Source organism: Balaenoptera musculus, chromosome 4 (assembly GCF_009873245.2).
Source record: "Balaenoptera musculus isolate JJ_BM4_2016_0621 chromosome 4, mBalMus1.pri.v3, whole genome shotgun sequence".
NCBI lineage: Eukaryota > Metazoa > Chordata > Mammalia > Artiodactyla > Balaenopteridae > Balaenoptera > Balaenoptera musculus.
This window is the reverse complement of record NC_045788.1, coordinates 104,300,737-104,361,684: the sequence shown is the minus strand read 5'-3', so window position 1 is coordinate 104,361,684 and position 60,948 is coordinate 104,300,737. Positions and strand designations below refer to the sequence as shown.

Here is a 60,948-nt window from a genome sequence, read left to right as displayed (position 1 = left end):
TTCCAGCATAAAGAACAGTGTCTGGCAAGTCATGCTCAGTAAACACATTTTTAAAAAATGAACGAATGAAAAAGTTGGGCATGTGTTCTTCCATTTGGTTCCACACCAGTATTGTGAGCACTTATCTCTTTATTTGCAACACTCCCAAAAGCTCCTTGAAGGAGGGTCTGTGTCATTTCTCAGAATCTTCAATATCTAGCATAGTAGGCACTCAATGACAAATGAAGTATTGGTATCTGATGAGTAAATGGTACCCCCAATAACATCCACTGGCAAATCAGTTTAACCATGGTTTGAATGCCTTATTTTAAAGGCTGTATTTACAGTTCATTTTGACTGATATTTAGCTGTGATATTTTTTTTTAAAAGTTAAATCTGCTCACCTGTATCTGCAGGTGTGTACATTTCAGCTACTAACTGGCAATAATGTAATTAAATGTTAACAAATCTAAAATATGGCTAAATCAATGGAAGGAGACAGAAGCCAGGGACAATGCGTTGAAGTCTGAAGTTTCCCTCTCGTGAATGTTGACACCAACAGTGATAACAATAGCTAATATATACTGGGCTCTTTCTAGGCGCCAGGCACAGTTCTTCACCCCCCTCCCTGCGCTTCAACAACCCTATGAGGTAGGTATCTCTACTAGATCCGTTTCGAGACAGAAAACTGGAAGACCAAAGAGCTTGCTCTCGGTCACAGTTAGTAAATGACGGATAAAACCCTGGGAATCTGGCTTTCAAAGACCCCAACCTTAAACTATTCGCGATACTGCCTCGCCTAAAGCCAAGCCGGCGAGGATAAGAAGGGAAGCAACAGCGGACCGCAGCTTATTGGGGAGTTTAAGTCAGCTGCAAGGCGGGCAGGCGTGGCACAGGATAAGTGATTTTTTCCCCTTAACTTTTCCAAGTATAATGTTAAACAAAACCAAATTGTTTTAGCACAGAACTACGTAATTTAAGAATATCAAACTACAGGTGCTCCCAACGCAGAAGTGGCCGCAGAGAACTTTCGAGCGCTCCCGGGGTCCCGGCCCAAAGGCGGGGAGGGGGCGCCTCCATTGGCCGGCCTCGCGGCATCACAGGAGCTTGTCATGCGCTGGGGCCGCCGCCGGCTTTCCACGCACCTGCCCTGCGCAGCCCTCCCAGGCGTTCTTTTGGAGGAGGGACTGCTGAGGAGTTTAGGTTTCGTTTTCCCTTATGGAAGGTCGATGTTCCCGGTGTAAATACGGAGTTGCCCTAAAGTGAGATCCGTGGGACTCCACTCAGTCCCCGAGAGCCCGGAACCACCGGTCGGAGCACCGCGTTCCCTTAGTGCCCTCATTAACGATCACTTCCGCCCACGGCTCTGGAATACCCGAGGCCCTTTGGCTGCGAACAAGGGGAAGGGCATTTCCGGTACCTGTTGCCACGGCGCCGGTCCAGTGGGCCTAAGGGGGCGAAGTCATTGGCGTCCTCTCCCCCCCTCTCCGGGGGTAGAGATGTCGGGGCTCAGCTACCCAGAGATGGAGGGCTGTCGTAACCTGCTCGGTCTATTGGACAACGACGAGATCATGGCCCTATGCGACACCATCACCAACCGCCTGGTGCAGCCTGAGGACCGCCAAGGTAAAGGTAGACCCTTCCCCCCAAGGGCGGCCGTCCCTCCCCAGGCCTCACCCGGCCCCCAGCTGGCGGGAGCGTGTGAGTGGAGGCCGTGGTAGGCCTCCTTCCCAGCCCGTCCGGGATTGCGCTTGTGCGGAACCCTCGGGAATCTCGGCCCCTATAGCTGCTCTGTTGCTTCAGATGCACGCTGAAAATGGCGCTGCTTCCAGGTTTTATCCTTTATACGTTGTGGGCAAACGCTGCTTGTTTCGAAGATGCAGAGTACGTGAATAGTGATTTTGTTTGTTTGTTTTTTGAAGATTTCCGGGGAGTCAGGGTGTTTTCCATTTTCAGTTTCGATCAGCTGAGGCGTGTCAGCCGCTGCTCATTTTCTTCAAGCTTAGGGGAGGATATCATAAACACTTTTTATCAGTCTGCTGCGTAAAACAACTACTGTGATAAAAGAGCTGATAGGATGAATCCATGTCTCTTTTTGGATCCAAAGTTTTTCAGAGATGATTCTGTGTACTAGGACTACATTACTTTCAGAGCCAAATAAACATTTCGGTAGAGTAGATTTCATGGATTATAAATATTCAGTCTGGTTGCAATGTAATGAGGAGCTTAAGCATTTATGATTTTGTATATTACCTGGCTAGTTTTAGTTTAAATTTGCTGAATTTTAGTTTAAAATGAGAAAATGTCCGCCTCCTGTATTAGCATATGACTTAAGTATCTACAAAAGAGTCTGCCTTTTAAAACTTTCTCTGCTTTTAACATTTCCGCCATTTAAGGTCATTCATTTGAAAGTGAACCAAGAACACTAAATGAATAAATTTCTAAGAATTTAGACTGAAAATAATTTTAGACTTAATGTAGTTCTTTGGCATTTATATATTTTACATGCTAATCGCCTTCTAACAGTCTTGGTGAATGTGAATTTAAAATTGTAATAGATAAAATTGCTGAATTTAATTGATGGTGGATCCAAAAGCAAACAAGAAACGAAACTACCCAGTACAAAAATGTTAAATGATTTGAAGTCATTTCTCAGAGAGGAAAAAATAATAAGCATATTGAAAGATACTCAACATCTTTAGAAAGCAATGAAATGAAAACCAAAACTACATGGTGTCTTTCATATGTACCAAGTTGGCAAAAACTAAATGTAAAAACTTCAAGTGTTGTTGATCTTGTGAAGTATGTCGTTGATAACTACTGAAGGAGTGTAAATTAGAACTAGTACTTTGGAAAACAAGTTCTATATTATCTCCTAAAATGGAAGGTTACTTACCTGAGCTTCTCAAACTTGAGTGTGCCTATGTGTCCCTCAGTGATCTTGTTAAAATGCAGATTCTGATTCAGTGGTTTTGGAGTGGGCCCAGAAATTCCACATTTCTAACAAGCTCCAGGTGATGCTCATGCTGCTTGCCCCTCTGGGCTGGGAGACAAGTGTGGAAGTGTCCAAAGTAATAGTATTTGTAATTGGATACACATAATAAAAGTCTATAAACAAAAGGATAGATACCTTGTGGTATAGTCTATAATTACCTATGGTACAGCTCTGAAAATGAATTAACTACAGCTGTGTCTGTCCACATAGATTAATCTCAGAAACATTAAAAGTTAATTATAGAAGACTATATATATTGATGGATTAGATTTATAGAACATTCAAAGAAATACCCAACTATATTTTGTAGGGATACATAGTTATGCTGTACAACTCTAAAGAAAATCGAGGGAATTCTCCGGTGGTCCAGTGGTTAGGACTCTGAGCTTCCACTGCTGGGGGGCCCTGGTTCGATCCCTGGTCAGGGAACTAAGATCCCGCAAGCCCCGCAGAGTGGCCAAACAAAAAAGAAAAAGAAAAAGAAAAAAAGAAAAAAGAAAAGAAAATCGAGGGAATGATAAAATTTTGGAGAGTAGCTACATGTGAGGTGAGCGAGGAGAGAGAGGGAATAGCATCAAGTAGGGAGAGGTAAAATGAGGGCCTCAAAGATACCAGTAATTCCTGTGTCTTAAGCTGTGTCGTGTGTATGTAGGAGTTCATTTTATTACCATTCTGTATACCTCACATATGTAAAAATCATCTTTAGTCTGTTGTTTAATAGAAGTTCTTTAAAATTAAAAGTCTTCGTTCTGCCATTTCTTAGAAGTATGATTGTTGATACCTCATGTATCCCTGACTTTCGTTATCTGTAGAGTGAGGAGATTGAAAAGTATTGTAATTTTACCTATATTTTAGGGATTGTAAATGAATTTAGTTCCATTGACCTTATTAAAATTTTTTCTTCTCTTATTCAAATTTTTTCTGAAAATACAACCATTCTTTAAAAGAAAATGCTTAAATTCACAATCTCGTATGAGAAGTGAAAGGAAGGAGGAATTTTAGGTGGGGAAATTTATAGTTTAAAGAAATTTTTTTAAAATCCAAAACCTGACAACCCACTTCCTGGTTTTTAGAAATGATAACCATCTTATACAAAAGCAATAATGCCATGACAAGAGTTTATAAATATTATTTGATAGAGTTTCTGCTGACCCTGGACAAATTTACAAGTGACTCATGATTTTCTATTAATCTTCATAATTTTCTTTTAGATGCTATTCGTGCAATATTAGTGTACAGTCAAAGTGTAGAAGAACTTCTGAGGCGGAAAAAAGTCCACCGAGAAATCATATTTAAGTACTTGGCAACACAGGGGGTTATTATACCTCCAGCTACTGAAAAACACAGTCTTATTCAGCATGCAAAGGATTACTGGAAAAAGCAGTCACAACTGAAATTGAAGGAAACGCCAGAGCCAGTTAAGACAGAGAACATTAGACTCTTTGAACAGGTAAAACAGACCTTATAGTCATATCCTGAACTGTAGTTCTGTGTAAAAATCTTTAGATAATCCTAGATCTGGAATGATGTGGTTAATGTTCTTTTTTTTTTATAATTTTAGCTTTACTTTCTATCTTTTGCATCCTAAAGAAAGAGCAGTAAAGCACCTGAGACAAAGTATTTTTGATATTTAGTAATGTATACGTAATATTCTATTGATTTGTGAGAAAAAATGTTTTGTATCCCTTTATCAAATGGGGACTATTGATTTTTAAAAAGAATGGATAGACTACAGGATCAATTTAATTTTAATTTAGCCTCTGGTTCTCCAATTTCTTTTTTCCACTTTAGAAGAATGCTGTTGTAAGCCCTTTCTCATTTTGAAGACTTGCTTTGGTATTAAATTGCAAAAATTTCATGAAAGAAACTTAAATTTTTTTATTTGTTAGCTAGAAAAAAATCCTGTTTTAGTAATTTCCTCCAGCTGACATTGGCTGTTCGTATTTCTTTTTATCTCCACTGTACATTTTAAATATTGTGTGAATATTTAAATATCGATTGAACCTTTAGGTAACTTGCAGTTTTTGAACTACATACCCACATTGAATTAATGGTATTTTACAGTGAGAGAGGTTTGCCTTCACATTAGGAAAGGAACTTCTAAGCCTTCCTTAATGTACTGAAAAGAATGTTGACTTTAAAATCATATAGATGTGACTTCATATTAGGGTCTGCTGTATACTAGCTGTAAATGAGCAAGTAAGGACCTTTGTGAGCCTTGTTTATAAAACGGGCATAATGATAATATCTGTGTCATAAAGCTTGTGGAGAAAGAAGGAAATAGCACTTAAGTGCCAAGCACAGTGCCCAGTACATTCAGTAATAGCACGTGCCCAGTAAATACAAGATCTTTCACCATCTAGATGAGGTACTATGCTCTGGAATACACTGTTGAATAAAATCTAGCCTATCAGGTGTATTTTTGCAATATTCATTTTGGAAAGAAATAGTATAAAATAATCCCAATCATAGAAAATAAGCTATTTCAATCATATTAGAAGTGTCTGTTTAAAGACGTGTTTATTATAAACTTTGCTGCATATAAAATATACCACAGTGAAGTGTATTCATTTAAAGCATACAGTTTGAAAGTTTTGACAAATAACACACCTGTGAAATCACTGCCACAGTCAAGAGAAAATGCTTATGTAAATCCTTATTACTGGCTCTTAATTCATGCTGATATTTTAAGAGACTTTGAACCTTAATTTCTTAGAGGAATTTTCAGAAGTTTAAGCTGAGAAATTCTAAAATGACCTCCCCTTTTTGAGAAATAATTTACTGTGCAAGATCGGTTCAGTGAGTTCACAGGTAGTTCATTTCCTTTCTGCTATAATTAGTACCTTAAAAGTTAGCTATGAAACAGGCAAGATAGAAAATAGATACAAGAATTAACGTTGGTTTTATTAATCAACAGGAGAAAGAAGATAAAAAAGCTGAAAAGGTTGATTTTCGTCGATTAGGTGAAGAATTCTGTCACTGGTTCTTTGAACTTCTTAATTCTCAGAATCCTCTTCTGGGACCACCTCAAGATGAATGGGGGCCACAGCACTTCTGGCATGATGTCAAGCTTAGGTTTTATTACAACACAACTGAACAAAATGTGATAGACTACCATGGAGCAGAAATTGTGAGCCTTCGTCTGCTGTCACTAGTGAAAGAAGAATATCTTTTTCTCAGTCCCAACCTAGATTCCCATGGACTGAAATGTGCTTCTTCTCCCCATGGTCTAGTTATGGTTGGAGTTGCTGGGACTGTCCACCGAGGGAACACTTGTTTGGGCATTTTTGAACAAATTTTTGGACTCATCCGCTGCCCTTTTGTGGAGAATACTTGGAAAATCAAACTTATCAACCTGAGAATTATTGGAGAGAGTTCCCTTGCTCCTGGAACATTAATGAAACCAGCTATTACATTTGAACCAAGTGATCTAGAAGCCTTTTATAATGTAAACACTTTGTGTGGTCCAGTGAAGGATGACTCAATGTAAGGCAGGCATTGGATAGTGAGACTGGAGACCAAACTTTATCTAGTGGAAATGAGGCACTTTGAACAAAAGAGAACTAATTTTACCTAACCCTTGAAGCATTGAGTACTATATTGTCAGTCTGAAAAATGTTCTATACAGAAATTCTTCCAAATACTACATCAGTAATGTCTAAGTGATTTCAGATTCAGGGATTGACGTATTTTAGTTGAAATGTCTTTCTTGACTACAGGCTAACATATTATGTGAACACTTGCCTCTTTCTACTTGAGTTGCAGCAAATGTTCTGAAGGCTTCATGCAATTCATCAAATAAATCCCACTTTAGATGTTGTAACTAACTGTGTGCCTTAGAAACCAGTTAATATTTTCATTTTACTTGGTGGATATTCTGCTAATATCTGTACTTGTCATGGGGGAAAAAATTAATAGTGTTCAAGGCTTCCCCTTTTAATTTTCTCATTTACTTTTGTCTGAATCTGGGTAATTTTACAAATGCATCTCATGACAGTATTGCTTAAAAAATACAAATTTTAGAGATGTTTACTATAAACTCAGTAAATGAGTAAGCTCACTTTCTAAAATGAGTAAACTCTCATTTTAGAAAACTTGAATGACATTCTTATACAAAAAGTCCAGTAATTTAGCTGGTGGAAAAAAATTTAATTTGCCTTTTAAAATATTTGAGGAACATTTTTCAGAGTTATCTGCTGTTGTCCAAGCTAAGTATCTTAAAATCTGCAACACTTTCTGAACAATTTTGGGCAATGATAAGTGCTGTTCTCAAAAACAGACTTTTTTCTTTATCTAAAGTTTCAGCTAACAGTTTTATAGAGCATTTATTGTAATAGCATATAAAGGAAACATACTATTGAAATTTTTTTAAAAGGTTTGCCCAGTTCCTAATTTAAATGAGTTACTCTGTTTTCTCTTGAATGATTGTAGAAGAGGTGACAAAAAAAAAAATTAATACATATATTGAGATATACTCCCACATCATGAATTAAAATTATTAGGATTTTTTTAACCTCTTAATTTGTTTTACTAGATTTGAGTTACAAGGTTAAGTTGCCAGATTACACAGTTGGTTTCAAGTTTAAATTCCTCATCACCCAGCAGCTACTTGCTGAATCTGAATTTAATTAGTAATTTTAATTTACAAAAATGCCATTTGGAAAAAATTCAACTGGGAAATGTGATGAGGTATTGTTCATATTAATTTTTTTAACTTTAACTCTGCTCATGATCATCTAGGGTAACTGATAAAATTTTGGAAGCAGGAGGAAAAAATTGATCTTTTTTTTTTAGTCCTATGCCTCTTACGTTACGAGGAGTACAAATTGATGTGTCCTAAAATAAGAACTTAATAAAGGAGGGAAATCCCTTTTTCTGCTGTAAGAATAGTTTTTTGTTTAGATTTAAACCCGTTATCTTTTTCTTTAAGTTTGAAGTATCATTATAACATGTAATCGATAAATATCCAAAGTAAAGGATAAAATTTGAAATTATTCCCATCTGTTTTCTTTGTGCTATTGATGTCAAGTACTGCAGAAATAATACCAAAGATGCTCAGGACGGGCAGAAATTACCTGTAGATATGTTCAGTATTGAATTTTTGAATGTGTAATGCTCAAGGAAGGCTGTAATCTGCATGTTCTTTTAATCACCCTTAAAAATGTGAAATCTTTCCAATAGACCAAATGAGAATTACAGCTATATTTTATTCCCTTTGAATCCCCACAGCTGGGCACACAGTAGGACCTAATGTCTAAGTGAATGGGTGAATGAATGAGCAAAAGAAGCTTATATACTTTATAAAAGACTTTTTTGCATGTAGATTTTGCCTTTGGTTCTAGTCATTAGTGGTGGTTTTGGGGTTATATCATGTTTGACTTTAATACGTGAATACACAAACTTTTAGACCCCAAACTAAGATTTAGGATAAAATTTTAACTTTCCATTAAAATTTACTGACTTCCAAAAGCCCAAGGTCAGAGTAGGATATACTGGAGGGCCCTAAGATACCTAGAAACCATTATAAGGGAAGTGTATATACTTGCTGTTCAGAGAAAGAAGACCTAGTAGAACTGAAATTTGCTCATGAAGCTTAAAGCTTGGTCAGGCCTTTGAGAAGGTCCAAAAGCACAGTGCAGATTGAACGCTACTTTTACTACCACTCACTACTCTGTTTATGTTAGGGAATAGTAGACACTACAGCTTTGTCTCTTACTTCATTATACTCAGCTGGTATTTATGAAGTTTGTGGAGTCAAGTAGTAAAGAATACAACTAACTCCACACATAATTCATAGTAATTGGGTGGTCAAACCAGGGGACACCCGGTCTTTATTTACTGGAGGCTGATTTGCTATAGCTAACAGTATACATCAATATCCTTTTTTGTTAAAAACTTAATAGTTGTATTGGGATGTTTTACTAATATCCAGAATACTGAGAAACGTATTTCATGTGTCTTACTAAAATACCAAATAATAGAAAAAAAGCCATATCTAATTTATTAAATCAACTTGAAAATGGCAAACACAGGAAAACATTCTTGGGTTTTCAGAAAGGCAACATTTTTATGCTAAAGGAAGGCTAGTTACCTAGTCCCAGTAAGAAATTGTAATAGCACCCCAGAAAAGGATTTAAAGAATAATGGTGTAACTAAATGAGATAATCAGAAACACTGTGTTATAACAAAATGGCTCTTGTGGCTTAAAAGTTCATAAAAATGAGTGAACCATACCTTGATGTTTTTCTCAGCATCTATTTTCACAAATTTAGATGCCCTTTTCACTGTTTTTTTGGGTTGCAGGGGATGGTCATTGACCTTTTGAAAAAGAGAGCCATATTCTTTCTAGAAAAAATATGTTTGCATATAGTATTACAATTTTTGCATATTTCATTGAGTTCTTGGACTTTCCTGAAGCACATCTGTGAGTCCTAACAGGGATCCTTATGCTCCATATTCAAATCCTGCCGTAATAATTTTATTTCCCCCAGACTACTTACTCTACTGTATTAAAAATTAAAATTATTTTTAGAAACTTTTGTGCCCTTGCCAGAGTCCTTAAGCTAGAGGACTGAATCTTACTAATGAAAGAATAATCTCTAGAAAGTCTGTCAGTTTACAATAGTTGTTTGTATCTTGTTTTTCAATAGATGTTAGATATTAAGGCAAAACCTACTGCAGTACTGTCAAGTGAAACATTAATGCAGAATTTATTTTATTTGGACAAGACAAGTTCAATGAACATGCTTTGGAGAAAGTCATAAAAATGTGAAAAAAATATTATGTTCTCATGATCTTTACAAAATTTATCCTAAGGAGATGTTTATTTGGTAATGATTGCGTATTGCTAATTCTAATGAAAGATTTTAAAAATACGAACATTTCTTCTGAAGGGTCTATATTTGTGATCAGCTCCCTCCCCCTCTCCTCCCCAACCCTATTTATAACCTTTGTATATAGCCAGTTTGAAGGTACACAGCCCAGCTGTAATGCTGGGAAACAAGACTTACGGACCTGGGTTCTCTTCAAGTTTATATGCATATATTTATTGAGCATCTACAATCTGTAAGTCACTGAATCAAGCGTAAGATAAAATAATACATCAATAAGTTGATTTACCTCAACTTCTCATGTTGAATTCAAATCTCAGTCTCTGGGTTTAGATGTCTTAAAGTGAGAACTACATTAGGCCCTTTGCTAGAGTTGGAAGGAAAATAATTTCAGAACTGTGTCAGAGTGCACTAAATCCTTTCAGCTTTACTTTTTCTAGTTTGAACCTTTCCTGTAGTCTTTCAGTAAAGTGTTAATATTAAAATTGAGTATGATGTTTACTGTGAGTTATAATGTACTCCAAAATATTAAACCAGAAACTCCAGAGTTACTTCTGTTAGTCATGTAATGTTAATAGAATCACTGGCCTTAATCTTATTTACCTTTTCAGTGAGTCATTTAGTGAGGGTTCTTTGGTTAGCAGTTTTCACCTTCAGTTTTTAGGCACCCTAAATCTCAAGTATGAAATTAGTTATATTTCAATTAATGGATTGAAGGATTGAAGGAATCTCCTGCTGTCCACTGCCAACTGTGTTACTTGTCTGCTGTGATGTTTTCTGAACAAAAAATCAGTAACTACTTAGGAAAGCCTTTTTGCTTGAAGCATTTAGTTTCATAAACTTGCATTAGTCTTTTCTGTCTCTGATCTTTTACTATACTAATTGTGCTCAAGTTGTTACGTGTAAGGTACTTTTGCCTCCCTAAGTACTTCCTAGAACTTGTGATTCCTACTTATTTCTCAGTCTTTTCCCCACTGGGCTTTGCACAGGATAAATAATTCCTACATTTGGGGTGCTTATTATATGGCAGTTACTTTTTTGTGCATGTTTCCTGTATTAATTCATTTAATCCTGTGGACAGCTGTCAGTCTTTAACAGGGTTGAAGTAACTTCCTGAGCTTTCATAGCTGATGGTAGAGCCTAGATTTAAACCCAGGTTTTAGAGCCTGAGAGCCAAGTGGTAACTAACTACTACACATACTGCCTCTCATCTCCAGTAAGTTTTTTTTGTTTTTTTCGCTGCGCTGTGAGGCATGCGGGATTTTCTTTCCCGACCAGGGCTTGAACCCGAGCCCCCTGCGGTGGAAGCTAGGAGTCTTAACCACTGGACCGCCAGGGCAGTCCCTACAGTAGGTTTTTGATGAATCCTTTTTGACTTATTGTCATTTGCTGGCACTTATTTCCAAAGCAAAGATGCCTTTGAGTTGTTTATCTGGATTAGGTAGGAGTGTTAACGCATACTGCATCCTTTTGTAATTATACCTCTTAAGTTGATTGTTTAGTGATATAAAACCACTTGGAGGAAAGATAATGTTCATGTATGACAGTATTACTTATGAAAAAGAATAAACTGGGTAATTGGGAAATCAAAAAAAGTATGTAACAATTTATATCAAATTTCTTAAACTCACTGTATTACCACAATCTCTGGTTCTCTTTCCTTCCTCTTTGACACCCTTGTGCTTTCGGCCTCAGAAATAGTCTTTGTTTCACACGTTCAGTTTCTTGCCACATCTGGATGTAGCATATCTGCAGTATTTTCTATTTCAGCTGCTGTAATTAGACCCTCTTTACCTAAACCTTGACTTATATAATAATTTATTTCTTTGCTTTAATATTTCTTGCATATTTGTGACATTAAACTTCCTTAAAGTACTACAGCTTTCATCATATCTTCCATGCTCAGAAATTTCATTGGTGTTACATTACCTCCAAAATAAAGTCCGGATTTCGTAATCTGCTTTTTATCACTATTTAGCTTTGATTCCATTCATTTTCACACATTGTTTGATCCAGCCAACATCTATTGCTAGTCTTTGTATTTATCTTGTGCTTACTTAGCCCTTTGCTTTTACTGGCAAGTATCCAAAGTTGTAGAATTTAATTTTTTTGTTGTTGCAGACAGTCTAAAATATTGTAGAAAGAAAAGGACCCTGATAGAAATGGAGTTTAAAAACTAAAAATTTCTCAAGAAGTCAAGCGTTTTATCTCTTTAGGAGTTTTGTGTACATTGTCTAGATTAATCTTTCCCCAGGTTTTGCATGGCTGCTTCATTTTCATCTTTGAGGATTTGGCTTAAATGTTTTCTCCTAAGTGGACTCTCTTGTTAATATTTATCAGAGCACCTCGTTTCAGTTTTAGCACTTTAGTTATTATTGCTAATTTATGAATTTCCCCTACTAAGATTTTAAGCTGAGAGCAGGGACTGGTTTACTTTTCATTGTACTTCCACTGCTTTGCACAGAGACAAGGTATTCAATAATGTTTATTAAAGATATAAGTAAGGGAACAAATGCTAGTTTTTATTCAGAGCCTTATATATTTCTAGTCCTCTGCCTATCTGCTAAAGACAATACCTAGCATATATATTAGGTACTCAGTAAATACTTGTTCAATGAATAAAGCCAAAGTTATTTTTGTGAATAATGACATATGAACTCAAATCAACAATACTCTTTGGTAGATAGTATTATTAAAGTCTTATGCTTTTGTAAAAGATGAAGAAACTGAAGCCCAAAAAGTCAAGTAATGTGCTGAAGTTAACGTAGTTTTGTTGTAGAGATTTTTTGCCTCTGGCTTTTTTTTTTTTGGTTTGTTTTATTTTCTTTTTAAACTACAAAGCCTATTTTTTTCTCGCACTTTATTTCCAGTCTGACTTTTGCTACTCCCTTATTTTGAAAGAATTTAAACTCGATTCCTCATTTCTTCACATGTAAAAATGAACCAGTTAGATGATTTCTAAGGTCTGGAACAATTTTGTTACAGGTTACACGATTTTGTGATTGTATGCCTTCTCAGCAACTTAAGAATATTACTTTTAAGTGAATTTGTAGTTCATTATTAAGGAAATTCTTTTATTATTTTGCTTCCTCATAAATCATGCTCATTGAAAAAACAAAGAATGAAAAATGTGTTTTTCAAACATTTTTAAGGATATGTGTATAATGTGTTTCTATTTACAGAGGAAATAAAAGAAAAAAATTACAGATCATATCTAGAATAGAAAAGGGAAAAGTATGAAGCCTTTAAAATACCATCCTACTTTCTAATCACTAGAAATGCTTAAGTTGTTTGAAAAATTGGTGTTCTGTACAACTTTTTTGCTTTGTTGCATATGGTTAAAATATATGTCCATGTTTTAGTCAAGAAGAGTGTAAAGTGGTTGACAGAAGGCCAAATTATAGACTGCCAGCAATCCCTAGTAAAAATAAAGATGTTAATAAAATAATCAAATATAGATGACTCCAAGAGATTGAGTAGTAGGAGTTGGCAAATATTTAAGAGTGACATTGGAGACAAGTGGCAGATTTGGGGTAGGATTTTTCTGTAGGAAGCATGGCCCTGGATGGATACTGCTCTTAAGGTCACTGAAAGTTATTCTAGGAAGTGTAATGGAAAAACATTTGTTGAGCAGATAGGAGGTTTTGCTGTACTGACTGCATTGATTAGAGAAGTACAGCTTTATGATAAAATGAGTTTAGAGTGCAGAAACTAGATAACGAAAATTGTAGCATGTCAGGTCCTTTAATGCTGGAACTAGTAATAGAACAATCAAAATCATTGAACAATAGACTCCTAGAAATTAAGAGAAATGTAGAATAAGCCATTATTTTAATTCTAAGAGCAACCTTATACTAGAGCAAGAGTTTTAGACTGAGGAAACAAGTTGATTTTAAATAGCATATCAGTGTTTTCTCTTAAATGTTCTTTGAATTTGGTAAACATTTATTGAGCACTTACTATGTACCAGGTATTTTAACAGAAGACAGTCGGTACATAAAGTAGCTTATTGTTTCTTCTAGTTTATGTTTTTCTCACTTTAACTTGTATAAAGTAATTTTACTATTTAATAAAGAATTTATTTTATTAGAAAGTGCTTCTCTGTGATCTCTCATTGATGCACTCTTACTACTTTAACTATTGTCATCTTTTGGTGCTTAATCTAAATTGTAGGTAAAATCCTAACCTTCAGATCAGAGCAATGCTGCTAAAAGAATGGAGACCCTAGTAAACAGTTTCACAGTTCAGAAGGAAAAAAAATGCAGTGAAACATTTTTTTTCACATGTATTTTGTAATTTTTTTGCACGTAATTCACATATTTTGCAAATTTTAAATGTAAGATGATTTTCATAAAAATCTCATTTTTTTAAATGGTGTTCTGTTCTTAATGTACATTCATTAGGTACATATGTATACAACAAGGACTGTGTTGGTCAGTTTAGCCAACATGAAGTCAACAAGGTGTTCATCTTCACTAATGTACTTTCTTATTAATTTTCATGTTTATTAAACTTGCATTTTACAATTGATACTCCTTTATTCCCAATTCACAAAAACGACTTACTGAAAAATGATGAAATAGTACAAATACCACCATTCATAAAAATTCCATAATGTAAATAGTAGAAAGAACTTCAGTGTGAATGCAGAGTTAAAATCTGTATATTCTGTGCAGGCGATTCTGTGAGTGTGATGTCTTCAAAACATCAACTGAACCATATAAGGAAGGACAATGATAAACATCCGAAATTTTTTTTGGACAGCAATCCATTTACCACTGGTCAATAGCACACAGCCTATCAAATATTTGTGGTCAATAGCACACAGCCTATCAAACATTTGCATGTCGCCAAAGTTTTCACATCCTTTTTAAAGCACACTGATTTCTCTCGTAAATGAATTTAGTTAGGTAATTTTATATTTTCTGGATAATTATAAAATAATACATCTCAGTTTAAAATTTGTTATGCAAGATGGAGAAGAGTCCAAAATTATCGAGGCATCATCCTGAGTTGCATTCCTTAAAGCCAAGTGTAAGATACTGTTGCCAGTTTCTGTCCCAGGCACCTGGCTCACAGGGCTCACTCAGCACCTGGAGGTGTGAAGCCACCTCACTTTAATAACTGGAGCCCCTGCCTTAGAAGGGTCTCCCATCTTAGCTCAATCACTTGGACAGTAAGGCACATTTTAGCATCTCTTGATGATTATGTCCATCTGTCCTTTGTTTCCTGCCATCAGATGTAATCCTCAGAAATAACATAGATTTTTATATATATAATAATAATAACACTAGCCTCTAACAACCATGAAGCAATCCATTACATGTGGGTCTGAACTTGTAGACTCAGTTCAAATATCAAATCTATAACAGAAGGTAATAATAATAAAGATAAAAAACTTGTTGAGAGGTTATAAAAAAGTCTCACCATTAATAACAAACATTATCAGAGAACAAAAAAGCTACTGGAAAAATTCTATCAGAAAATTTCATAATTCAGTGACATGGAAGAGTAATTCTTTTCATATGTGTTCTAGGGGATGTTTTATTTTGCAGACAGAACCACTGATGTGCAGTGTCTGGGTCATTATTTGGTGTATGTTTTACATATATTAAGGGAGAAGTCCTTGACAACTTGTCCTATTCATCCCTGAAAACTCGTGAATATAGAAAACAAGATTACACTGGAAAATAAATTTTGGTGAAGACTAGAAAGGATGTATCATGATCTTTAATGATAGAACACCAGCTATTTGGATAGCAATGAAGGTGGTGGTTAGGTAAATGGAAGTGTTATGCAAAACAGCCAAACTACTCATCCCCTTCTTAAAAGAACAGTTAATTATCAACAGTAAACTGTCAGATGTTGATCCAGTGCTGAAGGGGAAAGAAAATACCAAATTTTATCTCTTAAGTCTACACCACTTACTTTTATAACACTGCATGAAAAACTGGGCAGGAGGTTAAACAAAACTTTTTCCTCGATACTGCCTTTTTAGAGGAAAGGTGTTCACATGAGGTTTGAGATAAGAATAGAGAAGAAAAGTATTTCTTTGAGACACTGTTTATGTCAGTAAAGGGCTTTTCATTGATTTTAGGTGCCTTGCTCATGTGGCATATCAACCAGTCGACCTACTGTCTTGAAGAGACATCCCTCAGGTCCATAATGTGAATTGTAATGGCAAAGAGATCAGATTATTTTAAGATTACACAACTCTTGTGCAAATGGCTTAGTTGTACAGAGCTTTATCCCCACCTAACCCCCATCTCATTTTCTTGGCTTAATGTAGAAATATAGTATATTAGAGTACTTCTTTAAAACCACATACTGCAATATAACATGAAAGAATTCTTTCCTGAGCTGAATGCAAAAGACAGATTGGGAACCCATTTAACATCATCTGCAGGTAGATTTTTCTTTTGGTGATTCAAGGTAAGAAGATTATTGTGAGAGAAAGTATATGACTAAAAAATAATTTTGTATGTGGATCATAAAAACAAGAGGTTTTGTGCATCACACGCCTGTTCTTAGAATACCACAGCAGTGACAAGCTTCCTCTTTCATATGAACATGGTAATATAGAACAGAATTGTGGGAAAAGATAAGATTGCTTATATATCATTCTTTTTTTTTTTTTTAAATTTTTCTGGCTGCACCATGCAGCATGTGGGATCTTAGTTCCCTGACCAGGGGTCGAACCCGCGCCCCTTGCATTGGAAGTGCAGAGTCTTAACCACTGGACTGCCAGGGAAGTCCCTTATACATCATTCTTAACAGAGGTTCAACTATTTGGACACTAAAAGCTTATACTGACCTGACTTTATATACTTTAAAAACAAAACAAAACAAAACAGTAATCACATTTTCTCACCAACAATTTAACTGAAATCATTACCTGCATTTTTTTTTTTTTTAACAATGATTCAATGCTCTTATTTTCTGTCCTTTCATAACCGCCACATTCTGACAATTTGTCAGAGATCATTTCACTATCTCCTTTTACTTTCTACCCAAATAAGGCTACTTTGAAATATCTTCAGTACTGGAGTGAAAAAACTTTAAAAAGAACCTATTTTCGGGGATCAGATCAAGATGGCGGAGTAGGAGAATGTGCAGCTTACATTCCCCAACAAACAGATCAAAAATACATCCACATGCAGAACAATTCTCATGGAAAACTAACTGGAAACTGGCAGAACTCCTATACAACCGAAGCTGTAAGAAAGATCTCCACATACTGGGTAGGATGGAAAAGAGGCATAGGGTTGGGACCTCTGCCCCTGAAAGGAATCTGAAAGGAAGAAAAGGTCTTCATGGGCGGACCCTCACCCTGTGGAGCAAACAGGTTGAGCCACAGACTGGGCATCCCAGTCGTGGGGTTCTACACAAAGGAAACAATCGCCCTTGGCTGCTGGGACAACCACTGGGACAGATAGAAAGGCTGGAGAACTCTAGACTCCACTCGTGAAAAGTGTGCAGGTGCTGGCTGTGAAATAAAATTCATATTTTATGGCAAGACAAGAAGAATTTAAACGTAAAAATTTTTCTCTGCCCTTTGGCATCCTCCCTCCCCTCCTACTGTGCATTGTGTATCCGCATTATGCATCAACCAAACCTCCCCCATCGGCAGAAATACCTGCTCGACCACAAAGAGCAACATTCTCCTAGCGTCAACAAGACAACAGTCCTTCTTTATCTCATGAGGGGCCACATGGCACTTAGATCTGGATTGTGTAAACTGTCAATAATCCATCATTTAACGTACGGCCCTCTGTCTCAAACTTTGCCTTGACTGTATGTTATATAACTGTGTCTTGACTTCTAACAGGCAGACAGTTCTCAGAGCTTTCTGAGATGCTCTTCCTGGGTTATAATCCTCAAATTTGGCTCAAATAAAAATTTTCATTTCTTTCTTGTATTGACTGATTAATTTTTTGTTGACATATGCTTGGTGCAGCCTGCAGGATATCAGAAACACCCACCAGAGGGTACCTGTAGTCTACCCGGAACCGGTGCTCAGTACCAGCATGGGCCCATTGTGCCCCACCGGCTTCTCGGTACTCCTCAGTTGTTCCAGTGAGTTCTCCTCAAATATTTGGATCTCATTGTTTGGGTGATGATCCCCAAATTTTTATTTGGGCTCGTTTTCACTTAAGACAAGTGAAATTATTTAAGTTATTCAGCTCTGAAGAATACAGGGACGTTTTGGCCCTTCTGGCCACGGGCATCCTCAGGAGACTGAGGACGTAGCAAAGTGTCTGAGGATCAATCCTCCTGATGTGGCGCGGTCCTATAGCGGAACCCCACGGCAACCATTAAGTAAATACTGCTCATCAGGGAGGTACAACAGAGACTGATAACCTAGCGCTCTGAGCAGCCATGACGGTTTTAGGCTGTCATAGGGAGAAATCGAGCCATGTAAAAGAAATCAAATTGACCCAGATGTAACTCCCTGGGGAGCTAGATTCAGAAGCATCACACGTGCAATCCATCACACTGTCCTCAGAAAGTTGTTCAGATCATATCTCATATCTGAATTAGACTATGAAATTAATACTGGGAAATTGTGCCTCAAAGGCCAAACAGCTCCCATGCAACAGTCACCTATGGGAATATAGGCTGGGTTTCTGTATGTTTGCAAGTACTTAATTGGAAACTAAAGGAAATTGGGCCCCGAAATGGCCAAGTTGGGGTTCTTTTGACACTCCAAAAAGTTTTTGAGAGTTCAGTTAAAACCAGCAGTTTTCTGGATCTGTGCCTGTAGGGTCTACTGGAGACAACAGTGGTAAGTCTTTCTTTTTTCTAAAATTAGATTAGCAGGGAAAAATATTTGTATGGCTAGCTCCATGGATCCTTTGAATTGGTGCAACATCTAAATTGTTAAAATTTTAGAGAGCTCTTGAAACTGAGCAGGACCCTGTGGAGCCCTCCCACGTACAAATCCTTTCCATGTCCCCTGTTTCTTGTTTGTAGGAAATAGGCTTCACTCAGCCTCACTGACTTTCCCTGAGTTCCAAAGAACAGATTCAATAAGTTGCTTATCAGGGAAGGGAGGGAATGCAGAAACAAAGGAAGAACCGTCAAGAAACAATAGTGCAGCGATAAAGCAGCATTCCGGTTCCTCCTCAAGAGATATACATAACAATATCTTTGAGCTCTTCTGCAGGAACTAAGGCTCCCACCCAGATTGAGGATGGTAACTTCAAGCTGAGTACAGGATTCCTGGAACACCACCCTGTTATCCCATCACCAACCAATCAGAAGAAAGTATGCACAGAGGGGAAGATAACTGAAGATTCTGACTCCTTCCCCAAATGATTAACTTCCCTTTCTCCCTTTAAAAACTTTCATGGTCAAGCCTAATCTTTAGAGTTTGTTTTTGGACATGGGTTTGCCTTCTCCCCAGGTTGCTGGCTCCTGAATAAAACAACCTTTCCTTTCCAACCAACACTTATCTCTGGAGTACGGACTTTTGAGTGGTGAGCAGCCCAACCTGAGTTCAATAACACTCTCATCTTAAACTATGGTACCTATCCTAACTGGTATGTGAAAGCCCCCAAAGGCTTCAAAATTCCAAATAGCCTCATTGAAAGATTTGTTGTAGAAGTCTATAATGAACGATTAATGATATAAAAGGTACTTAAAACTTTAACTGCTGCTCCCCTCTATCCTTCTTTATTTGAGTACTCATTCTAGTAATATTCTGTCCAATTGCCTTTCCACTCTGAAGACATTATTAAATGGTTACCTTTAGAAATGGGACCACATGAGGCTGTAAGGGAAGCCCCTTCAGATCAAAGGCTGATCTGAGGGCCACAGTTAAAGAATGTCTTAAACCCAGGGAGAATCTTCAAAAGTGTTTGAAAATGAATTACCAAAATGGGTGGCCACAGATCTGGCTAAACTGACCATAGCTGATATTCAGAGCCTGATAAGAATTTTTTTTCTTTTGTGGTGGTGGTGGGGGTGGGGGGCTCTCCCCTAAGCTAAATGAGGAAAAATAAAACATTCCAACACAGGTGAATGGATATGTCAGTCCTTTCATATCATTTAAATGGCCACCTGATTCTTCAAGGAAAAAAACAACTCTTCTTGTTTTATAAATCAATCAATGTGATACACCACATCAACAAAAGAAAAAAACCACATGATTATCTCAATCAGATGCAGGAAAAGCATTCGATAAAATTCAACATCCAGGGACTTCCCTGGTGGCACAGTGGATAAGACTCCAAGCTCCCAATGCAGGAGGCCTGGGTTCGATCCCTGGTCAGGGAACTAGATTCCACATGCATGCCACAACTAAGAGTTCATATGCCACAACTAAGGAGTCCATGTGCCACAACTAAGGAGCCCGTCTGCCACAACTAAGACCCAGTGTGACCAAATAAATATTCAAACATGCCTTAAAAAAAAATTCAACATCCAATCATGATAAAAACTCTTACTAAAGTGGGTATAGAGGGAACATATGTCAACATAGTAAAAACTATTTATGACAAACCCACAGCCAGTATAATACTCAATGGTGAAAAACTGAAAGCCTTCCCACTAAAATCTGGAACAAGACAAGGATGTCCACTCTCACCATTTCTCTTCAACAGAGTATTGGAAGTCCCACCCACAGCAATCAGACAAGAAAAAGAAATAAAAGGTGTTCAAATTGGTAAGGGAAGAGGTAAAACTGTCATTATATGCAGATGACATGATACTATATAGAGAAAACCCTCAAGATTTCACACAAAAACTACTAAAACTGATAAACGAATTCAGCAAGGTATCAGGCTACAAGATTAACATATAGAAATTGGTTGCATTTCTTTACACTAACAATGAAATGCCAGGGAATGTAAACAAACAATCCCTTTTAAAATCACAGCAAAAAAAAAAAAAAAAAAAAAATTTAAATACTTAGAAAAAAACCTCACCAAGAAGGTGAAAGACTTATATGCTGAGATTAATAAAGGAAGCTGAAGATGATTCTAAGAAATGGAAAGATATCCCATACTCTTGGATTGGAAGAATTAATATTGTTAAAATGGCCATACTACTCAAAGCAATCTGCAGATTTTATGTAATCCCTATCAAATTACCCATGACATTTTCCACAGAACTAGAACAAATAATCCTAAAATTTATATGAACTATAAAAGACCCAGAACTGCCAAAGCAATCCTGAGGAAAAAGAACAAAACAGGAGGCATAACCCTCCCAGACTTCAGACAATACTACAAAGCTACAGTAATCAAAACAACATGGTATTGCACAAAAACAGACAAATGGATCAATGGAACAGAATAGAGAGCCCAAAAATAAGCCCACACACTTATGGACAATTAATCTTCAATGAAGGAGGCAAGAATATACAATGCAGAAAAGACAGTCTCTTCAGCAAGTGGTATTGGAAAAGTTGGACAGCCACATGTAAGTCAATGAAATTAGAACACATACTCACACCACACACAGAAATAAACTCAGAATGGCTCAATGACTTAAATATAAGACATGACACCATAAAACTCCTAGAAGAGAACATAGGCAAATATTCTCTGATATAAATAGTACCAATGTTTTTTAGGTCAGTCTCCCAAAGCAATAGAAATAAAAGCAAAAATAAACAAATGGCACCTAATCAAACTTACAAGCTTCTGTACAGCAAAGGAAACCTTAAACAAAATGAGAAGACAACCTATGGACTGGGAGAAGATATTTGCAAATGATGTGACTGACAAGGGCTTAATTTCCAAAATATACAAACAGCTCATACAACTCAATAACTAAAAAGCAAAAAACCCACTTGAAAAATGGGCAGAAGACCTAAATAGACATTTCTACAATGAGGTACCACCTCACACCACTCAGATGGCCATCATCAAAAACTCTACAAACAATAAATGCTGGAGAAGGTGTGGAGAAAAGGGAACCCTTCTACACTGTTGGTGGGAATGTAAATTGGGGCAGCCACTGTGGAAAACAGTATGGAGATTCCTTAAAAAACTAAAAATAGAGTTGCCATATGATCCAGCAATCCAACTCCTGGGCATATACCCAGACAAAACTATAATTCAAAAAGATACATTCACCCTTATGTTCATAGCAGCACTATTTACAATAGCCAAGACATGGAAACAACCTAAATGTCCATCAACAGATGAATGGATAAACAAGATGTGGTATATATATATATATATATATATATATATATATATATATATACACAATAGAATATTACTGACCCATAAAAAAGAATGAAATAATGCCATTTGCAGTAACATGGATGGACCTAGAGGTTACAGTAAGCGAAGTAAGTCATAAATAGAAATACAAATACCATATGATAGCACTAATATGTGGAATCTAAAATATGACACAAATGAACATATCTATGAAACAGAAACAAACTCACAGACATATAGAACAGACTTGTGGTTTCCAAGGGGGAGGGGAGTGGGGGAGGGAAGGACTGGAAGCTTGGGATTAGCAGAGGCAAACTAGTATTTTTAGGATGGGTAAAAACAAGGTCTGACTGTATAGCACAGGGAACTATATTCAATATCCTGTGGTAAACCATAATGGAAAAGAATATGAAAAAGAATACATATATATATACATATACATACATACATATATGTACATGTATGTATAACTGAGTCACTTTGCTGTAACAGCAGAAATTAACACAACATTGTAAATCAATTATACTTCAATAAAATTAAAACAAACAAACAGAAAACAAATCTAGTCTTTACAGGACCGGAGGTGTAACTCCAGGAATAATCCTAAAGCTCACCAATCCTTTTACCACTCCCCAAAACTCCCCTATCTATCTTAAGAGGCTTGTAAGTATTGAGAAAAAAAAATTTTTTTTCTGACCTTAAGGGAACAAAGTCTTCCTAGAAGGAACTTGCCTTTCTCTTCCTATGCCTTTCAGATGCAAAATTTCTACCTGGTCTTCAACAGGAACCCTTATCTCGACCATCTTTTTAAAATGCAAATTTTGGGAAAGGGTGTAGGTAATTTGGATCTTGACTGGTCAAGAACAAATAGAAATCTTAAGTGTCTTTTCCATAAATACTAGTTTAAAAGGGTTTAGCCATCTAGACAGGTGACGTTGATTTGTTTCATCTGCCAGAAACACAATTTGAATCCAATCTCTTTTATAACTGATGGGTTTTACATTGTACCTGATTCATGGCTGAATTTTTGGAATGTGAACTATGAGGTCCTTGTGTCTGTTTGTATGTGTTTATATATGTGTGTTGTAGATGCATGGTACTGCCAAAATTAATTTGTAAAAGAGCCGTATTTAATTGGCTTAAAGGGAAATAAGGGCTCAAATACTCAGAAATATAAAAGAAACTGGCCAGAATGAATTTCAGGTTCACATAATCTGAAAAATATTCAGTACTGAATTAATGTCTGGTATTAATGGTAGCTTAAGCTTGTTGATTTAATTAATACAGACGTCTTTAGAGTTATCAACATTAAGTATAATGCTTTTATTGTATCTAGGTTTACTAGAAATCAAATATTCTTGTTACAAAATATGTCAGCAAAATTTGTCAAGAAAAATAATAATATGATGAAACTTTTAAGTAAATAAAATATAGGTAAATGAGATAAGGGCTTTTAAGTAAACTCTTTAGGAATAATTGTGTTTTGTGAATATCTGCTTTAAGGACAGTATCTCCAGATTTTGGTAAGTTGAAACTAAGTTAAATTATGAGAATTCATTCACTATCTGGGTCATTTCAACTTGGATAAAATACTGGAACATTAATTGCTGGGCAGGTCTAAGTTTACCTACTTTTATCTTCTTATGAGAAATTAAAGATGTTTGAGTATACTACATACATGTCTTGTACCACATTGAGGAAAGAAATTCTGTGAGAAGATGTACGTTTCTAGAGGTTATAAAATACATTCACATAAGTGTCAATCAGGAATTGCTGGTGTGACAAACAGTTTATAATTACTTGCTTTTTGGTTTTCACGAGAGATTAAGGTTTTAAGGTTAAGAATTTTCCTTATGGGAAACATTTCAGTATGCAAGGAAAGTGGGATGTGTGTTTTCAGCAAAGAAGGTATGAGGAATGGAAATGCATTTTGTTAAAGGAAAGAAAGGTGGTTTTGGTTCTCTCTCTGTTAAGAGAACAAAGTTTTCTTGGAATTCTTCTTTTGTGTGAGATTGTGTGAGGTTCTTTGCCTTTAAGTGATTGGTATCTGCCGCTGAAGTCTTTGTCACTTTGGTTAAATGAATGGGTATTGTTTCACAGTGACCTATGATTCTATTTAACAAAGAGATTTAAAACTTTTTGATATTTTTGACAGACTTCCCAAAGATTAAATTCTAAATGAAGTTTGTCTGACCCATGGCTAATTTTGAAGTTTTCCAAAGGGTCCCTGGAACACCTCAAAATATTTGTTTTCTTGCCATCTAAGACAGAGGAATATTAAACTAATTACACTTATTTGGTATGTTAAATTACATGGGAAGCATTGTCAAATAACCGGTGATGAAACTTCTTAGGTTGTATTGTATGGGTAAACATTATTATTAATATAGATATTCTTGAAATTACATGGAACTCCTAAAATTCTGATATGTCCTGGTAAATGATATCAGTCATAATTTTAATAATTATCTTAAAAATTGTTTCATGTCACAGCAGTAACCAAGTTTCTTTGTCAATTGCATTGTAATCAGATCTTTAATCTTGTATTTTAAAGTCTTTTGTCATTCACAGACAGTTATTATTCTACTCCAAAACTTTTGCAAAATGCTTCATCTTCAAGACGATTCATAGAAAAGAATTTTTGAAAAGTACAGATTTCTGATAACTTTCATATTATACTAGTGAACTGGGTAAGAAATTAAAGAACTCTAGTGGAAAACCTGATGGCTTCATAAAACTGTTAACAGAAGATTAAGATTAACGGTTATTTACATAAGACTGAGCAAACTTATGAGTATGGTTATAATTTTTGGTTTTTGTCTGAAATATTACTGGTTTTGAATCTGTATTTTCTAGATATAAGAAAACCTTTAAATTACACCTCTGTAAGTAGAAATGAAACATTTATCTTTTCTCTCTACCTGATCTCTCCAGAATTTGTAAACTTTAGGTTCCCAGCAGCTTTCTCAGGTATATAAAGAAGGCCACCTCCTAACTCGTGCAGGAATCTCAAGATATTTTGGGGACCTCGAGAGGAAAAGAATTTGTCCAAATCTATCACCCAAACCTATAGGATATCACAGGCAGAATCCTTGACACAGTTTTGCATGGCTTTCTTGGCCTTGAGGGGTTTTAAAAAGTTCAGTCTGAGATTCTTTATGAAAAGTTCCAACACAGCTAATTTAAAAGAGTCTATGTGGTCAATTAATGATATTTGGTAGTATGAGGGTAATTTTAGAGATAAAAAGATTATGTTTCAGTGACAATTAAATTCTAATTTTCTTAATTGAGGTCTGTATTTACTAGTTAACACTCACTTCCCAGATAGCGACTTGTAAAATTCAGTTATTAAAAGGACACTCTAATAAGTTTCCAAAATTTATCACAGTAATCTAATTTTGGATGAAGATCAGATGTGCTATTACCTGCAACAAGGAGATTATGCATATCAGAAAAGACGTCATATAAAGGACTCTTTACAGCCATGTCAGAAGGGACCATATCAGGCCTCTCCTGAATGAACTGCAATTCCTGTTTCTGACTTCAGCTAAGAACAGCAGTACCCAACCAGGACAAGAAGACAACAACATCTGAAGTAGACAGCTGACCCAAGATGCTGAAGCAGGCCTGTATACTGATTTCTTTGACAACTGCTCACACTTTTGCTTGTGAATCAAATGTATTTCTTTGGCTCAGTCATACGCAAGTTTTAAAAATTAATCCAATTGTTGGGTTTGTGGCCAATTACCAACATCCAGTACTCCCTGGTTGCTTTGGTGGAGTTCTCCTTTCCAAAACTCTAATTGGATGGTCCTTGAAAATTTTATTTTAAAAGAAAGAAACTCTAGCATTGTGCAAGCTAATGTTACCACCAATATCACTAAGTGAGACCCTCTTACCAAGCCAATTAATGAATGATGCCTGTTCTGAGTCTGGCCATAAATACTCCTTTTCATTACATGTTGAATATGGGGTAGCTCCTAATAAAATTCCCAATGGATTTATGGGACAAGTTTGTAACCTTGGTTCTCTCCAGGTTGGTTAGGAAGCTACATAGTTAGTTTCCGTTGGGCTCACAGTTATCTGTGAGCAGCCTTGGAAAGAGCCCCCGTCAATCTGTAATGTCAATCTGTAATTGAGCACTCTGGTTTCTATCAGTTTTCCAATGGTATGACCCTCTGGCCACGATATTTGTTAATTCATCTTATGACAAAAGAAGTGTCAAATTTCTGCTCCGAGCAACCCTCTTCCCAGATAGGGGAAATACTAGGAAAATGGTTTGGTTCAGGAGGATTATGGCTTCAATCTTTGCTAATGATATAGTTGCTCCTACTACCAATTTAAATTACAGTTTGTGGAACTTATAAAGTGATAATTTCTTCCCTTTCACACTGTGTGTCTCTATTCGTACTAAGATAATGATGTCTAAACAACTTGAAACTAGATCATATCTATAGTTCTCTATAAAATAATGGACATATACAATGCACATACAAGGGAAACTGGCTTAAGTCTTATTGGACAACCTAGAGTTGCATGTCAGTCCTTGCTCAACATTCTGCTAGTATAACTCCCCCAAAAGGAGAGAACTGGGCTATTAGGACCAGCATGGAGGGACATGATGGACCCCACCCTGACACTGAGGGACCAGACATTTGATCACCTGCTGCTTTCTATAGAACAATGAATGATCAAAAGGGGAAAATTGTGAAATAAAATTCATATTTTGTGGCAAGACAAGAAAAGTTTAAACAAATTTTTTTCTCTGCCCTTTAGCCTCCTCTCTCTCCTTACTGTGCACTCTGTATCTGCATTATATATTGACGAAACCTCCTGCATTGGCAGACTGAAAGTAAGGGGATAGAAAAAGATATTTCATGCAAATTGAAATGACAAAAAATCAGGGGTAGCAATACTCATATCAGGCAAAATAGACCTTAAAACAAAGGCCATAAAGAACAACAAAGAAGGGCATTATATAATGATAAAGAGATCAATACAAGAAGAAGATATTACACTCATTACCATATATGCATCCAATACAGGTGCACCTAAATATAAATAGCAAATATAAACAGACATAAAGGGAGAAACAGACAATAACACAGTAATAAAAGGAGACTTCAACACCCCCACTTGTATCTATGGATAGACCATCCGGTCAGAAAATCATTAAGGCAACAGAGGTTCTAAATGACACAGTAGACCAGTTATACTTAATTGATATCCACAGGACACTACATCCAAAAGAAGCATAATACACATTCTTTTCAAGAGTACATGAAAAGTTCTCCAGGATAGAACACATACTAGTGCACAAAACAAGCCTCAACACACTTAAGAGGAGAGAAATAATCTCAAGAATCTTTTCTGACCATGAGCATATGAAACTAGAAATCAACTACAGAAAGAAAAATGGGAAAAGAACAAACATGTGGATACTAAGCAACATGACTAATGGGTCAATAATGAAATCAAAGAAGAAATCAGAAAATACCTTGAGACAAATGAAAATGAAAAAATAACCTTACAAAATGTATGGGTTGCAGCAAAAGCAGTTCTAAGAGGTAAGTTCATAGTGATACAGGCCGCCCTCAAGAAACAAGTAAAACCTTAAATAAGCAACCTAAACTACCGCCTAAAAAATTTTGAAAAAGAACAAATGGAGCACAAAGTCAGCAGAAGGAAGGAAAGAATAAAGATCAGAGAGAAAATAAATAAAACAGATCAAAAAAAACAATAGAAAGATCAATGAAACCAAGAGCTGTTTTTTTTTTTTTGAAAAGATAAAATTGACAAAATTTTAACTGTGCTCACTAGAAGAAAAGAGAAAACCCAAATAAACAAAATAGGAAATAAAAGAGGAGAAATAACAACCAATATCACAGAGGTACAAAAAAATCATAAGAGAATACTATGAACAGTTATATGCCAACAAAATGGACAACCTATAGGAAGTGGACAAGTTTCTAGAAAAATACAGCCTGCCAAGACTGAGTCAAGAAAAAACAGATAATTTGAACAGACAGATCACTAGACGTGAAGTGGAATCTGTAATAAAAATATTCCCTCCAAACAAACGTCCAAGACCAGGTGGCTTCACTAGGGAATTCTACCAAACATACAAGAAGAACTTACACCTATCCTGCTCAGAATATTCCAAATAATTGAAGAGGAGGGAACACTCCCAAATTTGTTCTATGAGGCCACCATTACTCTGATACCAAAACCAAACACTACAAAAAAAGAAAATTACAGGCCAAATTCTTTGATGAATGTAGATGCAAAAATCCTCAACAAAATATTAGCAAACTGAATCCAACAATACATAAAAAATATCATACACCATGATCAAGTTGGATTCATTCCAGTATCATAAGGATGGTTTAACATACACAAATCAATCAACATGAAACACCACATAAACAAAAGGAAAGATAAAAAACACATGATCTCAGTAAGATGCAGAAAAAGCATCTGACAAAATTCAACATCCATTCCTGATAAAAACTCTTACCCAAGTGGATATAGAGGGAATATATCTCAACATAGTAAAAGCCATTTATGACAAACCCACAGCCAATATAATACTCAATGGTGAAAAATTTAAAGCCTTCCCACTAAATTCAGGAACACGACAAGGATGCCCACTCTCATAGCTTCTATTAAACATAGTACTGAGGGACTTCCCTGGTGGTCCAGTGGGTAAGACTCTGCACTTCCAATGTGGGGGCCCAGGGTTCAATCTCTGGTCGGGGAACTAGATCCTGCATGCATGCTGCAACTAAGAAGTCCGCATGCTGCAACTAAAGATCCTGCATGCCTCAGTGAAGATCGCATGTGCTGAAACTAAGACCTGGTGCAGCCAAAATAATTAAGTAAATATATATTTAAAAAAACCAGTATTGTAAGTCCTAGTGACAGCAATCCAAAAAGAAAAAGAAATAAAAGGTATCCAAATTGGAACAAAAGAGGTAAAACTGCCACTATTTGCAGATGACATGATACTCTATATTGAGAACTCTAAAGTCTCCACACAAAAGCTATTAGAACTAACAAATGAATTCAGCAAGGTTGAAGGATACAAGGTTAATATACAAAAGTCTGTTGCATTTCTTTACACTAGCAATGAAGTTTTAGAAAGAGAAAGTAGAAAGACAATCCTGTTTAAAATTGCATCAAAAAATAAGTAAGTAAACCTAGGAATAAACTTAAACAAGGATGTGAAAGAGCTACATGCTGAAAATTATAGAACACTGACTGATAAAGGAAATTGAAGATGATTCAAAGAAATGGAAAAATATCCCATGCTTTTGGATTGGAAGAATTAATATCGTTATAATGGTCCTAGCAGCACTATGTTCATATAGCTACTATAGCACTATAATGTTCATAGCAGCACTATTTCAATAGCTACTACCCAAAACAATCTACAGACTTAATGCAATCCCCATCAAAACACGCATGATATTTTTCACACAACTGGAACAAGTAATCCTAAATTTTTTATGGAACCACAAGGACCCAGGATTGCCAAAACAATCCTGAGGGTAAAACAAAGCTGGAGGCATAACCCTTCTAGACTTCATACTAAAGAACTACAGTTGTGTGGTACTGGCACAAAAACAGACACATAGATCAACGGAACAGAAAGAGAGCTGAGAAATAAACCCACACACCTATGGTCAGTTAATCTACAGCAGAGGAGGCAAGAATAGACAATGGAGGAAAGACAGTCTCTTTAGTAATTAGTGCTGGGAAAGCTAGATGTAAATCAATGAAATTAGAACACTCCCTCACACCATATGCAAAAATAAACTAGAAATGGTATAAAGACCTTTCTAAGACATGACACTGTAAGACTCATAGAATAGAACACAGGCAAAACATTCTGACATAAATCATAGCAATATTTTCTTAGGTTAGTCTCTCAAGGCTAAAGAAATAAAAGCAAAATAAACAACTGGGACCTAATCTAATTTAAGAGCTTTTGCACAGCAAAGAAAACCTACAACAAAACGAAAAGGCAACCTATGAAATGGGTGAAAATATTTGCAATCAATGCTACCAACAAGGGGTTAAAATCCAAAATATACAAACAGCTCATACAACTCAATATTGAAAAAACAACTAAATCAAAAAATGTGCAGAAGACCTAAATAGTTCTCCAAAGAAGACATACAGATGGCCAACAGGCACATGAAAGTATGCTCAACATCACTAATTATTGGAGAAATGCAAATCAAAACTACAATGAGATATCACCTCACACCAGTCAGAAGGCTATCATCAAAAAGTCTACAAATAATAAATGCTGGAGAGGGTATGGAGAAAAGGGAACCCTCTTGCACTGTTGGTGAGAATGTAAATTGGTGCAGCCACTATGGAAAACTATATGGAGCTTCCTTTAAAAACTAAAAATACAATTACCATATGATCCAGTAAATCCCGCTCCTGGGTATATATCTGGAAAATATGAAAACTCTAATTTGAAAAGATACATGCACCCTAATGTTCATAGCAGCACTATTTCAATAGCTAAGACATAGAAGCAACCTAAGTGTCCACAATAGACAATTGGCTTAAGAAGAAGTGGTATATATATATATAATGGAATACTACTCAGCCATGAAAAAGAATGAAATATTGCCATTTGAAGCAATGTGAATGGACCTAGAAAATATTATGCTTAGTGAAACAAATCAGAGAAAGACAAATGCTATATGATATAACTCATATGTGGAATCTAAAAAATAATATTAATGAATCTATACACAAAACAGAAACAGACTCACAGACTTAGAAAACAAACTTATGGTTATCAAAGGGGAGGGGGAGGAAAGAGGAACAAATTAGAAGTATGGGTTTAACAGATATAAACTACTATACATAAAATAGATAAACAACAATGGTTTACTATATAGCACAGGACATTACACTCAGTATCTTATAATAACCTATAATGGAATATAATCTGCAAAAAAACCAAAACAAAACCAAACAAAACAAAACCTGAATCACTTTGCTGTACAACTGAAACTATACGTCAATAAAAAAGTTAAAAATGACAAAAAATTCTTATTTTCTTTTGTTCACATTTTATGAATTACGATTACCAACATTTTCAGAACATCATCATTAATCAGTATACATTCTTTCTTTTAGATGTATGTAGAGCAAGGGCATGTTTTTGCACGATGTATTGGTGGGAGGGGATATTTTCAGCAGATGATTTTTATATTCTTTGTTACTTCCTAGCCAAAATAAAGCATTCATTCATTATCATAATTAGTAAGTGGGTAAATATATCTTATTTCTATCCCTACATTCAGATGGTGTGCTGTGATGTCTGTCTTCATTTTATAAGTTGGTCTTTGTAAGGCTGGATCTTTTGAAATTCTTGGGTTTGCACATTAGGGAAAGTCCCAAGAACTGCACACAGGTACCTTTAAAATACTTCTGGTCCCAACTGCTAGACTTTGCATAGTGATTAACTTTTACTGGTAATAAATGTAGCACGCCAATAAACAAGTTATCAAAATACATAAAGTATAATGAGTACTATAAATATACACCACTCTTGAATAACTAAGCTATAGCTAATTTTCCAAGTCTAAATGGACTTGAATTATAAAAAGTTTTAGGGACTGCATAGAACTGTGTAGATGAATAAACAGATAAATCAAATATACCTTAGGAAATTTAATGTAACGGTTTATTTTCACCTATAAAATGTATAAATTTTCTGGGGATTTTAATAAAATGTTATTCAATGTTCCATTTTAGAGTACCCTACTTTAAATTATTAAATTTTAATTCCATTTAAACATATTGGATTACATTTTGCTAGAAACAAATTTGTACAGGCTCAGATAGCATGAAATAATATTGCAAAACTATCTTGCCTGTCTTCATCATCCTTTCTTTCTGCAACACATTTTTTTCCTTGGAAAATTAAGAAGGAATCAGGGGTACTTTATCCTCCTCTTGTTTAGAACTCAAATGCTGTTGCTGATTATTCTGAAGGAAAGGAGCTTGCAATAGTATCTTAAAGTAGAATATGTGGAATTTTAGTGACATCTTGTGGCCAAGGCTTTTCTCTGAGTGTTCTATGTCTATGTCATAGAATTGGCTTTGTACTAGTGGACTTCCAACAGGAAAATGTACTAGCGGACTTCCAACAGGAAAATGTACTACTTCTGAGAGTACCTGAAGACTACAAAAATTTAAGCTGTTATAAAGGGTTTTAAGGCAATCAATTTCCTTATCCTCAATCTCCTGCCCTCTCCCTATACTAACTGACCATGCGCCTGTGGTCTAGGGACTGTACCATTTCCTTTTTTTCCAACCTTCCTTTTATAGTTACCATTCTCCCCTTTACCAGAGAAAGACCTACTTCTCATCTCTCCTGAGCTTGACTGTAGTACATTACCCTATGGTATCAAAACCTTTGGGTGCTAACTACAGAGAATTTTGAATTAATTGATATTGGTATAGGGAAAGGGAATCACTACAACTATCATTCAACAAAAGCTTTGCAAGTCAGGTGGTTGCTAAACTTTCATTAAAATTATTTGTTTTCAACAAAATTAAAGAAAAACTGAATTAAGTTTTCACCTGATAGATCATTTATTAAAATGAATCTTGGCAATAAATTACCATCTGATTTTTTTCCTTTTGGTCTAAAATTTATATACATTAAAATGTACAAATCTTTACTTAGAAAATGTTCAAAATATTGGGGTTCAAAATATTATAATTTCATTCCTCTTTACTGATTAGCGTAAGCATGATTTCTCATGCTTATATAAAAAAATAGAATTGATGACATACTGATTTATATATGAAATAAACCCATCTCATTAAATTATGGATTTCCAGTGTGAATTAGTTATATTATTTTGATCAATTATATAATACTGAAAATTATAATAACTCAATCCAGAAGACATGTTTAGTACTTAAAACACTGTAGTAAAATTTTTAAAAATTGTGATTATATTTTTCTTGCATAGAAGTGTTATACAGTGATTAATAGGTTTTTAAATCATAAAATATCATATTGGGATAAAATTCTGTGTGACAACTGGAATAAAATACAAATTTATATATATATATATATATATATACATATATATATACACACACACACACACATACACACACACTGGAATATTTGCCATAAAAAAGAATGAAATAATGACATCTGCAGCAACATGGATGGACCTAGAGATTATCATACTGAGTGATGCAAATTAGACAAAGGCAAATAACATATGATATCACTTATATGTGGAATCTAAAAAAATGATACAAAGGAACTTATTTACAAAACAGATACAGACTCATAGACATAGAAAACAAATTTATGATTACCAAAGGCGAAAGGGGGGTAGGGATAAATTAGGGATTTTGGATTAACAGATACACACTACTATATATAAAATAGATAAACAACAAGGACCTACTGTATAGTACAGGGAAAAATAGATAAACAAGGACCTACTGTATAGTACATGGAACTATATTCAATATCTTATAATAACTATAATGGAAAATAATCTGAAAAAGAATACTTATATATAACTGAATCACTCTTATACACCTGAAACACTGTAAATCAACTATACTTCAATAAAGGAAAGTAGAAAAAAACTACAAATTAAAATAGTGCAAGTAAAATTTCTAGCTGTTAAAAGAGTTTGTTTGTAAATATTTAAATAGATACTGGTAGGTAGAGAACACAATGAAGTTGGATACATTTTAAAAAATTAACACATTTTAAAAATGGAAATTACTTCTTTTCAATTATTTAATATAATGAAATATTTCAGATGTCAACTCAAAATCTGTGAGGGAATAAATTTTGCAAACATTTTTTTAGGGGATATACAAGCAAACAAGTTTGAAAGGCAGGACTTGATATCATTTCTACTTGGCTTTCATTTCATCGACTCAGAGAGATGTTTGGGAGGAAAACCACTTTCACTTGTGCTTCAGACTGTGGTAATATTTTCTGAAACTAAAAGTAGGACAAAATCTGAGTACTCTATAGAATATTTCAAAGCAAAACCATATTCCTAGGTCTAGGAACCTGTGGTCTGCTAAGCTCAAAATCAAAACAAAAAAAAATTTGTAGAAGAAATTTTTTTCTTTTTCTGACTAGAATTGGAGTGTCCTATAATTGCCTGATTGTAAGATTCCATTGATTGCAAGCTGCACCACTGATTCAATTACTTTTTGATGCCAAAAACTGGCATCACACTCAATGGATATATAGAGTAAAAAAAAAAAAAAACAACTAAAGTCATAAATGTTAAATAATGGTGTGTGTGTGTGGTGAGGAAATGTCTTAAGATGAAAGAAATAAGCTACATACAAAAAATAGTTTTTAAAAATAGCAGATCTTTAATATTTTTTTTTATGTGGCGAGGTTAAGTGTGATGTGAGTAATATTCATCAAAGTTATTATCAGTAGTGACAGCAAACAGCAAATGCTGAGTGCCTAGTATTGGCATAACGTGGTGCTGGGGTTACACAGAGGTATACTATATGGTCATTTTTGTTATATAAACAGAAGAAAATTTAATAAGGAGAAGATAGCACAGTTGGTACTAACAATTTGGAAGCATACACAGAATAGACAGAACTGTAAATGAAGAGCAGGATTTACATCCATGTAGAAGAGAGGGTGGCAAATTGGCCCCAGAACCAAAGCTCACCCAACATCTGTTCTGTATAATACCTCAAGCTAAGAATGGTTTTACTATTTTTAAATAGTTTTAAAAAATTAAAAATAATATTTGGTAACACATGAACATTACGTGAAATTCAAATGTTACTGGAGTACATCTATGCTTATTCATTTATTGTTGGGCTCATTTTGCTCTACAGCGCAGAGTTGAGTAGTTGTAACAGAGACCATATGGTTAGAAAAGCCTAAAATATTTGTTATATGATCCTTAACACAAAATGTTTGCCTATTTCTGATGTAGATAATCAAATTTATAGGCTGAATTGGTGACACTCACAAAGGCTCAGTGGTGGGAGTGCAAGGTGATGAAGTATAAGTAGTAGAAGAAAAGTCTGTAGAGGTGGATGAGGGCCAGCTTGAGAGACTTTACATTAGGCATTGAGATGCTGCAGCAATTTTCTGAGCCAGGGAATGACTGTCATAGTGTTCTTCAGAAAGATTAATTTGGCAGCAGTATGTAAAATAGATTAAAATACAGTCTTAACAACTGAAGTAGAGAAGCAAGTTAGAAGACTAAAACAATGGTATAAATATAAGGCAGTGTGTATCTGGAGCTCAGTGGTGATTTGGGAATGAAAAGAAATGTAAAAAATTAACTCTAATACTTATTATTAATAACTAATAGTAATATAATATTAAATATATTTTAATCTGAATTTTATCCCAGGTCTAGTACACATTATTTGACCCAAATCTGTTATACAGAACTATGTTTATAACAAGGCACCTCGCCAAATGTGAAATTAAACAAGCCAATCACAACATTCCCCTCTTGAATGTAATTTGTTAACTTAGTCATCTATTAAATCATTTATTCACTAAGAATTTATTCTGTGCCTACTATGATCTAAGCACTATTCTTAGTGGTGAATGAAAGAGCAGTGAACAAAATAGACAAAAAAATGTCATCAAGATGGCAGAGTAAGAGGATGTGGAGCTCACCTCTCCCCACAAACACATTAAAAGTACACCTATATGTGGAACAATTCTCACAGAAAACTAATTGGAAACTGGCAGATCTCCCATACAACCAAAGCTGCAAGAAAGATCTTCATGTAACTGGGTACGATGAAAAAAAAAAAGAGGCATCAGGTTGGGACTTGCACCCCTGGGAGGGATCTCTAAGGAAGAGATGGTCCACATGGGAAGACCCTAGCCCAGGGAAGGGGGCATGTAGACCGATAATCTAGGCATCCCAGTAATGGGGTCCTGTATGGAGGAACAAAACTCCTTTGCCCACTGAGAAATCTGCTGAGACAGATAGAAGGGCTGGAGAAGCCTAGACTCTACTTGCAAGGAGTGTGCACATGCTGGCTTGCTAACAGTCAAGGCAGAAAGAGCCTTGCACTGGTGGCTGCCACCTCACCACACTTCCCAACCCAAAGAAGCAAATGCCTTGGCCTCGCTCACTCCACACCACAGCCTGGTGCTAGGTCAGGGCAAAGTTTGATCTAGCTACACAGAGAGACTGGGGCACCTGGGGTGAGCCCTAGAGACCATGATCAGCCCACACATGGAGGTGGCAGGTTTAGCCAGGCAGACGTTGTCAGTGCATGCACTGGGTAGCACCATAGAACATGCAGTGGCTAAGCACTGAGTGTCAGGAAGACAGAGGACTTTATCTAGTTACACAGAAAGAGACCAAAGCGCCTAGGATGTGATCTGGGTGGAGCCACAGAGCCCATTGTTAGCATGAACACTGGGCAGTGCCACAAGAATGTGCAGCAAATAACCACTGAATCTCAGCCTGACAGTCCCTGGGCAGGGGTACACAGAGATTCATTTCCCAGTGAGAGGATCCTGGCCCTGCCCACTCCACTCTGCAGCTTAGCCCTAGCTCTGGGGCAGACAGGTCATGGAAGAAATCTGTCACAGAGGCAGCCCAGAGCCCAGGCAGCAGGACAGCCACCTCAATTTCTGCAGCCACAACACCCTGACACCCAGCCTAATCTACACCTCAGCCTTGCACTAGATCTGGGGTGAACACAACAGAAAGGGGTGCAACCTTAGGCTGCTTCTGGGTAGAACTGCAGATGCCTATACCGGTGGTGCGTAGATTTGCTGTGATTTCACAGGCCTCACTTGCTTCATCAATCACCTCCTTTGAGGTGGGGCATGCAGTCAAGGGCAATGGAGCTTGACCCAGCCCACCCACCGGACTTCTACCCCAACAACTGGGGAGCTGGCTCTGCCCTAGACAGGGTGGTGACAGCCTCGGAGGAAAGATGAAGCCCGGCCTCACATCCAGTTCAGGTTCTAAACACCACAACACCAATCACCCATCAAGGGAATCGTGTCCAGCACACTGAGGAAAGATGTGGCTGGCATCCATACCAAAACGAGCCCTCATGTAGAAAATATTGGACACACACAGCAACACAGAGATGCTCCCACATAAAAACACCCCTTCAAGACCAAAATAGATAACTGTTTCTCCTAAATTCATAAAGACAGAGAAAGTTAAATAAAATGAAAAGCCAGAGGAACTATTGCCAATTGAAAGAACAAGTAAAATCCCTTGAAAGAACAAATAGTGAAACAGACCTCACCAGTCTACTACACCCCAAGTTCAAAAAGGAGGTAATAAAAATGCTAAAGAAATTAAGAAAGATTATTGATAGAAATGCAGATCACTGTAACAAGGAAATAGAAGCTATAAAGATTAACCAATAAAAATTAGACAATTCAACTGCCAAGATAAAAAACAATTTAGAAGCAATGAATAGCAGACTAAATGACACAGAGGAATGAATAAGTGACCCAGATATAGAATAATGGAAATCACTCAATCAGAACATCAGACAGAAGGACAAATTAAACAAAAAAGGAAAGCAACATACAAGATCTATGGGACAATATAAAGCTCGTCAACCTATCCAAAATAGGTTTCAGAAGGAGAAGAGAAAGAAAAAGGGATTGAAAATGTATTTGAAGAAATTATGGCTGAAAACTTCCCAAAACCTAAAGAAGGAAACAGATATTCAGGTACAGGAAGAACAGAGGGTCCCAAACAAGATGACACCAAACAGACCCACACCAAACATATTGTAATTAAAATGTTAAAAGTTAAACAAAAAGAGAGGATTCTAAAGGCAGCAAGAGAAGAACAAAGAGTCATTTACAAGAAACTGCCATAAGGCTATTAGCAGATTTCTCTGCAGAAACTTTGCAGGCCAGAAGGGAGTGGCAATATATATTCAAAGTCCTGAAAGGGGAAAATCTGGAACCTAGGATACTCTACCCAGCAAGATTATAATTTAGAATAGAAAGAGATAATTTCTCAGACAAGCAAAAACTAAAAGAATTCATCAATACTAAACCTATGCTAAAAAATATATTGAAAGGTCTTCTCTAAATAGAAAAGGAACAAAAATCTATAGAAAAGGGAAAAAATCACAATAGGAAAGGCAAATATATAGAACGATTAAAACATAACACTGTAAATCAAATATACTCCAATAAAAATTTTTTTTAAAAAGGATTGAGGATCATTTAAATAAGCCAGTACATATATTTTAAAAATAATCAATAAACTTGCAAAAGCAAAATGGAAACAGACTCACAGACATTAAAGATAAACTTATGGTTACCAAAGGGGAAGGGGGGCAAAATAAATTAAGAGTATGGTAATAAGAAGTACAATATCTATGTATAAAACAGATAACCAAGAAGGATTTAATGTACAACACAGAGAACTATATTCAATATCTTGAAATAACCTGTAATGGAAAATAATCTGAAAAAATATATAACTGAATCACTTTGGTGTATAGCTGAAACTACACAATATTGTAAATCAACTATAATAAAAAAACTTCAGAGATTTTAACTGAAATTACAAGAAAAAAAATGAAAGCGATCATATCTACAATTAACAGTAAAAGAATAAGCATGAAGATGTAAAGTAGGACATCAAAATCACAAAATGTGGGAGAGGGGAATAAAAAATGTAGATCCTTTAGAATGTGTTTGAAGCTTTATGACTCATTTCAGGTCAAAAGACACACACACTGAAAGTGAGGGGATGGAAAAAGATATTTCATGCAAATAGAAATGGCAAGAAAGTGGGGGTAAAAATACTCATATCAGAAAAAATAGACATTAAAACAAAGGTGATAAAAACAGACAAAGAAGGACATTTGGGACTTCCCTGGTGGTCCAGCATTAAGACCCCATGCTTCCACTGCAGGGGGTGCAGGTTCGATCCCTGGTCAGGGGACTAATATCCCGCATACCATGTGGTGTGGCCAAAAAAAAATTTTTTTTAAAAAAAGAAAAAAAGACAAAGAAGGACATTGTATAATGATAAAGAGATCAATGCAAAAAGAAGATATTATGCTCATTAACATATGCACCCAACACAGGAGCACCTAAATATATAAAGCAAATACTAACAGACATAAAGGGAGAAATGGATAATATTACAATAATAGTAGGACATCAATAGAAAGATCATCCAAACAGAAAATCCATAAGGCAACAGAGGTCTTAAATGACACAATAGATCAGTTGGACTTAATTGATACCTATAAAACACTACTTCCAAAAAAACCCCACAAAAACCCAGAATACACATTCTTTTCAAGCATGCATGGAACATTCTCTAGGATAGACCACATACTAGGTCACAAAACAAGCCTCAACACATTTAAAAGGATACAAATTATCTCAAGCATCTTTTCTGACCACAATGGTATGACACTAGAAATCAACCACAGAAAGAAAAACGGGAAAAGAACAAACAAATGGAGACTAAAAAACATGCTATTAAAAACCCAATGGGAATACTTATGAAATCAAAGAAGAAATCAGAAAATTCCTCAAGACCAATGAAAATGAACACATAGCACTACAAAATCTATGGGATGGGAAATTCATAGTGATACAGATCTTTCTAAAGAAACAAGAAAAATCTCAAATAAACAACGTAATCTACCACCTAAAAGAATTAGATAAAGAAGAACAAACAAAACCCAAAGTCAGCTAATGGAAGGAAAAAATAAAGATCAGAGAGGAAATAAATAAAACAGATCAAAAAAAGAGTAGGAAAGATCAATGAAACCAAGAGCTGGTTTTTTGAAAAGATAAAAAAATAAATAAATAAACAAAGCTCTAGCCAGGCTCACCAAGAACAAAAGAGAGAAGACCCAAATAAACCAAATAAGAAATGAAAGAAAAGAAATAAAAACTGATGTCACAGAAATACAAAAATCTTTAGAGAATACTATGAATGGTTGTATGTCAGCAAATTGAACAACCTAGAAGAAATGGACAAGTTTCTAGAAACATATAGCCTGCCAAAACTGAGTCTAGAAGAAACATTTAATTTGAACAGACCGATCACTAGAAGTTAAATAGAATCTATAATAATAATAAAAATAACTTCCTCCAAACAAAAGTCCAGGACCAGATGGGTTCACTGGAGAATTCTTCCAAATATACAAAGAAGATCTTATACCTATTCTGCTCAAACTATTCCAAAATATTGAAGAGGAGGGAACACTCCTAAATTCATTCTATGAAGCCACCGTCACCCTGATACCAAAACCAGACAAAGACACTACAAAGAAGAAAAATTCTTTGATGAAGAATTTCAGGCCAGTATCTTTGATGAATATAGATGCAAAAGCTTCAAAAAAATATTAACAAGCCGAATCCAACAATACATAAAAAGGATCATACACCATGATCAAGTTGGATTCATTCCAGGGTCACAGGATAGTTCAACATATGCAAATCAATCAATGTGATCACCATATTAACAAAGAAAAGACAAAAAACACATAATCATCTCAATGGACGCAGAAAAAGCACTGGACAAAATCAACATCCATTCATGATAAGAACCCTCCCAGATGAATTTAGAGTAAATAAATCTCAATATAATAAAAGCCATTTATGACAAACCAACAGCCAACATAATACTCAATGGTGAAAAACTGAATGCTTTCCCGATAAATTCAGGAACATGACAAAGATGCCCACTCTAACCACTTCTATTCAACATAGATTTGGAAGTCCTAGCCTCAGTAATCAGACAAGAAAAATTAATAAAAGGTATCCAAATTGGAAGGGAAGAGGTAAAACTGTCACTATGGGCAGATGACATGATAGTCTATATAGAGAACCCTGAAGTCTCCATACAAAAACTATTAGAACTAATAAAGAAATCCAGCAATGTAGCAGGATACAATATTAATATACAGAAATCTGTTGCATTTTTTTACACAGATAACAAAATATTAGAAAGAGAAAACCCCTAGGAATAAACTTAACCAAGGAGGTGAAAGAGCTATAGGCTGACAATTATAAAACATTAATAAAGGAAATTGATGATTATTCGAAGAAATGGAAAGATATCCCATACTCTTGGATTGGAAGAATTAATATTGTTAAAAAGGCCATACTGCCCAAAGCAATCTACAGATTTAATGCAATCCTTATGAAAATACCCATGACATTTTTCACAGAACTACAACAAATAATCCTAAAATTTATATGGAACCACAAAAGACCCAGAATTGCCAAAGCAATTCTGAGGAAAAACAAAGTTGGACGCATAACCCCTCTAGACTTCAGACTATACTACAGAGCTACAGTAATCAAAACAGTGTGGTATTTGCACAAAAACAGACATATAGATCAATGGAACAGAATAGAGGGCCCAGAAATAAACCCACACACCTAAGGTCATTTAGTCTATGACAAAGGAGGCAAGAATAGACAATGGAGGAAAGACAGTCTCTTCAGCAACTGGTGTTGGGAAAGCTGGACAGCTACCTGTAAATCAGTGAAATTAGGACACTCCCTCACACCATATATAAAAATGAACTCATAATGGTTTAAAGACCTAAATATAAGACATGACACCACATGACTCTCAGGAGAGAACACCAGCAACACATTCTCTGACATAAATTGTAGCAATATTTTCTTAGATCAGTCTTCCAAGGCAAAAGAAGTTAAGGTAAAAATAAATGGGACCTAATCAAATTTAAAAGCTTTTGCACAGAAAAGGAAACCATCACACAAACAAAAACACAACCTATGGAATGGGAGATTATATTTGCAAGTGATGCTACTGACAAGGGGTTAATTTCCAAAATATACAAACAGCTCATACAACTCAATATCAAAAAAGCCAACAACCCAATCAAATATAGGCAGAAGGCCTAAATAGACATTTCTCCAAAGAAGACATACAGATGAACAATAGGCACATAAAAAGATGCTCAACATTGCTAATTATTAGAGAAATGTAAATCAAAACCACAATGAGGTATCACCTCATACTGGTCACAATGGCTATCACCAAAAAGTCTACAAATAATAAATGCTGGTGAGGGTGTGGAGAAAAGAGAATCCTTGTACACTGTTGGTGAGAATGTAATTTGGTGCAGCCACTATGGAAAACTGTATGGAGGTTCCTTAAAAGACTAAAAGTAGAGCCACCATATGATCCAGCAATACCATTCTTGGGTATATATCCAGAAAAAAGTAAAACTCTAATTTGAAGAGATACTTGCACCCCAATGTTCATAGCAGCACTATTTAGCCAACACATGGAAGCAACCCAAGTGTCTGTCCACAGATGACTGACTTAAGAAGAAGTGGTATATATATATACAATGGAATATTGCTCAGCCATAAAAAAGAAAATATTGCCATTTGCAGGAATGTGGATAGACCTAGAGAATATTATGCTTAGTGAAATAAGTCAGAGAAAGACAAGTGCTACATGATATCACTCATATGTGGGATCTAAAAAATAATACAAATGGATCTATATACAAAACAGAAACTGACTCACAGACATAGAAAAGAAACCCGTGGTTACCAAAGGGGAGAGGGAGGGGAGGAGGAACAAATTAGGAATATGGGATTAACAGATACAAACTACTATACATAAAATAGATAAACAGCAGGGATTTACTGTATGGCACAGGGTATTATACCCAATATCTATCTATAATAGAATATAATCTGCAAAAATCAAAACAAACAAAAAACCCCAAAATTTGAATCACTTTGCTGTACAGCTGTAACTAACACAATATTGTAAATCAACTATACTTCAATAAAAAAATAAAAATATAATTATTAAAGAAGGGGAGTGCCTTAGGATATGTAGATCATTGCAACGAGTAGGGCATTGTTTTGCATAGTTTAATGGCTTGAGATTCAGAGCTGAGTGTTTTCAGGGAGGAGTGAGGGAGAATGGTCATCTTCATGCTGACTGATAAGAGAACTGTAGGAGAGAAAATAGCTTCTATTTGATGAAGCTGTAAAGGAACATCTTCCAGGTAGACTTTGAGCAAGAAGTTCAAGAGAGAATATTCATAGCAGAGGTCAGATAAGACATTTACCAAAAAAAGCAAAATTTTATTTACCAAAGTACAAAAAGCTTCACTTGAGGGATCAGTCTTGAGGGATCAGTCAATCTTAACTCAGAAAGTCTTGGCCTTCCTTGCTTTCACAATTATATTTGAATTGCCTTATTGTCTGACTTCTCTTTTATCAAGAATTCAGTTTCTGGGAATTGTGTGTAACTAGAATGTCAGTAAATAAAATAAGTGCAGTATGGGAGTTTATCATTTAAAGCAACACAGTGGTAAGTCTTTCTGTGTTGTGCCATGTCTTTGTGAACACGATTTCCCATGTTCCCTTTTGACTGACAGGTTTGCCACAAGGAATAACCATGATTGCGATGAGGGGAGTCATCTATGCCAGAAGGTGTTAGCTGGGCAAGGACTAGAGGGGGTGCTGGGACAGATGCCAACAGTGAGAGTTAACAGCTGCACTAGTGGCTGCAACAAGGGGAAATTGTAATCACTACTCAGGAGGAGTCAAGGGGCATCATGGGACCCAGATAGAAGGAGAGACACTGAATTAGCAATTTTTTGAGGGGGAGGGTACTATTATTATCTACATCGTTCTGGTTTTTCTTTTCCAAATTAAGGTTTTCTGTGTTTTACTGATGATGGATGCAGGCTATCTGCTGAAAGGAAGCTCTGGAATGCCACCCTGTTTTAAGCAAGTCTCAAGAAAAAAAAAAAAAAGGATTTTGCCCACTCAAAATAACCATTACTTTGCTGAAATAGGATTATTCTGGAAGAATGGCTAACAATTTAAATATGAGTGAGAGATTTTATAGCTAGTCAGGGTGGTAGAGGTGGGTAAAGAAGATTTATAGAAAGTAAATGTTTAACGGTCTACAACAGGATTGACAAATACTTGATTCCAAACTCCTCCACCCTCCTATACCCCCAACCTGTAGTGGACGTCAGTCATCAATCTTCCCATTCTTTCCCACTGAGCTCAAAGGAGGTCACACATTCTTGAATACATTTTTCCAGGCACCATTCCTAATCAATTGACATTAGAAAGAGAAGTAAAATCCAACCATCATCTCAGATCTAGATGTCTTTTGTGCTTCATGGGAAAGGCAATCTCCTTGCTCTGTTCTTCAAAGGGGGCCATGTCCTTGAACCACAAAGTTAGCATTTGTGAATGTGGTCAATTATTCAGTAACATGTGTTTTATATTTGGCTATAAATTTTATTGTGTTTCATGAATGTGGGATGAATCCTTCAACAGTTTGTAATGTAGATATATTATATAGTGCCTCTGGTATTCGGAGATGATTATTTATGCAGTAAATCCTCCATGGTTATTATAGTGATTATATGTAAGACTTGGTTTAATAATTTGCAAACTGTATTTCTATTATAATATATAAATAGACTTTTTAGTTAATGACATTATTTATGTCTCACATTTATATTTGAATAGATATTTGTTTATGTTTTCTATTGTGATTTCAATGAGAAACTTATCTTGGTAATTTAAATATCTTTAATTAAGATCACATTTAATATAAATAATGTATTTCATCATATAATTATATGGTTTAGAGTCTGAAGAGATCTTAGAGATTATCTATTCCCCCCTAAAAGGTAATGCAGAAATTCTTTCTATAGCATTTTTTATAGATAGTCACCCAAATTTCTTAGACCATATTTGGTAAAAGGGAAGTCACTATATCCCTAGATAGCTCTTTTAATGTGCAGGCAACTATAATTATTAAAAGTTCTTTCTTTTAAAAGCAAATCCCAAATATATCATTTCACCCTTAAATACTTCAACAAATACAGTATTCCTCCTTCATCTGCAGGAGATTCGTTCTAAGACCCCCCAACGGATAGTACCAAATCCTATGTTTTTTCCTATGCATAAATACCTATGATAAAGTTAGTTTATAAATTAGGCACAGTAAGAGATTAACAACAATAGTTAATAATAAAATAGAACAAGTGTAACAATATACTGTAATAAAAATTATGTGAAGGTGATCTTTCTCCTTCCCTCTCTCTCTAAATATCTTATTGTATAACTTTAAGTGCTTGGTTAAGATGGAAGAGGCATTATTGCACACTATGGCTGGCAGTTTGAGGTGCATCAGCAAAACTAGTACAAATTTCTTTTTCTTTCTTCACAAGTTCATGCTATCTAGGAAGATCTGTTCTTCCTGTAGATCTTAGCAACCTCAGCATTCAATTTTTTTCTTTCCTTATTAAGTCAAGAACTTTTTCCTTTTCACGTAGAGGAAGCATTTCATCGCTTCTCTTTGGCATATCTGAATTGCCAGTATCACTACTCTTGTGCTTTGGGGCCATTATTAGGTAAAATAAGTCACTTTAGCACAAGCACTAAGATACCGTGACAGTTGATCTGATAACTGAGAGGGCTACTAAGTGACTAACAGGTGGGATACTCTGGACAAAGGGATGTTTCACCATCAGAGAGTGATGGCTGCAGATTTCATCATGCTGTTCAGAAGGCACACAATTTAAAACTTAGGAGTTGCTTATTTCTGCAATTTTCCATTTAATATTTTTGGGCCACAGTTGAACATGGGTAACTGAAACCTCAGAAATCAGTACCATGGATAAGGGAGAACTACTGTAATTTTTTTTTTTTAATGGAGGGGGAATTTGCTCACAAAACAATTACACTATTGTTACATCTAACAAGATTAAACAGAATAGATTAAGTAATTATTGAAAAAATTATGGTTGTTTTAGCTGGGTGAGTGGTAAATGGGGATTATTATGCTGCCTACTTTTGAATTTGTTTAGAAGTTTTCCTAATGAACTTATTTAAGGAATATTACCAGAAGTTTTATATATATATATATATATTATAAAAATTTTATGTTGAGTGGAAATCTGCCACTTTGTAATTAAAACCCATTTTATCCACTAGAGCAGTGGCGCTCAAACTTTAGTGTGCATTTCGATTATCTGGACGGTTTGTTGTAACGCAGATTGCTGCCTCACTCACAGCCCCCCAAGAGATTTGGATTTCTTAGTTCTGTGGTAAGACTGATGTCTATCTAGGGACTCATTTTGAAAATTTCTGACCCATGTTAACTCTATTGGAGCCCAAGGTATGGCCCTAGTACCTGATGACATAATTACTAAAAGCTATAGGGGATAAATAATGTTAGGGTTTGAGGTGTTTAAATAAGAAATGGGCAGAAAGTCAGCTTCTATACCATGTTCTCATACATCCCTTTACATTTCCAAATATAGATCCATAGAAACTTTATACAACCTGCCTACCTGAACTGAGCTTTGAACTAGGTATAAGTATGAATTCTATATGTGAACATGTGACTTTTACCATGCAAATTAAAGTTTAAAATACTTCTGCTCATATAGAAAAACTCAATTATTCTGATATCTGTGTTTAGCTGGAATAAATAATTGTGCTGGGATGGTAAGATCTTCCTGGACTGATAAGGTTGGCACCTCCATGGGCACCATAATCATTTCAGTGCCTGTTATATTTGCTAACACTTTTACCCCTAGAAACTCACTTACTCAGCCTGGAGGATATAGGTGAAAATATGATTTAGAAATGATATGTGCATTTTTCACTTTTTTATTACTCACAGGGTTGAAGGAAATTTTCCCTTCATAATAGACTTAGATCAAAAACCTGAAGGAACTAACTTTAGTCATAATTGGCAAAGCATATAAAACACTATGCTTAAGAATCATCTGGGATAAGGACATTAAGGAAACTGGTTTCTTCATCAAATAGGTATTGAGCACTATCTATGTATAGGATACTGTGTTAGTATATGGAGTATGCAAAGATGAAAACGCATGAATCTTGTTTTCATGCTACAAGTGAGTAAGCAAGATATCATATGTACATAAGTAAACTTCAAATTATCTCCCATGCCTAGAGAGTTCCACAAAAGATGCTAGTTACTGAATTTAAAATATTCTCAGTGTCTGAAAATAAAACTATTAGATATTCTCAATTCTACCTCATTCTTTCCTGTCACACCTAAGCTTCTGGAAACCATACTCTGTATTTTTTCCTTTTCTTCTTTACCTTGCATTTACTTCACTTACTGCAATTTGTCTTCTGTTCTAACTATTCCTCTTAAAATTCCTCTCGACAAGGTCATTGGTGACCATTTTAACTGCAAATTTTAAAAAAAAGTTTAGACTTTTTTCTCGTACTAGATCTTTTTGCTGACTTAGTAGAGTTGGAAAATTTCTTTGAAACTTTTTATTCCCTTAAAATCTATGACATCCTGCTCTCATACTTCTTCTACTGTAGGTAAATATGGTGAATAATATATTAATGATAGCAACCTAATATGTTTAATCCATTTTATTTTTATATCACCCAAAGCTTGGCACCTTTTAGGTTTGGTGTCCTCCAGGAGGAATTAGGACAGCCAGCCATAAATCTTCAACAGCAAATATATTATGGACATTTTCTTTATGCAAATAGTCTTTAAAGGTACTAAGAGGGAGAAAAGATGAGGATGTATGTATATTCTAAAGAAATTTACAATCTATTGGATACTATATAGTCAAATAACTATACTATTAGGAAGTTTAAGGTACTAGCTATACAAGAAGTAGCAAGTAATTTTCAACATTTCTTTTCTGGAAATATGGCCAACAAGACATTTAAAATCCTTTAGTTTTTTAGGAGGAGAATAGAAATATTGATTAACTTTAGAATTTATGTAATTGTACATGTTACAATTTTAAGGGTGATCACTAAATTGAATTTAATTTACAATTTTCATGAAGTAAAATGAGGGGACACATGACGTCAACGAGGTTAAAATCCAAGAGAAAAGCAGGACAATTAAAAAGTACAAAATAAAATATTAGCAATAAGTTCAAATATATCAGTAGCCATAATAAATGTAAATGGATTAAACTGTCAGTTAAAAGAAAAAGATGTTCAGACTTGATAAAAAATGTTTTTATCTATTAGTATCACTGATGATACATATGAAAACAAATGACCGACCACTCTAACTCCTACAGAAGTCACTTTCATATGGTTTAACCAAATAAAAGAGAAAAGCAAAAACTTCAGTCTCTCAGAAGAAAATAAAGGAGAAGACATTTAACCACAAATAAAAAAGTATTTCTTAGACAAGTCATAATAACACAAACCACAAGGGAGAAGATGGTTAAATTGACTACAAATACATACAATTATTTAATTTTTGTGAGGCATTTTTGGACACTAATCAATATTAGCTATAGTAATATTTTAAAAATTCTGTTTATCTAATGAAAATATAAAAAACTAAAAAGATAAGCTAAAGTTGAGCTAAGATATTTGAAAGTAAAAGAGTGATAAAGGCTAGCATCCAGAATTTTAAAATATCTTAAGGAAAAGATAAATTCAGTTGAAAAATTGGTAAAATTGATGAATAGGCAATTTTTAGGAGAAGACAAGTGACTAATAAACTTGTTGAAGTTAAGGGAGGAGTCAAGATGGCGGAATAGGAGGATGCAGAATTCATCACTCCTCACAAGTACATCAAGAATACATCTGCAAATGGAACAGTTCTCATAGAGCACCTGCTGAACATTAGCAGAAGACCTCAGAATTGTAAAAGGACAAGAAAAATCCCCTCGTAACTGGGTAGGGTGAAAAAAAGAAGAAAAAAATAAAAGAGGAATCAAAAAAGGGACCAGCAACCCTGGCAGGAAGCTGAAGGGGAGGGGAGGTCTCTGCACTCAGAAAATCTCCCTCACAGTAGGGAAGTCAGCTGGGACAGAAAAGGACCTTTGGGGGATCAAAGGAGAACACCGCAGATGGTCTGTGGAAGGCAGGACAAAGTAAGAACTGCACGCATGGTCTACACTGCAGTTCTGCACATTCCAGCCTGAGTCGTGAGTCACCGGTTGTGAAGGGGGGCTGGGTGCTGGAAAGTGGGGTTTGGAGCATGGACCCGGGGAGGGGACAGCTGTTGGCTGTGAAAAGACAGCCTGAAGGGACAGGAGTAAGGAGCTCCACAACCGGGAAAGTCTTTGGAAAAAGCCTGGGACACCATAAAAGCAAGGTGTCATTGCTGAGTGGCTCTCAAGGGGCAGAGCTGCCATTATAACCCCTCTCCCCACCTGCCAGCTCCTTTGGCCTCCTCCATGGGCACTGGGAGGGGCTCCCATCTGAGTGGGCCTGCCTGCCCCTTGGGCCGGGGTCTCCTCTGCCCATGGGCTCCGGGACCCTGAATGCCGCCCATCCCAGAACCTCCTTGGGAATCAGCTCTGGGTGCCCCTGCCTGGGATGAGAGTCTGCCGATGGTGGTGGGGGCTGAGTGCTAAAGTGTGGAGTTGGGAGAACAGATCTAGAGAGAGAAGCGCTGTTGACTGTGCAGATACAGCAGGGAGTGAGGGGATGTGAGGCTGGGAATGCCCCTAGAGGAAGTGTGGTCTGCCTGGAAAGCAAGGTGCCATTGTTGAGAGGTGCGGAGGGGGCGGGGTCACCAAGGCCCCTACACGACAGCTCCTGCCTCTGTGGGCACTGGGAGGGACTCCCACCAGAGCAAGCACACCACAGTCTGTTGCAACTGCCTGCTGGTTCCATCCCCGCAGGCAACTCGCATAAACCTCAGCTGTGGCTGCCATACCCCCCCCACCGTCTTGAGTGAGTAACTGTGCCCCAAACAGCTGCTGCTTTCGCTCCCTCTCGCCTGGACTGGGAACAGACGCCTGAGGGTGGTGCACATGCAGAGGTGGGGTCAAAACCAAAGCTGAGCCCCAGGGGCAGTGCAACTAAGGAAGAGAACAGGAATCTTTCCTTGCAGCTGCATAAACTGGAGATTAAATCCCTGAGATCAGCTTAGTTAACCCTGCATCTGTGGAATACCTGAAGAGACAATGAGTGTTCCCACAATTGAGACAGGTCTAGCCTTTGTGGCAGTGGACATTGGGGGGCAAGTACACACAGGAGTCAGGCCAGTTCAGAGTCCGAGCTGTTCCCACAGTGCCCACAGCCAGTCCAAAGACCTACCTAGAAGTACTGGAAGACCTCCTGGGGAGGCAGGGATTGGCTTTGGCTCACTGTGGGAACAAGGACACTGACACCCCAGGAAAATATTATTACTATTATTCTTTTTTTGTTTGTTTCATTTTGTCCAGTTGTTGGTGTTGTTGCTTTTACTATTGTTTACCTTTTATTTTTAATTTTGATTTTTTTCTATTTTTTAAAATATTTATTTTTTAGTTTTCTGTTTTTACTTAACTTTTTAGTTGTTTTGTGGTTCTTTTCTTGTTTTTGTTCTTTGTATTTTATTTTATTTATTTATTTATTTTCTTTATTTTTTGGATTGTTTTTATGTATATATTTTATGTTTTCTTTGCTTTTTTTGTTGTTTGTCTACTTTCTGTTTTTGTTTTATTCCTCATTTTTTGTTTTTCTTAGTTTGGTCCTTACTGACTGTTCTCATTTTTGAGTTCTTCTGTTTATTTGTTCTCTTGTTTGCTTGTTTCTTTTTCTTTTTTCTGTGTGTGTGTGTGTTGTGTTGTTGTTGCTGCTGTTTGTTTGCTGTTTTGCTATTTGTCTTGGGTTTTGTATGTCTGGGTTTTTTTCTTCCTTTTCTTTCTTTTTTCTCTGGCTGCACTGTGTGGCTTGTGGGCTCTTGCTTCCCTGGTCAGGGGTTGGGCCTGGGCCTTCAGGGTGGGAGCTTCAAGTCCAGGATTCTCGACCACCAGAGAATTCCCAGGGTCAGGATATATTAATCGGTGTGTGTGCTCCTGGAGGTATCTATATCAACACCAAGCCCTGCCCCCACACAACTGCCTGCAGGCTCCGGTGCTGGACACCTTATGGCAAACAACCAGCAAGACAGGAACACAGCCCCACCCATCAGCAGACAGGCTGCCTAAAGTCATACTAAGCTGACAGATGCCAAAACACACCACCTGACACGGTCCTGCCCTTCAGAGGGAAAAGACTCAGCTCCACACATCAGAGCACAGGCACCAGTCCCTCCTACCAGGAAGCCTACACAAGCCCCAGGTCCAACCTCACTCACCAGGGGATAGACAACAGAAGCAAGAGAAACTACGACCCTGCAGCATGCGGAAAGGAGACCATAAACACAGTAGGTTAGACAAAATCAGAAGACAATGAAATATGTTGCAGACGAACGAGCAAGGTAAAATCCCACAAAACCAAATAAATGAAGAGGAAACAGGCAATCTACCTGAAAAAGAATTCAGAGTAATGATAGTAAAGATGATCCAAGATCTCAGAAATAGATGGAGGCACGGCTTGAGAAGATACAAGAAATGTTTAACAAGGAACTAGAAGAACTACAAACAAACAATCAGTGATAAACAACACAATAACTGAAATGAAAAATATACTAGAAGGAAACAATAGTAGAATAACTGAGGCAGAAGAACAGATAAATGATCTAGAATGGTGGAAATAACTGCCAAGGAGCAGAATGAAGAAAAAAGAATGAAAAGAAATGAGGACAGTCTCAGAGACCTCTGGGACAACATTAAACGCACCAACATTCAAATTATAGGGGTCCCAGAAGAAGAAGAGAAAGGGAAAGGGCATGCAAAAATATTTGAAGAGATTATAGTAGAAAAATTCCCTAACATGGGAAAGGAAATAGTCACCCAAGTCCAGAAAGCACAGAAAGTCCCATAAAGGATAAATCCAAGGAGAAACATGCCAAGACACATATTAATCAAACTAAAAAAAATTAAATACAAAGAAAAAATATTAAAAGCAGCAAGGGAAAAATCAACAAATAACCTACAAGGTAATCCCCATAAGGTTATCAGCTGATTTTTCAGCAGAAACTCTGCAGACCAGAAGGGAGTGGCAGGACATATTTAAAGTATGAAAGGAAAAAAACCTACCAGCAAGATTACTTTACCCAGCAACAATCTCATTCAGATTTGATGGAGAAATCAAAAGCTTTACAGACAAGTAAAAGCTAAGAGAATTCAGCACCACCAAACCAACTTTACAACAAATGCTAAAGGAACTTTTCTAGGTGGGAAACACAAGAGAGGGAAAAGATCTATAAGAACAAACTGAAAACAATTAAGAAAATGGTAACAGGAATATACATATCTATAATTACCTTAAATGTAATTGGATTAAATGCTCCACCAAAAGACACACACTAGCTGAATGGATAGAAAACCGAGACCCATATATATGCTGTCTACAAGATACCCACTTCAGACCTAGGGACACATACAGACTGAAAGTGAGGGGATGGAAAAAGATATTCCATCCAAATGAGAATCAAAAGAAAGCTGGGGTAGCAATACTCATATCAGACAAGATAGACTTTAAAATAAAGACTATTACGAGAGACAAGGAAGGACACTACAGAACGATCAAGGGATCAATCCAAGAAGAAGATATAACAATTGCAAATATTTATGTACCCAACATAGAAGCACCTCAATACATAAGGCAAATGCTAATAGCCATAAAAGGGGAAATTGACAATAACACAATAATACTGGGGGACTTTAACATCCCACTTACACCAATGGACAGATCATCCAGACAGAAAATAAATAAGGAAACACAAGCTTTAAATGACACAATAGACCAAATAGACTTAATTGATACTTATAAGACATTCCACCTGAAAGTGGCAGAATACACTTTCTTCTCAAGTGCTCATGGAACATTCTCCAGGAAAGATCACAGCCTGGGTCACAAATCAAGCCTCAGTAAATTTAATAAAACTGAAATTGTATCAAGCATCTTTTCCAACCACAATGCTATGAGATTAGAAATCAATTACAGGAAAAAAAACGGTAAAAAGTACAAACACATGGAGGCTAAACAATACATTACTAAATAACCGAGAAATCACTGAAGATATCAAAGAGGAAATAAAAATAACTTAGAAACAAATTACAATGAAAACACGATGACCGAAAATCTATGGGATGCAGCAAAAGCAGTTCTAAGAGGGAAGTTTATAGCAGTACAATCCTACCTCAAGAAACAAGAAAAATCTCAAGTAAACAATCTAACCTTATACCTAAAGCAACTAGAGAAAAAAGAACAAACAAAACCCAAAGTTAGTAAAAGGAAAGAAATCATAAAGTTCAGAGCAGAAATAAATGAAAGAGAAACGAAGAAAACAAGAGCAAAGATCAATAAAACTAAAAGCTGGTTCTTTGAGAAGATAAACAAAATTGATAAATCTTTACCTAGACTCATCAAGAAAAAAAGAGAGAAGACTCAAATCAACAGAATTAGAAATGAAAAAGGAGAAGTAACAACTGCCACTGCAGAAATGAAAAGGATCATGAGAGATGAGTACAAGCAACTATATGCCAATAAAATGGACAACCTGGAAGAAATGGACAAATTCTTAGAAAAGCACAAACTTCCGAGACTGAACCGGGAAGAAATAGAAAATATAAACAGACAAATCACAAGCACTGAAATTGAAACTGTGATTAAAAATTTTCCAACAAACAAAAGTCCAGGACCAGGTGGCTTCACAGGTTAATTCTATCAAACATTCAGAGAAGAGCTAACACCTATATTTCTCAAACTTTTCCAAAAAATTGCAGAGGGTGGAACATTTCCAAACTCATTCTATGAGGCTACCATCATCCTGATACCAAAATCAGGCAAAGATATCACAAAAAAAGAAAATTACAGACCAATATCACTGATGAACTTAGACACAAAAATCCTCAGCAAAATACTAGCAAACCAAATCCAACAACACATTAAAAGAATCATACACCATGATCAAGTGGGATTTATCCAAGGAATACAAGGATTCATCAATATACACAAATCAATCAATGTGATACACCATATTAACAAAGTGAAAAATAAAGCCATATGATCATCTCAATAGATGCAGAAAAAGATTTTGACAAAATTCAATACCCGTTTATGATTAAAAACTCTCCAGAAAGTGGGCACAGAGGAAACCTACCTCAACATAATAAAGGCCGTATATGACAAACCCACAGCAAACATTATTCTTAATGGTGAAAAACTGAAAGCATTTCTTCTAAGGTCAGGAGCAAGATAAGGATGTCCACTCTTGCCACTACTATTAAATATACTTTTGGAAGTTCTAGCCACAGCAATCAGAGAAGAAAAAGAAGTAAAAGGAATCCAAACTGGAAAAGAAGAAGTAAAACTGTCACTGTTTACAGATGACATGATACAATACATAGAAAATCCTAAAGATGCCACCAGAAAACTACTAGAGCTAATCAATGAATTTAGTAAAGTCACAGGATACAAAATTAATAACAGAAATCTCTTGCATTCCTATACGCTAACAATGAAAGATCAGAAAGAAAAATTAAGGAAACAATCCCATTCGCTATTGCAACAAAAAGAATAAAATACCTAGGAATAAACCTACCTAAGGAGGCAAAAGACCTGTACTCAGAAAATTGATACTGATGAAAGAAATCAAACACAACACAAACAGATGGAGAGATATACCATGTTCTTGGATTGGAACAATCAATATTGTGAAAATGACTCTACTACCCAAAGCAATCTACAGATTCAATGCAATCCCTATCAAATTACCAATGGCATTTTTCACAGAACTAGAACAAAAAATGTTTACAATTTATATGGAAACACAAAAGACCCCGAATAGTCAAAGCAATCTTGAGAAAGAAAAACGGAGCTAGAGGAATCAGGCTCCCTGACTTCAGACTCTACTACAAAGCCACAGTAATCAAGACAGTATGGTACTGACACAGACACAGAAATACAGATCAGTGGAACAGAATAGAGAGCCCAGAGATAAACCCACACACCTATGGTCACCTAATCTATGGCAAAGGAGGCAAAAATATACAATGAAGAAAAAACAGCTTCTTCTATAAGTGGTGCTGGGAAAACTGGACACTACATATAAAAGAATGAAATTAGAACACTCCCTAACACCATACACAAAAATAAACTCAAAATGGATTAAAGACCTAAATGTAAGGCCAGACACTATAAAACTCTTAAAGGAAAACATAGGCAGAACACCCTTTGACATAAATCACAGCAAGGTCTTTTTTGACCCACCTCCTAGAGAAATGAAAATAAAAGCAAAAAGAAACAAATGGGACCTAATTAAACTTAAAAGCTTTTGCACAGCAAAGGAAACCATAAACAAGATGAAAAGACAACCCTCAGAATGGGAGAAAATATTTGCAAACAAAGCAACTGACAAAGGATTAATCTCCAAAATATTCAAGCAGCTCATGCAGCTCAATAAAAAAAAAAAAAAAAAAAACCTAATCAAAATATGGGCAGAAGACCTAAATAGACATTTTTCCAAAGAATACATACAGATGGCCAACAGACACATGAAAAGATGCTCAACATCACTAATCATTAGAGAAATGCAAATCAAAACTACAATGAGGTATCACCTCACACTAGTCAGAATGGCCATCATCAAAAAATCTACAGGGCTTCCCTGGTGGCGCAGTGGTTGAGAATCTGCCTGCCAATGCAGGGGACACGGGTTCGAGCCCTGGTCTGGGAGGATCCCACATGCCATGGAGCAACTAGGCCCGTGAGCCACAATTGCTGAGCCTGCGCGTCTGGAGCCTGTGCTCCGTAACAAGAGAGGCCACGATAGTGAGAGGCCCGCGCACCGCGATGAAGAGTGGCCCCCACTTGCCGCAACTGGAGAAAGCCCTCGCACAGAAACGAAGACCCAACACAGCCATAAATAAATAAATAAATAAATAAATAAATAAATAAATAAATAATTTAAAAAAATCTACAAACAATAAATGCTGGAGGCATTTATTGTTTGGTGTGGAGAAAAGGGAACCCTCTTGCACTGTTAGTGGGAATGTATATTGATACAGCCACTATGGAGAACAGTATGGAGCTTCCTTAAGAACTAAAAATAGGACTACCATACGACCCAGAAATCCCACTCCTGGGCATATACCCTGAGAAAACCATAATTCAAAAAGACACATGTTCCCCAATGTTCACTACAGCACTATTTACAATAGCCAGGACATGGAAGCAACCTAAGTGTTCATCAACAGATGAGTGGATAAAGAAGATGTGGTACATATACACAATGGAGGGACGAAATTGGGTCATCTGTAGAGACATGGATGGACCTAGAGAGTGTCATACAGTCTGAAGTCAGAAAGAGTAAAACAAATATCATATACTAACGCATATATGTGGAATCTAGAAAAATGGTATAGATGATCTTATTTGCAAAGCAGAAATAGAGACACAGGTGTAGAGAACAAATGTAAGGATACTAAGAGGGGGAGGAATTGGGAGATTGGATTTGACACATATACACTATTGATACTATGTATAAAATACACAACTAATGAGAACATACTGTATAGCACAGGGAAGTCTACTTAATGCACCGTGGTGACCTAAATGGGAAGGAAATCCAAAAAAGAGGGGATATATGTATATATATATAGCTGATTCATTTTGCTGTACAGTAGAAACTAACACAACATTGTAAAGCAACTATACTCCAATAAAAATTAATTAAAATAAAAATAAAAACATTTGTTCAAGTTAGTTAAGAATCTGGAGAGTACAAATTAAAACCACAATAAGAAAGAAGCTGCATCTCTCAGATTAACAAAAATTGAAAAGCCCTGAAAATACCAAGTTTTGGTGAGAATGTGGAACAATGGGAACAATGCTGGGAGTGGATATTGGAACAAATGCTACAACTCCAAAATTTAACTTCTAGGCATATAAACTCAGAAAAAACCTCTCGAATATATGTACAAGGAAATTGTTTTAACAACTTTTCTGGTAATAGTAAAAGAAAAGCAGAGAAAGTTTGAATGTCAACACAGAGAATGGATAAAAAATTGTATATAATGATGACGGAATACTCTATGTTAATAAAAATAAATGAGTTAAGATTACATGTATCAGCAAGGCTAAATGTTGATCACCCCCATCCCACCAAATTCCCCTAAATCATACGATAAGATGAATAACATGACATCATTTTAATACATTTTAAAAAATGAAAAGCTGTATTACATATTATTTAGAATATATAATTAGAAAGATACATTTATATATAAATATTTGTTATGTATGTGTATATTTACATATATACATATAAATTATAATGAATGCACATGAATGAAAAATACCAAAATTATGATTATGATTATGGTTACCTCAGAGAGAGGGAGAAGAATTCCTTTGGGAAAGCGTTCTGCAATCCTCAGCTATGTTTTTAATTCTTTGTTAGTTATATTCTTCTCTGTATCTCCTGATATATTTGAAACAGTTCAAAAACATGAATATTGGAAGGAATTTTCTGAAGGAATATAAGAGTTGGAGGAGGGTGGGGAAGTAAACTCTGAACGGAGGGAATCAAGGAAGGTAACGAGCTGGTCAAAGCAGCAAAGGGGTGAAAGGCTGGGATGGAAGTGAAGAGGGCACTACAGGGGAAGGTAACACCTTGAGCTTCTGCCTGAAACTAAGAGCAACCGTAGAGAACTGGGGATGGCTCGGTTCCACTTGAACGTGGAGACAGGTAGAGAACAGGAGGAAATGTAATTTAGGAAGCTCAGGAAAAGCTTTGACCATTAGGGTTTTCTATTTTGTTCCCATAGAGTGGAAAGGTCCATACAGGGCTTTTCAGCAGGGAATTATAAGATTTGCTGTGTGCTTTAGAAATACTAAAATGGTATGGAATAAATCAAGACTTGTATTGTAAAAATGATGAATCTGATATGTGAAGCATACTTAAGAAACCACTGCAAGATTCCAGGCAAGAGATGATAGAGAGGTACCTGTAGCTAGGAGGGTGGCACTGGAAGTTGGAAAGAAAAGATAGTTGTGAGAAAGAGCATTAAGATAAGAATGAAAAGATTCAGAGTCTGACTGAGCATGGGGTGTGGGGATGCCATGTAAGATTCACAGATAACTACAAGGTCATTAATAGAAACAGAAATATCAGAAGGATGCGCTGGTTTTGAAAAGAAAGTTCAGTTTTAAACGCATTGAATTTTATCTATTCCTTACAGAGATATTGAGAAGGCAGCTGAGAACCATGTATCTGGTCAATGATGATATTAAAACACATGTAACATCCTAAAAAAACAAGAAAATATTGGTGGGATAGAATCTTCTGGAATGACTATTTTTAGGATGCTGAAAAAGAACCAGGTAGAGTTGCATAAGTGGTGCTAAGAAAGGGTCTAAGTAGATGGTCGCAGCATCATGCTGAAGCGAGGTGAAGGAACTAGAACTGAATTTGAAGATTCATAGGTCACCAGTGCCTACTGAGAGAATAGTTTTAAAAGAACGGCTAAAAATGTAATGCATTGTTTAAAAACTCTAACGAAGTTCTGATTATAACTTAGTTTTAAAGCATTTCTAATGCTATTTTAACTAATTATGTAATTTGATTCCAATTCTTTGATTGTTTCTTACTTCTCTTCCTATTTATCACTCTTGTAGGGATTTTCTCATCTTCAGGGCATTTACCAAACAATAGTTTCCAGAAACAGTTACAGGATGAATGAAGTATAGTCAAACAATCTAGCTTCATTTTTCCCACTGACACAAATGTCTTCCAAAGCCCTAAGGTTTTGGTTTTTTAACTTTTTGGCCTTGCCACGGGGCATGTGGGATCATAGTTCCTGACCAGGGATCAAACCCGTGCCCCCTGCATTGGAAGTGTGACGTCTTAACTACTAGACAGCCAAGGAAGTCCCCTAAAGCCCTAAGGTTTTAAAAATTACTTTGTGCCAGGAATTTTAGTGTAATGCCTATTATGTTCACCTATTTTAGCTACATCCATTGAATTAATGGGATTAGTTTATGTTTTTCTTTTTAACTAATTAATCTGTCAGCATATGACACAACCAGTTCCTCAGATATAACAATATACTTTTGGTATTCCATGTACTCAAGTCTTTTATCAATAACATTTGTATGGTCCAGTTCATATTTTTACAGACTTACAGTAGCTTTCTCCCTTCAAGTATTTCTCTAAAAAAGTCATAGTAAATCCTAAATATTAGGCATTTGGTTAAAAAATTTGTATTTGTTATTACTTATAATTCTTAATAAAATTATTATTATTTTCACATGCAGAATCACCATAGCATCTTAAATCTGGAAGAGGCCTTAGAGAAAATTAACCTAATATAACCAAATTAAATTTGACATATGAGTAATGAAAATCCCAGAAAAATTAAGAAACTAGGTAAAAGTCACATAGCATGTTAACACATCATACATGATTCAGTTACAAAGACCAACACATAATAAAATGATTAAACAGTTATCTGCCTGTTTAGTCATTCTAATATTATTAGATTTCCACTATAGATATCAAATTATATTAGGAGCTTATGAGGAAACAAAAGGAGGTGATAACATTGTTCCATCCCTCTAGGAGGTATACTTGGGAAAAATCTTTACTGTGCCATCTGCAGAATCTAATATAGAAAGCTGTCAATGTTGGATGAAGGAAGAATGAGGAATTTTAGTTAACAAAATGCCTTTTCTCTATTACATAGTAAAAGTACTAACAGACAAGCCAATCAAGGGACTTTATAGATTAATATTTTTAAACAAAGCAGTCAAATTCATTATCAAGCGCCAGATGCTTTAAGAGTTCACGTCAACTCAAATTTTTTTGTCATCAGGAAGGCTGACCAAGCAGGATTGGGAAATTTAGCTAGATTTTTCTCCCTTTTCCCTTCATTTAGGAAATCTCTTTACTTCTCACTCAATACTAGAAGTAGAGGGGTGTGCACAAAGGCACGTTGAAGTAAGTATATATGAAAACAGTAGATCTTAAATATTCAATGTAATAGCACAAAGATTTGAAATAACTATAAAATTTAAGCTTAAGGTCAGAACTCAGGTTATTGTATAGTAGATAATTTTGGAGGAAAGAAGTAACAGTTAATAAAGGAAGTTACTGTTAAAATAGAAGAAGAGAGATATAATATAGTTCCAATTTTTTTCTAAATCATGTATTTGAGTTTTAAAAAAATTGCTTTTGGATATGAGTAGGATGAAAGACAGAGGAGTGGGCCATTAGAAAATCAGCCACAGTAAACTATGCCAGCGTGACATTAAGCCATGATGATTAAGGGGTACTAATAAAATTCTGAAAGATTTATTTTCAAGAAACTATTCAAATTAGTTCCGTTTAATATTAAATGAATGCTTGGGTGCATTACTCTTACTTAAGACATGAAAAGCTTATGTTCCCACAGAGTAGTAAATGATTCTAGATTTGGCCACAGTGTGGAGATGTTGTGACACAGATTCACCTTGCCATGCCAGCGGAATGCTGAGTTCTCATATTGGAACAGGGATTTATTTCCACTACCTGCTCCGATTTTCCTTTCCACTTTATAACATCTTATCATAAACGAGTGCTTCCGTTTTCTAGTATAAGTTCACACGTGTATGGCACACTTTTTTGGGGAAGGAACATTAGAATTTCTATGCATCTGGTACCCCTAAATGTTCACATATGATGCTTTTAACTGTTCCTCCATATTACAACTAGGAATCCATGTAATGCCAAATGAATCAATTTCAATATACAGTGTTCTTGAAAGACCCACTAGAGCATATAAAATAATAGCAAATACCACCACAGTTTGTGGGTTTCATCTAAGAATGAAATGGCGTTTGTGGTAAAAAGCATTCATGAATTCATGTGCAAATCAAGCTGTTCACTCATTCCACAAACATGAAGTTCCTACTCCGTGTCAGGCATACTTTCTGGATGTTCAGGGAGAGACAAAAACATGATACCTCCCTACTGGAATACAACGCCATTGCAAAGATATAAAAAGACATAATTACTATGTGAATTAAACATAATGAAGGGAAAATAAAGAA

General features: G+C 36.0%; 1 protein-coding gene across 1 annotated transcript; it reads left to right on the top strand.

Moving 5' to 3' along the window:
• Positions 1-929: 929 nt before the first annotated feature.
• C4H3orf38 (chromosome 4 C3orf38 homolog) lies at positions 930-11,777 on the top strand. The gene is made up of 3 exons (XM_036850746.1): positions 930-1,605; positions 4,186-4,424; positions 5,892-11,777. The coding sequence occupies exons 1-3, from the start codon at positions 1,479-1,481 to the stop codon at positions 6,462-6,464; spliced, it is 939 nt and encodes a 312-aa protein (XP_036706641.1). The 5' UTR covers positions 930-1,478; the 3' UTR covers positions 6,465-11,777.
• The last annotated feature ends 49,171 nt before the right edge of the window (positions 11,778-60,948 follow it).

Coding starts and splice junctions, on each gene's coding strand:
- C4H3orf38 (XM_036850746.1), top strand. CDS start 1,479: ATGTCGGGGCTCAGCTACCCAGAGATGGAGGGCTGTCGTAACCTGCTC. Junction 1,606..4,185: donor GCAGCCTGAGGACCGCCAAG/GTAAAGGTAGAC, acceptor ATTTTCTTTTAG/ATGCTATTCGTGCAATATTA. Junction 4,425..5,891: donor ACATTAGACTCTTTGAACAG/GTAAAACAGACC, acceptor ATTAATCAACAG/GAGAAAGAAGATAAAAAAGC.